Source organism: Harmonia axyridis, chromosome 4, assembly GCF_914767665.1.
Source record: "Harmonia axyridis chromosome 4, icHarAxyr1.1, whole genome shotgun sequence".
In the NCBI taxonomy this organism is placed as follows: Eukaryota; Metazoa; Arthropoda; class Insecta; order Coleoptera; family Coccinellidae; genus Harmonia; species Harmonia axyridis.
Genome location: NC_059504.1, coordinates 7,659,807 through 7,731,895, shown reverse-complemented (window position 1 = coordinate 7,731,895; position 72,089 = coordinate 7,659,807). Strand labels below are relative to the sequence as shown.

The window sequence follows — 72,089 nt, the reverse complement described above, 5'->3', positions numbered from 1 at the left end:
AATTTCAATGAAAATGCAATGAATCAGAGAAAATAATGTATAATACTCGTACAGAAGGCTCATTCTACCACTCGTTCATTCCAAAACTCGCCACTTCGTGGCTCGTTTTTGAATTTTGAACTCGTGGAAGAATATCAATGCCTTCTGCACTTGTATTATAAATAACTATTCTACGTCCGTTCTAAGAAGCCTTCAAATATCATCTGCTGACTTACCCACTCATGTGGCACAAAAGATATTTGCACCAGACAGTGGCCTATCAGCAGTCCTTTTATTTCCCGAAGCTCAGCTTGTGCCAGCTTCAAGAGCTTTCTGGTATAGGTCGGTGAAAGCACATAAAATATCTTTGCCTGAGCAGGACTAGGAGCGTTCTACAAGAGGATTATGGATCGCTTCAAAGAAGTTTAAGCTAACTCTGGCAACATGAGGTCGGGCATTATCTTGCTAAAATATTGGATTCTCGCGCCGGTTGAGGTGAGGGAGAACATATGACTCCACTATTTCTTGAAGTTAACGCAGCGCTGTCATGTTACCTCGAATAAAAACTAAAGGTGACCTACTTGCATCTGCAATAGCACCCCATGCAATAACGCCTACTCTCTGGTGTACATAAAGCCCAACATCAAACTGAGGTTCACGTCTTTCTCCCCGACGTCGTCTAACCCTTCTTAGGCCATCGTGTGCACCCAAGGTGAACCGAGATTCATCAGAAAAGATGACTTGATGCCATTCCACATTCCAATTTAGACGATCTCTGCTTCACTCTAATCGTTGCTGTCGATGCTCAACCATCAGAGGTAACACAAGATGGGGTCGATAATGCTGCAGTCCAAAATTCCTTATCCGTTGGCAAACCGTTCGCCGGACAGTTACAGGATGACCTTGTTCTCCCAACCACTAATCAGTCAAAGATCGAGTTGTCGCAAATCGGTCTCAAATGGCCATAAGTCTTAAGCGTCGATCTTGAACTTCATTTGTGCCCCTTCGATTTCCAGTGCCTACTCTTCATCGATTTTGGGCATTATCAAACCATGCTTGACAACATCTCATAACTGTAGTTGAATTTCTGTTCGTACGCTTAGCGATTTATCGAAATGACAACCACGCCTCCCGTAAACCAATAATTCGGCCACTTTCAAATTCACTTAGCTGGCGATAAATTCCGCGTACACGTGCTCTAGGCATTTCAACAACAACTAAACATCGACTTTGGATCTCCTCGAACAGCTGGTTTGTTGTAAAATTTAAAGAACTTGTAAAAAACGACTACAATATTTAAGCAACAAAAATAGTTTACATGAAAGAACCTTCACGATTTTTTTTCCAAATTCAATCATTTACTCCATGCTATACTATCTATGTTTTACCAAAATAAATTTTAAATTTAAACAGCTCTTTGTGAGTATTGCAGTTTCTTTGTCAGTGTAGTTATACTAGACATTCAGACGAAATGATAGAGCGATTGGTTCAGGCAACAAGCGCTCAAAAATTAAATTAAAAATTATGCCTTTTGAATTTTGGCAAAGGGGTAGTAAATTTTTTTTAATGAGTTCCTCAAAACTATTATTTAATCCCAATATAATGATTTCACCAAAAGCACATATTCGTTAACGATAAAATCCTTATATTTCCACTAACCCCTTAAATTCACAGAGTCAAAAAACATAAAACCCTCATCCTACAACTGTAATCTTTCTGCACGACCACACCTAAAACATTTTTCACATGAATATTCGCAGGGAATTTTCCCGGTTTTTCATCTCGTGTCAACCGGGACTTTATTGTTTTACAACCCTTTTAATAATCGAAGAACATCCCCATCTGCATTCCCACATCGATACCTACCCCCACGTCACAGGAGGAACCAACCTTTATGGCACCTCTGTCGATAGAGTGTTATAATTCAAAATTTCGAATTAGGCAAGCAAACCTTCGATACACTCTGTGGCACGGTGTTGGTAAACAACCCCTCAGAGAGTTGGGTTGAGATTGTTGCGGGTTTTGCGATCTGCAGGTTACGTCAACTTCTCCGTAGTCCATAAAAGGGCTAAAAGGATATAATCCCTTTTATGACGGATTTTGATGCGGTGGAAATCGCATACGGAAATAAAATCGATATTCTCGTTTTTCAAGCTTCGAGTTTCTAACGCTTGTAGGAGTGATGTAGACTCTAGGCTTCTTTCGTTAGTAGAAATGCGAAGATAAGCATAAATAATATGGTATCACGTAGATTCATGCCAGTAATGTAATGATTACTGGTTGTTACTGCTGGACAAGGTGTTTTGTGAATGTGAACCCGAAAATTTAGGATGAGAAGTGTAGTTTGTTATATCCTGAAATCCACCTCTTGAGAACTGTAATAAGAAGAAGGGTGCAGATATATACTACTCTGTATTCAAACTAAACTTATCATTCTAACATTCTTCCATAGTTAGGTTATCTAGATGATATTTGGTGCTGTTACAAAAGCCATTAATTTATCAATAGAAAAATTCAAAGTAATCAGAGCAGTGGAATTAATATGAACTAGCATTCCTATTGAATTCCATACAGCGACATTTGAAAATATTCTAAGAGAAATTAACAACAAATGCATAGTGAAATTGGAATATCCCCAAGTGTTCTTCTATGTGAATTGAAAAAAATTTCAAAAGTCATACTCAATTCCCCATTATCTTCGTACCAAACCTTCTCTGAGGTAGGTTCATTGAAAAAGTCTAAACCAACAGGCATAATCTTCCAGGGTTAGGTTAGGTAAGGTCCAAAGAGTTTCTTCAAAACTTTGATAATGCAAGATCTAAGAAGTTTCTGGATCTTAGCAAGAATATGCTACACCTCCTCTCTCGATTCTTTTAGGTCATTGATACCTGAGGAAACACCTCATGAGAATAAGTCTGGCAGAAAACGATGAGTGCAGATTCTGAGGGGATGATGAAAAAAATCTGGATTACCTGGTGACGGAATCCCTGACGATCACAACCCAACGCAAAAAATTCTCTGGACTAGAGACTTGAAGAAGTGAAGAAATAACTTCATTGAAGCTATGGCGAATCCAGATCTGATGGGGAGCCCAATATAGACCATTAGCTCTCGGTGCAATGAAATCCTTGCAAGTCTAAAATACAATTCTAAGGTTTTTTCAATTGAAGCATTAGTCCAACGACACAAGTGAATACCTGTAACAAATAATACGTACTTAAGAATTTGGATTATTAATTCGAATTTTTCTCTTTATTTCAATGATTCATAAAAAATGCTTGAATTTACCAATTTGAGTCAAATATGTGCCAATCTTTTCGAAAACTTGTATCCAACAAGAATCCAACTTCATAAGGCCTTTTTTGTCCTGGCGCTGTCCTAAGGAAATACGATTCCTCTCATATTCACCAATACTAGCCGCTTCTGTACAATCTTCAGCTTCAAACAGTTGAGTTGTTCACAGAATTGATCAATTCACTATAGGGGAGCAGCTTATAGTAAAGTATTCCCTGCGAATCTCTCCCAAACAAAGAGCAACACCTTCCTGGCCTTCTGCAAGTGGTTCAAAACGGTTTTGAGAATGATCATTAGCTCCTAGGTGATGATACGACTGCTAACATGATGGTCTCGATATTCACCACGGTTTTGTTGACAACAAGCCAGCCAGAACATGATGCATCATTTACATCTACTACACCAGAACGAAATCGCTTGAACCACTCTTGTGCCACACGAACTGTAAAAGTACTATTTTTTCAGGCAGTAAAAATGTAAAATATGGCCAATAATATATGGAGAATTAAACAGAAACTGAAGCAGCTTCTTATTTTCGGTATAATGGTAGATAAAAACACCAAGATATTGTCTGTACAAGCTGCACTAAGCAAGCATCGACACATTCATTCTTGGTGAGGAACAAATACACGACAAGCTAAGAAATCTGTATACTTTCAATACATTTAATGAAAAATATTGATTTGTTACTCTGAAATTAATGAAGTTATCAGAGGGAAATATAACTACTATCATTTGTACAACAAAGCATCAACCCTTGTAAACAACTTGTTCACAATGTGAAACGAGGCAATTTCTGTAAATAAAACAAAGCAGGAAGTAAACAAGTGGAACAAAAGAGTTGCAAACTCAATAACTAAACCAAAAAAGTAACAATGACTATAAATGAAAGTAATATGTTTTGTTTCGAACCACAGATCTCGATTTAAAAATGTATCTGGGGATGTTATCATGACCGGGATCAATAGCAAGATTGACGTCTTTAAGGAAAGTGATCCTTTAGCGATTTATCCTAACATCAGGACGAAACGCTAAGTCACGTGGACGTGACCAAATCAGAGTAAAAGCCGGCGGAATGAATTTTCCTCCCCTATTTGGTAGTAAATCATACCCTACGCTGTCGTGTATGGCCTAGTGCTCCTGACTGCACTGGCCACCTCGGTCAAATAAATATGGGAGGATTGATAAATTGAATCAGAAGGGCATAACCAACTTTCGGGAAAGTGAGAGTGTCTTTTTCTGATTCAGAAAATTGGGGTGCTAGATGTGGTTTGATTTTCAGGGACTTCGACGTCGAAGACTCATACTACGTCAGAGTATATCACAATGTCTCAAAATTTTTTCGTTTTCGAATGTTTTTTTTTATAATCATCAAATATTTTTGAATTACATAGACAACTTTGCTTGCGTCGTTTTTTTCAGAAATTCGAGGTTTCAATGTAGAAAACTGGTTTTATAATAATGATTCAAAGTATTGTCCATCGCTGGCCACTACTTTCTCCTATTTTTCTGGTGATATGAATCCCGCGTTGAAAAAACTGGTCATATTTTGAAGCGATCCACGAATCGATCACATTTTTACTTCTTTATAAGACCGGAAATGCTGGTCAGCCAAGCCGTTTGCCATTGATCGAAACAAATGATAGTCCGAAGGAGCAACGTCTGAAGAATACGGCGGGTGGAGTAGGACTTCCAATTTCAACGTTTCCAAGTATGTCTTGACCTCTTTCACAACGACATTGTCATTCTGTAAAATCACTAGCATTGTCATCTCTTTCGTTGTATTGCGGCCGTTTCTCTTTCATACTCGGCTGAAACGAATTATTTGCGTTTGATAACGATCGCCTGTGATTGTTTTACAACTCATAATAAACTACTCCATACTTGTCCCACCAAATACTGAGAATGACCTTCGAACTGTGAGTATTCGGTTTGGTCGTCGACCTGGAAGCATGGCCGGGATATCCCCATGATTTTCTGCCCTTGGGATTATCGTAATGAACCCATTATTCGTCTCCACTCACAATTTGGTTCAAAAATCCCTTCCTTCTTTGCCCTGCAAGCAGCTGTTCACAAGGAAACAAACGCCGTTCAACATCTTTCGGTTTCAACTCGTACGGCAACCATCAATTCACTTATTTCTTAATCATTCCCATTACATTCAGGCGTTTTGAAATAGCTGGTTGAGTCACTCCCAATGATCCTGCCAATTCTTGTTGCGTTTGACACGAGCCTTGATCAAGCAATGCCTCCAATTATGCATCTTCCAAAACCTCTTTTCCACCGCCATGCCATGGTGGTCTTCAACGTCAAAATCACCGTTCTTGAAGCGTTGAAACAAACCACTCTCGGCATGTTCTTTCACTGAAAACGGCCTCACCATAGGTATTTGAGAGCATTCAGTGAGCCTCTGCTGCAGATTTCTTCATATTAAAGCAGAAAATTAAAACCTCCCGCAAATGACGAGAATTGGGCTCGTAAGCTGACATGTCGAGAATTACTTTATGATGCAGACACAAATCGACTTACATTTCGACAGCGTTATGTTTACAAATACCTTTGCTTATAGTATGACATCTACGATCTATTTATTTCGACCATCACTTACTGCTACAGCCATAACATGTACACCATACATCCAGATGAATTTGTTTTCATCAAAATTTCGAAAAAAACAAAATGTACAAATGTATACGAAAACTGAATGGAATAATAATCCTTCAATTCTTATACGTCAGCTCTGAATATACCCTTCAAGCGCACGACTTCTGAAAAAATATATGCTTTCTAATTTCCACTGGTTCATAATGCGGAACTTCGCTGTAGATGTGGTCCAGATGAAAGAGAGGAGGAAGCGATCGTACAACAAAACAAAACACTTTGAACTGCTGGCATTCCAATCACGTAGGATGCGAGAAAAATTGCGACTCTCCACCTTCTTACCCCTGGGCTAAGGGCTTCACGCACAAACATTACAGCCAACAGCAAGAAGAAATCTTCGAGGAAGACTATGTTTGAAATCTTTAGAGTTTTATGCTTGTTATCAAAATTAGGATTGAATATTTTGGAACTCGAATTTGGTGCATAAACTTAGTAGAATCATTTTCTAGAATTATTAGGTACATTATAAATAGTGACTTCATTGTTTCACGAAATATTATGAAAAATGTATCTTAAACTGAAAGAGGAAATATTCACTCTTAAATACATTTATTTTACTAAGGTCCTATTCCTATGTAAGGTTGAGGTCAGAAGTTCATTGTTCCTTTATTCTCGATAAACTTCTAGTTGCAGTATCTGTAAATCTCGAACTCGATCCCTAAAGGGATGAAAGGGCAAGTTCAATGCAGAGGAGCAGGCTATCGAAGATCTATCTGAGGGTGAAAAGTTATAGGGGTTCACAAATATTTTAGTTTTGAAACTTAGAATTTTTGGAATTCATTGGGAAATTAAGGCAAATAGGATTGATTCTAGAATCTAGATATTCTACATTTATTGGTTCTGAATTTCTTTGTTATCAAGGTAAAACATTTTTGGGTTCGTGACAAAACTGAATTTTTTTCAAATTTGGTAGATAAGTTTCCAATTCAATACTCGACTTATTGCGAATGTTGCGAAAATGGTCAAGATAAACTTGGAAACGTTGAAATGTGAAGGCTATCCCACCCGCCGTATTCTCCAGACGTTGCACTTGTTTCGATCAATGGCACACGGCCTGGCTGATCAGCACTTCCGTTCTTATGAAAAAGTAAGAAATTGGATCTATTCGTGGATTACTTTAAAAGATGACCAGTTTTTTCAACGCGACACCAAAAAATTTCAGCGAAATATTCGCTCTAAATAATGGTAATAGATGAAGTTAGCAGAGACACTCTGTGCATTAAGTTCACTCCACATTGTAAGGTGAACCCCTCAAATCCGCAAAATCAAAAGTTTCCAAATGTTACAAAATGTCAAGAATTATTGGATAACGTGGTAACACTTTCGACAGGAAAATAATTTTGAAGAAGAATTCACAAAGCAGAGCACCACCAAAAATTTTGTACCGAAATACACACTCCAAATAATTGTGAAAGGCCATGGTAAAAGGAAAACCCTTCATATCAAGTTCATTTTAGAAGTGGGGCGAAGCCGCCGCATTGCCAGATTAAACCCAAAAATCCGAAAAATCGGGAGTTTTTAAATGGTACAAAATGAAAAGAATAACTGCATATCGTGGCAACAGTTTTTTTTCGAGGTACATAACTTTAAGATGGCATTACTGTTCAAGATGGCGACCGATTTAACAGCTGTTGAGTGATTTATTCTCAGTTTGGTTTAGCAATTCATCATGAATAGACTCACGCCTGAACAACGCTTGCAAATAGTGCAATTTCATTCCGAAAATAATGGTTCTGTGCGAAATACGTATCGCGCACTACGTCCATTATATTTTGTTTAACGATGAAGCGCACTTCTGGTTGAATGGCTACGTCAACAAACAAAACTGCCGCATTTGGAGTGAAGCTAATCCTTAAGTGTATGTCGAAACACCGTTACATCCAGAAAAACTGACTGTTTGGTGCGCTTTATGGGAGTCATTGGTCCGTACTTCTTCAAAAACGATGATGGCCAGAACGTTACAGTCAATGGTGATAGGTATAGAGCCATGATTACTAACTTTTTCATTCCAGGAGCTGTGGTTTCAACAAGACGGTGCAACATGTCACACAGCTCGTGCCACAATCGATTTATTGAAAGACATCTTTGGTGACCGCCTAATTTCACGTTTTGGACCTTTGAATTGGCCTCCAAGATCTTGTGATTCAACACCGCTAGACTACTTTCTGTGGGGTTATGTAAAGTCATTGGTCTATGCGGATAAGCCACAAACCCTTGACCATTTGGAAGACAACATTCGCCGTGTTATTGCCGATATACGGCCACAAATGTTGGAAAAAGTCATCGAAAATCGGACGTCCAGATTGGACTACATCCGAGCCATCCGTGGCGGTCATATGCCAAAAATCATATTCAAAATGTAATGCCACAAGATTATCTTGCAGATAAATAAAATTCATGTCAATCGAATAATCCATCGTTGTTTTATTGCAATTTAAAGTTCTATAGCTCTAAAAAAAACACCCTTTAGTTGTGACACGACTGTCGATAGGAAAATACTTCAAAAGAAGAGTATTTCAGAACAAAATACCCACTGAAAATAATGATAACAGAAGGTAAAAGTTAGTTGAAAGGAAAACCCTTTATATAAAGTTCAATTTCAGAGTTGGGCGAAGCTCCCGCGTTGCCAGGTGTACCCCACAAATCCGCAAAATCGGGCAGTTTCCGATTGCAGCGCAATGCATGAACCCGACCTAACCCAACGTAAATTATGACCACGTGGAACAATTGTCCGGCACGAACGTTTTATTAACCATAGAACAGTCGGAGTCATAAATTCAAAAACCGATGAAAATTTATTGTTCATTTGTTATTTTCGTATTACACCCAGTGTTTGGTACTCCTCAAAGACATAATCGACATGCGAAATTTATTGCTGGACATGTAACATCCTAATGGTAATGGGATTAACTGAACCTTTGACCCAATGGTCGCACTAAAACTTAACAATACCATGATTATTACTTTTTTATTGGCGGTCGAACTGTAAACGGAGAATTGGTGGTTGTATTTTTGCAGGGGTTTCCGCTCTTTACCACCTCGGGACGCTAACTGGATGATATATGAATTTTTAATGAAGTCGGTCAATCCATAAATTATTGTGAGTGCAGGGACGTCAATAGCTGGCCATACCAACACATAAACCTATAGTTACGAGGCATATCTCGAGTGGTCGTTATTTACTAAAGCCAAAACCATCATTTTGGCCAACATTTGTTTCTATATTTCATACAATGGACTAGTTTTCATTTTTTTGTTGAGGATTAATTCGAAAAATTTAAGTAAAATGAAACAATAATGTGGAAGAATCATTGAAATATCTCCAGAAATGAAAAAGTTATGGAACTTTGAAGTTGCGCTTGGAAGAATAATTTCATAGTACGTGTAAGTGGCGTGACGTCACACACTAGACAACTGGTATTCGCAGAGTGCTTACGAATTTATTGGTGTACAATCACTTGTGCCGTTTGTGTCGTGTTTTGTTCGTTACACGATGGCTGAAATAACTTACTATATACATACATATAAATTACTTTTTTCTCTCTTTACTTTTTACTCCTCAGATAAATATGTTTTGCCATTGATAGACTTCAACAACCAGTACTCAACTACAAACTGTTTATGAAACGTTTTTTAAATAAATCATCGTTATAAGTTGAACCATGATGAAGCGAACTCAAAAGTAGATACTTACTTGAAAAGTTTAACTCCTTTTATGTTTGCACTGACATAAGATGGATTTGAAGAAAAAAACTCCATCACTGCGAATATATCTATTTTAGGCAAATTGTCACTTTGTCCTTTCACGAAGCCTTCTTTCATTATGGTGACATAAAAACAAAACTCGAGTTAAAACTACACTGTACAACTACAAACGGCGCGAGAGCCTTGGCGCGGCTAAGTATTTAAACGTAATTTATGGTGTAGCGATCACAGGCAAGAGCCGTGACGTCACAGACCAAAGACGTTCCGCGCTAAAATACGTAAATTTAAATGATCTATTTCTCAGTCATTTATTGATGGATTTTCAAAATTTTTTTCACTGATTTATCAGTTTTGCTCTATATTTTAATTCTATCGTGTCAAATATAGTATTATCAACATCACTAAACTAGTCCATTGAATGAAGATTTTGATGTTTCATTACCACGAACGCCGCTGGATCTGAAGTATGATTTCGTAGAGCTAGTTGTCTGAAGCACTTACCTTGACTCTTGGTGGTACTTTTCGCTCGGTTGTTGTAGAATCACTGCCTGAAATTATATGCACTCCTGATAGAGTTATAATTGATGCACGTCTCTTTCCGAAACTTCTTTTTAACGCAAACGTCATAGAATGTCGAACATTAGTTCTTCAACTCCTTATTACCTACCCCATGCTTCATTTCTATAGGAAGGTTGGTCCCTTCAGCTTCAGCATTCTTCTGAGACCTGCTAGAAGTCAAAGAGCCAGATCTGATGAATGAGCTGAGTGATCAAGCAATTGGAAGTGCTTTTCGTTAGATTTGACCAAGGTTTTCATCCATTTTTGACGAGGAGCATTGTCTTGTCGAAAGAGAATTTTTCTTTTGCCTTGGGGGCGTTTTTACTTGATTTCTGCACTCAATAGATTCTATAACATAATGTATAATATTCACTGGTTGATGATTTTACCTTTGTCGAGATATTCAAAGAACAATAACTAGGTATGCATGTCCAAAAATACAGAAGCCATAACCTTGTCAGCTGATGTTCAAGATTTTGGTAGTCTTTCACCGACTACCTTTGATCAGCACTCAATTCGAGTAATGCATTCTCATAATATATAGAAAATTCACTCTCAAAATCATTTCCTGGACTTTTTTCTATGTTGTCTGGGACAACTGCCGAAATCAGGCTACCAGCGATTCCAGAATCATCGATGGTTCTGTGCATTCTACCTTTTAACCATTGTGGTCGATGGAGCAGAGTCTGAAAAACGCTTATCAAGCCATTGATTGGCTGGTAAATTATTTTTTTCTCCTCAAATAAAAGTGTTAGGTATATCAATACACGAAACTCGTTTCTATTCATTTTCATTCAAGAACAAATGTAGCGTTACTTAACCTTCAATAACTCGATCCAGACTCATCTGTAGGTTCCGTAATTTCAACACGTGTTTAAAGCTTGGTACTAACAAAAAAGAATGGTATGGCACTGGTGGTGCCATCTATATGCCAGGTTAGGGACTTATTTATTGACGTTGTATTGAAAAAATATTATGAATATTACGAAATTATGGACAGTATTAATTAATTCCCTTCTCAGAACATAGATTTGAAACTTGCTATTGTCCTTACGTTTAGAGTGATAAATATAGATAGAGGGAGCATATGTCATTTCAAGTAAACAAATTTTGTCCCCAACATGAACTATCAAATTTGACATGAAGCGCGCGGAAATGAAAACATATAAGTAATACCATATTTCACTCAATTCGCGAGTTTCTCCACAGAGAACACACTCTCTATGTCCTATAGTGAATAAACATATCATATCAATTCAAAATATAGTGAAATGAATACCTAAATATATAAGAAATTCAGAAAACAAACTTCAAGCGCTCCAAACGACGTGAAACAATTGATGACACTAGGAGAGCAAAAGTTGCCAAACCTTGCATTTCAGCAGGTGGATACAGAAAATAATAAATATTCCGCTCATTATAAATTCGACAATTAGGAAGAATATCGGATTCCAAATCTTCAAATTCGCATATTCAATCGGGAATCAATCAAATAAATATATTTCATTCAATATAATATACATTCATAGGTATATAGTAAAAATGTGGATTAGAAAATATACAGAGAGGGCCATTGAAAACGAAACAGCGGCTCTGTAAGTCGGCAGAACCGAGTTATACAAAAACGCTCGGACACGTCAACAACATTTTCGAGGGGGACATCGTTCGCGATGAAATTCACCCGAAATACATTCCATCCCTCGGAGCTGTGACCGCCACCCCTAAATTTTTAAATGGCACCATATGGCAAGTGATACCTCATTTGAAAGGTAGTTTCCTTCTCAATATCAAACAACAAAAATAAATTAATTCTATCGATTCGTTTTCGAGATATAGGAACTTGAAGTTGGGAAATAACTTTTTATTCACTCAATCAATAAAAATAAGATCTAACATTGCAACTGTTTAAAGATAATTATCATTGTCAAGGAATTGAATGATCTAACTGTTTACCACCCATTTCCATACAATAGTACAAGTTCTGTTCAAAATGAGACCTCACATTTCGTAGCATTTCCGGCGTTATTCGACGGCATTCTTCAATAATTCTACGTCGTAAATCTTCCAGAGATTCTGGTTCGGTTGCATAGATTTTGTTTTTCAAGTGACCCGACAGGAAAAAGTCGAGTGGGGATAAATCTGGAGATCTGGCTGGCCACCCTATAGCGCCTCTTCTTCCAATCCAACTTCCAGGAAATTCTATCTAAAAACTTGAAAAGTTGAAATTTCAAGTGCTCTTCATGGTAACGATTGAGTGAATAAAAAGTTATTTCCCAACTTCAAGTTCCTATATCTCGAAAACGAATCGATAGAATTGATTTATTTTTGTTGTTTGATATTAAGAAGGAAACTACCTTTCAAATGAGGCATCACTTGCCATATGGTGCCATTTAAAAATTTAAGGGTGGCGGTCACAGCTCCGAGGGATGAAATGTATTTCGTGTGAATTTCATCGCGAACGATGTCCCCCTCGAAAATGTTGTTGACGTGTCCGAGCGTTTTTATATAACTCGGTTCTGCCGACTTACAGAGCCGCTGTTTCGTTTTCAATGGCCCTCTCTGTATAACAATCCAACAACGTAATCTAACCATGTTGGGGACATGAAAAAATTGCCTATACTTCTATCTATATTTATTACTCTGTCCTTATGTAAGTGTCAACAGAAATCCCACTATACCCAATCCTCTCAGTGGGCTGGAAGTGTGCAAAATTTCACGGTCTCTCGAAATTATAATGGCAATCATAAAACCTGTTCGATTTTCGAGTTCCTCTCGACACGACGATTATTGATCCACTAATTAAATAAATAAATATGTGCAATTTGGTTACGCTATAAAAAGCAATATTTATTGTCGTAATTACAAAACGCTGGACGTTCCACCACTAAATAGGGACAAGATGCGGCAATTTAAAAAATCCACGGAATTTATATTATTGAAGACGTTGGTCATACGTTTTATATTGCAGATAAATGACGGAGTATTTCTTTGAAAATGTTGTAATTAGAATGAATACGAAGAGTCGTTTTGAGGCGGCAGGTGCTGAGAGCGGTTTGAAATTGCAGTTGTTGATGAAATTTTACACCTCGTTCGCAAATTGTCCGACATAACTCTGTTATTCTGGAAAACCTTATTTGGTATTCGAGAGCTTCTTCAACACATTCCGGATGACTGAGGGAGTGGACAATATAATGAGGAATACCGTGTACACCTTACTTAACCATTTACGTCGAGCAAATGCTCAATGAAAATCCAGTTGTAAAGTGCTGAGTTTATTGTCATCTTGGAATTATTTTTTCGATGCATATCTTACTGATAACTGTTGAAAGGTTACCTTTAATCGCGTCCTTAAAGTCTATTGTCCCTCCATCACTGCTCCCTCTACATCTTGCCTTCCAGTTCAAAGAGTTTTAATGAATTTCAGTATCTGGCATTTCAGTTTCTGACGATGCTCTTCTCATTAGAAGCCTCTTGTGACCACTGTGCTCTAAGAGAAAATTAGTGATTAACTGAGTCTTAAACCTACTGAGATTCCAATAGTTACTAAGATCTTACAGTATTAAATTTGAGAAGCGAATTATCAAGCTGATCCATTCCTGGAACGTTTCACTTCTTCAAAAACCTCTTTTTCTCGAACCACTTTTTTATCTATATTTTACAGTCACAGTTCGCAAAAATTCTCAAAACTGAAGCTATGTTAGAAAATATGTGAACCATAAAAGGTTTCTTCATGGTGATAAACCGAAAAAAATATGAAATCATAGACGAAAAAATGTTTAACGTAATCGACCTTGTAGGTATACCATCCCAGAACATCAATGTTACGGTTGACATCTGTGCGATCTTAAGGTGTTGACGAAATAGGTGATAAAGTGACCAGAAAAGTGTTTGTCGTCTAGGATGATGTAAGAAATTAAATGTTCGAAGGGGATTGGTGCGGGGGGCAATCAGGAAGGAGTGCCTGACTTGCTTCGGAGTTTTCGCTGGCGGAGGTCAACTGGATTCAGGCCAGCCAATATAAGAACTAACTCGTTTTCCTCGATCAGTTTCACCTCTTCTTGTCGTTGGAAAGAGAGTGCCAATTGAATTTCACGAAAATTTCTGTTTTGGCTTATTATTTTGGATCTGATGACCCGGTGAACTTGCCACCCAAAATTAATATACAGGGTGTTTCCTAAACATGCGGCAAAAATTCAGGGGGTTGTTCCTTGGACTATTTTAAGCATGTTTTGTCCTTGGATGATTTTTGAAAAACCTCTTTGTTTCGAAGATACAGGGCGAACAACATTTTTCATATTTTTAAAATTAATAATAGTTTAAATAAAAATGCGTACCGCACTGTGTTTACTAAGTAGGTACAATTTATTTTTAAATTTGTTTAACAACATTCCAATTACTAAAAACGGCCAGTTTTTTGACTAAAAATTGATAAGTGCAGATGAGAGTAGAAAATGTGGAAGACTTGCGAAATCGGATCATCGCTGGGTGTAACTTAATAAGAAATGATCCTGGTGTTTTTGAAAGGGTTCGGCAGTCAATGAGGAGAAGATTGGATGCTTGTATGCTGGCTAGAGGTGGTCATTTTCAACAGTTTTTGTAGGTTGAGTTGAATTTTCATGTAATTTTTCATAATAAAATGTTATTATCTGAAATTTTGTTTCCCCTATATCTTCGAAACAAATAGGTTTTTCAAAAATCATCAAGGGACAAAATATTCTTAGAATAGTCCAAGGAACAACCCCCTGAATTTTTGCCGCATGTTTAGGAAACACCCTGTATAGAATACTTTTTGCGTATATTCACCATTATAACACAGTGCTATCCTAGGACCTAGGGTTCATTCTTTCGACCAAATGTCTGCAATATTCGAATTTCGAGCTGATAATAAACCAAACAGAGTTTGTTTTATTGTTATCAGAAATAATTACATAGGCCTACAACTTTTCTTAAGCCGTTTTTATCCAAAATTCAAAGCTCCATTGTAAAAAACTGGTTATAAATTTGTGATTCAAAGTATTGTTCATCGCTGGCTATTTCTTTCTTCCATCTTTCGGGCAGCGTACGAATCTCGCGTTGAAAAAACTGGTCATCTTTTGAAGCGATCCACGAATCGATCCAATTTTTTACTTCTTCATAAGACCGGAAGTGCTGGTCAACTAGGCCGTGTGCCTTTGTTCGAAACCAGAGATAGTTCGAGGGAGCAACGTCTGAAGAAAACGGTGGGTGGGGTAGGACTTCCCATTCCAACGTTTCCAAGTTTGTCTTGACCACCTTCGCAACATGGGGTTGAGCAATGTCATGCTGTAAAATCACTTTATAATGTCTCTCGTTGTATTGAGACCATTTGTCTTTCAATTCTCGGCTCAAACGCATTCATTCAGTTTGATAACGATCGCCTGTGATTGCTTCAGTCGGTTTCAATAACTCATAATACACTAAGCCGAACTGATCCCACCAAACACTGAACATGACCTTAGAACCGTGAATATTAGGATTGATCGTCGACGTGGAAGCATGGCCGGCACATCCCCATGTTTTTCTGTGCTTGGGATTATCGCAATGAACCCATTTGTCGTTTCCAGTCATAATGCGATGAAGAATCATTTTCGCCTTTGCCTTGCAAGCAGCTGTTCACAAACAAACAAACGCCGTTCATCATCTTTCGGCTTCATCTCGTACGGTACCCAATTTCCTTTTTTCTGAATCATTCCCATAACTTTCAGGCGTTTTGAAATGGCTTGTTGCATGCCATGCTGGTGTTCGATGTCAAAATCACCGTTCTTAATGCGTTGAAACTAATTATGGCACGTTCTTTCACTAATAATGGCCTCACCATAGCTATTTCTTCATTATTGACCTAGAAATAATTCTGTCACAAACTCAACTCTCTAAGGTCACCTTATAAGACTGTTTCGGAAGTTAAAACCATTTGAAATAATAAGTTTTTGAAACACCCTGTAGTTCAATTCGAATAATACTTCCCAAATCACACAGATATTCTCTTCCATCACCTGAATGTTGTCCTACTGGTCATCAGACACCCTGTATTGCAACAAATCTCCTTCTGCGAACTTGACCCAATATCCTGGCATATCATTCCAGCAACTAGGCAGTTACCGTTTTACATGCCAGACAACAAATGCTATTAGCATAAATCAACAAGGCATAAATTAATAAATTAAAGTCTCAGTTCCGTACAATTTAATTGTCATCGACTGATGACATCGAAATTCAGAGCGAGATAACTCTCTGCAGTATTTTCAATTGTTTATAAAGGGTGTATTTTTAAGAGCTTTAGAACTTTAAATTGCAATAAAACAACGATGGATTATTCGATTGACATGAATTTTATTTATCCGCAAGACAATCTTATGGCATTACATTTTAAAAATGGTCAAGGGTTTGTGGCTTATCCGCATAGACCAATGACTTTACATAGCCCCACAGGAAGTAGTCTAGCGGTGTTAAATCACAAGATCTTGGAGACCAATTCACAGGTCCAAAACGTGAAATTAGGCGGTCACCAAACGTGTCTTTCAATGAATCGATTGTGGCACGAGCTGTGTGACATGTTGCGCCGTCTTGTTGGAACCACAGCTCCTGGACATCATGGTTGTTCAATTCAGGAATGAAAAAGTTAGTAATCATGGTTCTATACCGATCACCATTGACTGTAACGTTCTGGCCATCATCGTTTTTGAAGAAGTACGGACCAATGATTCCACCAGCCCATAAAGCGCACCATACAGTCAGTTTTTCTGGATGTAACGGTGTTTTGACATACACTTGAGAATTAGCTTCACTCCAAATGCGGCAGTTTTGTTTGTTGACGTAGCCATTCAACCAGAAATGCGCTTCATCGCTAAACAAACTAAAATGGACGTAGTGCGCGATACATATTTCGCACAGAACCATTATTTTCGAAATGAAATTGCACTATTTGCAAGCGTTGTTCAGGCGTGAGTATATTCATGATGAATTGGCAAACCAAACTGAGAATAAATCACTTGACAACTGTCAAATCGGTCGCCATCTCGAACAGTAATGCCAACTTAAACTTATATACCTCGAAAAAAAACACCCATTACTACTCAAACGATTCAATAGTTGGAAATTAAAGTAGGAAAAAGTGCAATGTCAAGGGGACTGGATTTTCTTTCAAGGAATGAAACTGCTCAATTTGAAAAAAAAATTTTTTTGAGCTGTGTTTAAAAAAAATCTCTTATTTTATTATGTAAATTAATTTCGAATCCACAAAATCATTTTATGGATTTCATCTAGTAAATCACCTTGACTTTCGCATTTGTATTTGAAATATATCCTCCAAATTCCAAGTATGTACCCAGATCTGAACTTTGTCTATAAAAAATCAAAAAACTGATATAATATACACCTTCAAACTGGAGAAATATCTGTTTTGACCAAAAGAAACGATATTGAATGTTGCTTTCTCAATAAGGAGACTGGTGTCCTTCGCCAATCCATTTGAGCATATAAATCAAACTTCCATTTATGTTCTTGTAAAATTCTATTATGCAAGTCTCGTTTGATCTAGATAGCTGTGTATGAAAATCCTATTATTGGAACAAAACTTGGCATATGAAGGTATTTGAAAGATAGAAACCGAGACACGTATCGTATGAGCCCATAAAGAGAATGAAGAAGCCGATTTAGCCATTTTCAGACATTCCTTGTTGTTGTTGATGAGATTACCGTTAACGCGTGAAAATTGTTTGACGTCCTGTGGAAATTCCTGATAGATTTGTGCTTTCTATTTCTCGCTGAAAAAAAATTCAGTGATGACAAAAGAAGATATGAAATGAGTCACAAGACGAATTTTTTTCTGTAATCGGCAAAAAAAGTTTAAATTAAATTTTAACTTCATTGACCAAATTAATGATCTTAAATTGAACAATATTTTCTGTACAGTTGAAATACTTTACGAAAAGAATTTTTATTGGTTTCTTACTTCCATTTTTCTGTTTCATCATTAGAATTTGGATTTAGGTTCAGTGATGCAAAAATTGGCGTCAATTTTATTTTTGCAGTCTCTCTTGTTTCTTTCTTGATAATTTTCATTCTGAATAGTGATGCTTCATCCAACTTCTTGAAATGAAATCGTAGCTCCACATATCTGCGAATATTAGGCATTCATCAAGTCAAGTAGCTTGACATTTTAACCAACTACTTGACTTGAAAATCAAGCTCGTGAAAAATTACATACTTAAGCTTGACTTGACTTGATTTTAGATATTTGCTTGACTTGATATCAAGTGACTTGATATGCACGCATCGCACGGCATATATTTCTGCAATCTCGTGCGCTCTTAGATTATATAAGGGGATTCCTCGAGCCTCCAAAAGACTGAAGCATTCGCCAGAGTGACTTTATTAGTAGTTTCCTCACATTTCTATGAAATCTATTGGTAGATTCTGGTAGTTTCAGAAATATCTTTCCAAACTTTGCCAAAATGGCCAAGGATTTTTCATCAACGCCAGCATCTTCAGGTCCTGTTGAAAGACAATTTTCCAGAGCTGCTTATGCAGTTACAAAAACCTGCAATAGGTTAGGCGATGAATCTATACGATGCCTCATGTGTCTTAGGTTCTGGATGGAAAATTATGTAATCAAACAAAGCCTAGAGGTTTCTCAATATTGAAAAACTTAATTTTTTATTATTTTTTATTTTGTTAGGATTTATAGTTTCTATTTCTAAAAAGTTGATATTTTCGGTTCTTTTATACTCTAAGTTTGATAAATGAAGGTGTTTTTCACTAGGTTCCTTCTCATTTCATTTTTTTATTTATGTGACACTACACAATAAAACTGATGCTAAAAATCAAATAGCTTGATATGATTCAAGCACTTGATGAATAAATACTTGACTCGAGATTGAAAAACTACTCCTTGACTTGAAAACAAGTCAAGCTCATGCCAAGTAGCTTGAAAATCATGCCAAGCCGTGAATCCCTGGCTAATATCTAAACTATGTTTGATATTCAGTAACTAATAACTTTTTCTGCAAATTTTAATCGACAATATTCCCCCAATTCTACTGTTTGAATCTTTTTTATGCAAAAGGGATAGCATGTTTCATTGAAATAAAAGCAATCTTTCATTCAGTTCTCATAAAGACAGAACAAAAAGTACCTATTAGGGTCCCTTGATAGTAAAATATTAAGGGATATAATGAATGGGTAACCTCGAACGAATTCAGTATTTGTCAAGAAACAAGTGAGTACAAAGTGGAAAAAGATATATCAGTATGTCTCTTTTGTCAGATATTGAGCTATGGTATTTACTCCCAAATAAATATCATATTACTAATCAAATACTTATCTACTACCGTTCCTGAGAATTTATTGAGAGCATGGAAAATATTTGATGAAGAGAGAATGCGACTTGTAAGGACATAGACATTAGGTACTCTGACAAAGGCCAAATATATTGTTTACAATAGTCATCAAACTAGAAATGAAAATATGATGCGTTGAAAAATTGTTCATATGCTATCAGATACAATACAAGAATTGTGAAATGATTTACTAATTTTATGGAAGAATATTTTTGTTCACCACATCATTGTGATTTTCATTTGAAAAATTCATTTCATGAACAAATTTAAATTAAATTCTGATTTGTATTTCAGAAACTCAGGACGTACCTAATTCCATAGGATTTTTTTTCAAACAACGAATTACCTTCTGGAGTTTCGTACCGCAGTTAGGAAAAACCCTGTATATGTAGTGCTCTTTTCAAAAAAACTGGCACTCAAAATACAAAGGTTCAATTGAAAGATTTATAGCAACCGTCAACCGAATAAAATACTAGGAACATACAGAAATAAAACAAATTATTTTATTGAAATATGATGACATTTTCTCCGAATGTCAGTAATATGGCTACTTGTTTTCGATTCGTTTTTCAGCAAAGATTTTTTCACTGTCGAATTCAACTTTCGAATGCTTGATCGACGTATAAATAAATCCACACGTTCGAGATCATTAGACAGTCAAAATGAGGAAATTCTTGGATTTAATTACCCTATACAGACTGATTAATTTGCCATTGATTGTGGGACCAAATCAACGTGGACTATTTTCCCTATAATAATAATTATCGACTCGATTTAATTGTCTAATCAAGTCCAACATTTTTTGATAGGTTTCGTAATCGATTGAAAGAGAAAGCTCCCATATTCAGCTCTGTAAAGGTAATCTACACCTAGGCAAGGTATCCATTTACATGTATTTGCTTTTAACATTTCGTGCAACAAAACAAATATAGAATTTGTTGGGATCACCGACATAAAAACTCCATTTTATCTCTGTTAGTTAGACATCAGACTGACAATGTGGGGAAATTGAATGGGATGATGTGTACAGCGTTGCCACATTGTGGAGATGATAGCGATACTCAAAATTGGGAACTCGGTTCTCGAAAATAAATGCACCAAAATGCTCATTTAGTTGAGGCTCAGGACTACTACCAATTGGCTACTTTTTGTACGAAATACTCTAAAATAAATGAACATAAAATATAAACCTTCAAATCTTGTCGAAGACCATGCTCTGATGAAAGTAACATTAGGTTTAATTCTGTAACCTTCCAATTCCATTATAAGACGAATTATTGTAGAATATGTTTTGACTTCTTGGGCCAATTCCATTTTTTCTCAACTTGTAATGTTTATTATCTCTCCTCGATACCTGATGTCTCTTCTTCTTCTTTCCACTGGGATCAACTCGCAGCTTCATTAATCCATCATTTGACTTTCTAACGTGACCATACCAAATCAATCTATTTTCTTTCTGTGTTGTAGAGCGTTTTTGTCAACTTTCATCCTCCTTCTTATCTCCATGTTTGTCACTCCATCTCTCCTGGTCAAAAGCACAGCATCTCCTCCAGTATTCTATCTCGGTAGCCAAATTTGCCCTGATTCCTTTAATGATATTACACAGATCTCTCCGGCATATGCCATTATACTCTGGACAATAGTTTGGTAGCGCTGTCATGTTACCTCGAATAAAGACTAAGGATGACCTACTTGCATGTGCAAAAAGCACCCATACCATAACGCCTACTGTCCGGTCTACATGACGCTCAACATCAAACTGAGGTTCACGTCTTTCTCCCCGACGTCGTCTAATCCTTCTTCGGCCATCATGTACACTCAAGGAGAATCGAGATTCATCAGAAAAGACGACCTGATGCCATTCCACATTCCAATGTTGACGTTCTCTGCACCACTGTAATCGTTGCCGACGATGCTCAACCGTCAGAGGTAAATCAAGATGGGGTCGATAATGCTGCAGTCCAAAAGACCTTATCCGGCGGTGAACCGTTCGGACACTTACAGGATGGCCTTGTTCTCCTAACCACTCATCAGCCAAAGATCGAGTTGTCGCAAATCTGTCTTTAATGGCCATAAGTCTTAAACGTCGATCTTGAACTTCATTTGTGCCTCTTCGTCGTCCGGTGCCTACTCTTCTTTGATTTTGGGCATTATCAAACCACACTTGACACCATCTCATAACAGTAGTTGGATTTCTGTTCATACGGTTAGAGATTTTTCGCAATGACAACCCCGCCTCTCGTGGACCAATAATTCGACCTCTTTCAAATTCAATTAGCTGGCGATAAATTCCGCGCACACGTACTCTAGGCATTTTAACAACTAAACATCGACTTTGGATCTCCTCGAATAGCTGGTTTGTTGAAAAATATGAAAAACTTACAAAAAACGACTACAATTTTCAAGTAACAAAAATTGATTACATGAAAAAAACCTTGACGATTTTTTTCTTCAAATTCTATCATTTGATCTTTGCTTATAATATCTGTATCACCAAAAAACAATTTTAATTCAAACAGCTCCTTATGGGTGTTGTAGTCTCTTTGTCAGTTAGTATATCTTCAAATTTTTATTGCTTTCTGCTTATGCTGTGCGTCACTGTCTCTTAAACAGCTACGAGTCGCCACTGTGCTGCTTAGTTGAAGAACCAGATCCGATCGAAGTTTCGCCAGTATTTTGAGTCCGTACTGGCAACAATGCCTGACAATTCTCGTGAGAAAACAATTATCGTAAAATCTGCATTTTAAACTGACACCCTTCATTCCGTATCTTACTATGTCCATTGAAATAATTCGTTCATTCTGGTTCAGTATCTGTTCTTGGACGTTAACTGCGTGAGGCTGCCGATAAAATTGTCAAGTCATTATATTATTTGCAGGAAATCAAGGAGTATAATACTTACCCACTATCTTCGTGATTTTTCATCCATTTAAATTACACAACACACCTTGGTACTTTGGTCCACCAATCCCACAAACAATATATTTTCTGTTTTCTTTCAATAAAAGTGTTTACTGAAATGTGTCGGCACTTCGACAATGAGAGGCCGTTCCCCGAACAGATCGCTCGATCATTTTCGAATTTTGAGCAGGAAATGAAAATTTCAACTCATTGATGACGACTTTGTCATCGTCGTCAAATTCAGGTATGTCGGTATTTTCGAGAAAAAAATTGATGATATTCCCGAGGCTGCAACTTTTCCTGGACGTGAGGTACGCCCTTGAAACCTCAGTATGATTCAGATCGTAACTTGATATTAAAAAACGTTTTCATTTGAGGAGTCTGTGACGAATATTTCAGAAGATATAATGATTTTTTGAGGAAAATTCAATTTTTTCCCAAATATCGAGTTCAAATTTCCTCAAATCCGGGAGTTCTACGGAAAATCGATGAGTGATGTTGAAATTGACGATCCCTGATTAGCCGAATTTCGATCTCACCTGAAAAGTTTTTTGTTCAAAAATTTTCGTACAATTTTCCATACCTATAGCCCTTAGAAAATTGAAAAAAATGAAAGTTCCTTTATGGGACTATTGTATCATTTTATCGATTGATTCGACTACGTAGATCTCGAAAATTCTTGTAGTTTGGCGATCAGTACATTATTTCAGAAATTATAGGTAAAAATCAGAAATTCTCAAACACGATAATTCTCCAAATAACTATTATATGAATTTCAAATTTTCAGGGTAGGTTTGTATACTGCGATCTCAGAGAAATAAACATAGATAGAGGAAGCATATGTCCTTTTCTGTAAGCAAATTTGTCCAAAACATGAACTATCAAATTTGTCATAGAGCGCGCACAAATGAAAACATATCAGTGATACGATATTTCACTCAATTCGCGAGTTTCTCCACATAGAACACACTTCTTATGTGCCAAAGCTAATCAACGTTTCATATTAACCCAAAATATATTGAAATAAATACCTAAATATATTAGAAATTCAGAAAACCAATTTCAAGCGCACAAAACGACGTGAAAAAACCGATGACATTAGGAGAGCAAAAGTTGCCAAACCTTGGATTTCAGCAGGTTGATACCGAAAATGAGAAATACTGTGCGATTATAAATTCGACAAATAGGAAAAATATCAGATTCCGAATATTCAAATTGGGATATTCAATCGGGAATCACTCAAATGAATATATTTCATTCAATATAATATACATTTATGACGATATAGTGAAATTGTGGATTTGAAAATATATCACAATGCGACAACGTAATCTAACCATGTTGTGGACATATAAAAGTTGTGTATACTCCCTCGATCTATGTTTATTATATTATGACTGTGATTGAGTTCATTAATGAGCAAAGTCCGACTAAGGGTTCCATAAATGTGTAATCAGGAACTACAGATCTTTCAAAACATTCTATTCCTTAAGACAAAGGCGAACCTAACTTTTATTCTTCACAAAAAAAAATCATAAAATAACATTCGATATGGCAAATGCCAGAGAAGCATCTTGGAGACCTTGACTTCATAAAATTCATTCAATCAAGATATCTGCTGAATTGATACTCTGAGTGGGCGATGTTGCGAATCCTGTTGAAAATTTCATCTGTTATGCGGAAGTAATAAAATTTAATTTTACTGGATAATAAAATCGAAAACCAAATTGGGTGTTGCGATACGATATTTCTCTGAAGCTTCGTGAGAACCTTCCTTTCAATATTACTTTTTTTTCGATATGACATAATATGTTGGTAAAGCAAGGATAAAAGCAGAAGAATCAGGGAAAGCACTGACTTAGTGTTAGCACTTTTTGGGGCACTTATTCATTTCAATTCCCTTCGTGCCCTTGGAGACAGTAGGTGTATATAGGATCTGATTTGTTGAGATGTCAAGTTATGTTATTTAGATGAAGGGGTTCTGAAAATAAGAAAAATATTGATTTAATGTATTAATATTAGGTGAACAACTTTGCTTCCGTCGTTTTGCAATAGATGACTGTAGCGGTAAGTGGTAGTCGAAATAAATAGATCGTAGATGTCATACCATAAGCTTAGGTATTTGTAAACGTAATGTCATCAAAATATTAGTCGATTTGTGTCTGTATTATAAAGTTATAATCAATTGAACATGTCAGCTTATGAGCCCAATTCTCGTAATTTGCGGGAGATTTTGATATTCTGCTTCAATATGAAGAAATCTGCGGCTGAGAATCATCGAATGCTCTCAAATACCTATGGTGAGGCCGCTATCATTGCAAGAAAGTGCCGAGAGTGGATTCAACGCTTCAAGAACGGTGATTTTGACGTCGAAGACCAGTATGGCGGTAGAAACATGCAATACTTCTATGTCGACGACGAAAAATGGTTTCATTACGATAATCCCAAGCGCAGAAAATCATAGGGATATCCCGGCCATGCTTTCACGTCGACAGTCAAACCGAATATTCACGGTTCCAAGGTCATGCTCTGAATTTGGTGGGACTTGCTCGGCGTAGTGTATTATAAGTTGTTAAAACCGACTGAAACAATCACAGTCGATCGTTATCGAACGCAATTAATGCGTTTGAGCCTCGAGTTTCGAAAACAAACTGCGGAAGCGAAGTTATCCGCCTATGTATGTTCAAAACTACTCTATTATCAGAAACTCAGAAAATTCAAAAAGTAGATATCCTGGAAAACAAAATCTAAATACATTCCAAATATTTCCGTGATTATTCATTTCGTGAAGAAGATCGAAACAAAAAGGAAATATTGGCGTGAGTAGAAAACCCCACAGAATTGAGGCTTTGAATGAATTATAAAATTCCAGGCTTCGTGAAAAATTTTAAAGTGATAACATCAACGGAACTTTAGGAAATTCAAAAAGAATTTTTTAGTAAAAATAATAAATATTGAACAATTCCGTTATTGAATCCAATTGGGTTTAGATTTGGTGTTTCTATATGTTAATTATACTCGTAATTGTATAGCTTTAACAACATTTCGTTTTGATAGCATCAACAGATACTCAAACAGAATATCTATAAAATCAAAAAATGACGAAAGCACTAATATGTCATAGTTCATTCACTGCCAACTGCGCTCCTGACTTCACGTCAGTGCTTTTTTTTTATTACATCGATTCATTTCCTAGAAAATTGATCATAATCAATCGGCCTGAAATAGGTTGTATAAATTCTGATTTACAGCTTCCAACAACTTTCATCTAAAATCTACTACTATCGATCAGCTATAAATATATCATGTTACAATCAGTACTCTCACCTTGGCGTTGAAGGATTCTGTAATATATTCATCTTCCACTTGCCATCTCCATCGACTCATTATATAACTATTCGAAACACAATCGGGATTTATGCTGAGATAAATCAACATTAACTACCACTATTTGAATTATTAATTGGCTGCCTGTTTTGTAATTAGACTCAGATATTGAAGATAAATCATCCGTAGAAAAATCACTCTTGGTAGATTGTCTCGTTGCTGGTTTATTATTTTTGCTATATCTCACCTGAACACCACATTATTGAATTTGAATTATGGATTGTAGTTAGTTATCGATACTCAAGGACGAGTATCCTTCAGTTAATTCATCATGTGAGTAGTTTATCGAGAGCTGAGGAGTGGTAGAACACCTAACTATAAGAATGTTTATCTTTTATCTCTCTTTCACCGCCATGCTGGTCTTCGACGTCAAAATCACCGTTCTTGAAGCGTTGAAACTACTCTCGGCACGTTCATTCACTAATAACGGTCTCACCATACCTATTTGAGAGCATTCGATGAGCCACAGTCGCAGAACCTGAATGACGAGAATTTGGCTGGTAAGCTGACATTTTTAATCGAGAATAAATTAATGATGCAGACACAAATCGACTAATATTTCGAAGGCGTTACGTTAACAAATACCTCAGCTTATTTTACGACATCTACGATCTATTTACTTCGACTGCCACTTACTGCTACAGTCATCTATTGCGAAACGTCGGAAGCAAAGTTGTACACCTAAAAAATATAACATAATGAACAATTACAAAATATAGATAATATCACTAAACTTGTTCATCATTTCACAATCAATCGAATTTTTAATAAAAAAAATCTTGTATGGAATACAATGCTTCTTTCAAAAGTATATTCATCAATTTTTTTTTGAATTCTTTAATTTTCTTTATTTTCAAATGGTTTTTGGTAAATGGTAATAAATTTAATCATATTTGTTTCAAGACCCTCGTAAACCATAGTTTTTGTGGTTTGCGGAGGATTCAACAGTTTTCTCGAATAACAGTGTTTTATCAATATCCAAAAATGGTTTTTAATTATTTTTTGACAAGCATCTTTTGAACTAACGTGAAAAAATTGTCAAACCTATGTGCGCCAGGCTCTGAACTCATTGATTAACGTTAAAGGATCTCCAATCTCCTGTAGCGATTCAATTTTTTCCAAAGTGTCATAATATTGACACTCTTGTAATCATCTAAACCACGCTTGTTAATAGAATTGTCTTCTTCATTAATCCAACCCAATAACAGACCTCAATTCGAGAAAATCATTCTCCAGCATCAAATTAATATAATTAAGCCCCCTTCCCACTCTACCGGGATAAAGAAGGAAGGAATCCGCTTTGTCATCCGTAAAGGGTAGATATAACAATAAAACTTGAAGCTAGAGTCAACCCGAGGAGAACCGTTGCCTATTGACTTCGGAAATAAAGAGAGAATAAAGGCTTCAAAAGCTGTTTAATTATGTCCTTGCAATGAGGGGGAGAAAGAAAAGAGAACCCATATTCGATTTGAATTCGCGTCAAAATGATGCTGTGTTAATTATAAGGAAAAAATCTTGAGTTTGTGTTGTGCGCTATGTAATTTCGTCTTGAAGGGTAGTTTGCATGGGATTTTTCTGGATAATGCTTTGGAATGGTGTGAAAATTTGAATATGTTATCGGTAGGGTGAGATCAGCGGGGTGTCTTCGATTCTAGGAGGTTTTGATAGTTGAAATGAAAGAGAATAGGTTGGGAATTATTGTGTCAAGATTGAAATTATATAGTGTGCTTCTTTAGTACTTTCTATGAGTTCAGGAGACGATTCGACGTTGAGAAATAAGAATTGAGGTTCATTCGTGGTGAGGTATGAATTCAACCGTTTATTATAAAGAGTTTTTCAATAAGAGTTTTAATTATGATACCTATTATATCAACTCTTTTGAAATAGAAACATAAATTAAATAACTATAAATTATAACAAAATGAAAAATAATAAAAAAATAAAGTTTCTCAATAGTGATAAGCCTTGGAGGCTTCTCACTTTTATTTATCAAACTTATTGTATAGAAGAACCGGAAATAACAACTTTTTTGAAATAGCAACATAAATTAAATCACTATTAATCATAACAAAATTAAAAAAGATAGAAAAATAAAGTTTCCAAATATTGAGAAACCTCTAGGCTTTGTTTGATTTCATAATTTTCCATCCAGGATCTAAGACACATGAGGCATCTAATAGATTTGTCGCTGGAACTATTGCAGGTTTTTGTTACTGTAGGTTATAATAGCTCTGGAAAATTGTCTTTCAACAGCTGGCGTTGATAAAAAACTCTTGGCTATTTTGGTCATGTTTGGTGAAGATATTTCTGAAACTACCAAAATCTACCAATAGATTTCATAGAAATGTGAAAAAACTTCTAATAAAGTCACACTGGCGACTGCTTCAGTCTCTCCTTATTTATTTAGTCTAAGCGCGCACGAGATTGCAGAAATATATGCCGTGCGACGCGTGCATATCAAGCACAAGTAATATCAAGTAGCTTGATATCAAGTTAAGCAATGAATATCTTCAAGTCAAGCTAATGTATGTAATTATTTATGAGCTTGATTATCAAGTCAAGTAGTTAGTTAAAATGTCAAACTACTTGATTTGATGAATCCCTAATTGCAGCTACTTTTTTCCCTTGTGTGGTGGTGCACCAACTGCTGCTGATACCGTATATTGCCTACAATGTTGGGCTCTAAATCATTCAATTCAAAAAGATTGTGCTTCAAAAATTGTTCATAGAAATCTGCATTTAAACGATCATTTATAACACCTACTGGCATCAAATCGTTTACAGTCCTAAACGGTGACGTTGCTGAAATAGTTTTGGTCTAATGGCTTGTGTATTTTGCAGTGGTCTCACATGTTCATTATAATTGTTTTTAATAGTGTCTTTAGTGAAACAAACCTCGTCAGATCACATCAAATGCGAAATAAATCTATTATTTTGTGGATGTTGTTGAAATTACCATCAACAAAAATCTGTAACTTATAAACGAAAACGAGTTGGTCCTAAAAGAGTTTAGAATAAGCACAACTATCATTCGTTAAAATCTGTCATATCATATAGATTTTTATACACCTATATATGAACACACTGTATAGTGACAATACAATAATTATAAGTGAAATGCTAATTATGTATACACGTTTTCCAAGATAACAAAGTTCATGAACAAATAAGTAAAAATATAATTGAAGAAAAAATGAATAAAATAAAATAAAGAGCAAATAAATTGAAAATGTATAATATTAAGGTGAATTAAGATTGTACAATGATAAGTAAATAAATCAAAATTCAATAACGATTACTCTTTCAGACATTTCAGCTCCCACAAGCACCAAAAACATCTTCAATCTCCTCTCCGTTCCAACATCATAAATAGATGTGTCTGCGAGAATAATATCATATTGGGAAAGTCATCAGCAGGAATTGCGCTGGCACTTTCAGTCTTAAGCTCGGCATCAGGCGGAGGTATTTTTTATTTAGAAGGGGCAAGAGCGCTGGGAGAGTCGCGAAGGGAAGAAAAAATAGCAGGCAATTGGTATGCAGGACACAACAAGCCGAAGGGAGGGTGCATCAGCGACAGAAAAGGAGATCAATACTAGCCGGCAGAGTCAAGATGCCGATACGGTTTGTGGCAACATGCAATGTTATGTAACTGCCTTTTAGCAGTTGCTAAATCTCGTTGGTGAAGTTTAGATTGAATATGCGATCTTTTGTTTTTTGTCAATTGGGTCCACTGTAATTGGTTTCTAATTAAATTATATTTGGAAGCTCAAGATTTTTTTCTTTCACATGTAGTTATTGATAATTCATGGTGGATTGAAGTTGCCAAATTCTGTTGAACTTGAGAGAAAAAAAGAATAAGTCATCCCAAAATCAATTGTATTGTTTAACAAATACTTTCTGGGCAATTGTGTTATACCGCAGAAGGAGAGAAATTCCATACATAAACGTGAAACTTTGCTTCCGCCGTTTTTTTCGAAATTCGAGGCTTTATTGTGAAAAACTGTTTGTACGTTTATGATTCAAACTATTGTCCATTGCTGCCCACTTCTTTCTACCATCTTTCGGGCAGTGTACGAATCCCTCGTTAAAACACTGGTCATCTTTTGATGCGATCCACGAATCGATTCAATTTTTCACTTCTTCATATTTGCCAGGCCGTGTGTCATTGATCCAAACAAGAGATAGTTCAAGGGCCAACGACTGGAGACAACGGAGGGTTGGCTAGGACTTCCGATTTCAACGTTTCCAAATATGTCTTGACCAGTTTCGCAACATGCATTCGAGCATTGTCATGCTGTTAAATCACTTTATCATGTCTCTCATTGTATTACGGCCGTTTGTCTTTCAATGCTCGGCTCAAATGCGTTAATTGCGTCCGATAATGATTGCCTGTGATTGTTTTAGTCGGTTTAACAACTCATAATACATTACACCGAGGTGGTCTCACCAGATACTGAGCATGACCTTGGAATCGTGAATATTCGGTTTGACCGTCGAACTTGAAGCATGTTCGGGATATCCCCATGATTTTCCGCATTTAGTAATATCGTAATGAACCAATTTTTCGTCTGCAGTCACAATGCGATACAGTAATCCCTTCCGCCTTTGCCATACAAGCAGCTGTTCACAAGCAAACAAACGCCGTTCAACATCTGTCGGCTTCAACTCATACGGCACCCAATTTCCTTGTTTCTGAATCATTTCCATGACTTTCAGGTATTTTGAAATGACTCTTTGGTCATAACCATTGATCCTGCCAATTCTTGTTGGGTTTGATACGAGTCTTGATCAAGTTATGCCTCCAATTCAGCATCTTCGAAAACCTTCTCTCTTCCACCGCCATGCTGGTCTTCGACGTCAAAATAACCGTTCTTGAAACGTTGAAACCACTCTCGGTACGTTTTTCCACAAATAGCGGCCTCACAATAGGTATTTGAGAGCATTCGATGAGCTTCAGCTGCAGATTTCTTCATATTGAAGCAGAAAATTAAAACCTCTCGCAAATGACGAGAATTTTGCTCATAAGCAGAGATGTTTAATCGAGAATATTTCAATGATGCAGACACAAATCAAGTAAAATTTCCTACCTACGGAAAAAACAATTGAAATTCTTCGAAATGTCCATTCGTATATCATTAGTGAGATATTGCCAGAAATGTGCCGGTGATTCATCGAAAATTACATCGCAAGGATGGAGTCCTGTAAGAAATCACATGGAGGAAATTCAGATGATATTAGATTTCATACATCATGGCAAGGTCCAAGCAATATATATCGAAATAAAAATTTTGAAAATATTCGAAGTGATAGTGTGTTTTATTAACTCTACTCAGATAGAAAAACGTTCCAGTTACTACATAATAAAGAGTGTTTTTTTCAGAGATATAGAACTTGAAATTGCAATAAAACAACGATAGATTATTCGATTGACATGAATTTCATTTATCCGCAAGATAATCTTATGGCATTACATTTCGAATATGATTTCTGGCATATGACCGCCACGGCTGGCTCGGATGTAGTCCAATCTGGACGTACAATTTTCGATGACTTTTTCCAACATTTGTGGCCGTATATCGGCAATAACACGGCGAATGTTGTCTTCCAAATGGTCAAAGGTTTGTGGCTTAGACCAATGACTTAACATAGCTCCACAGAAAGTAGTCTAGCGTTGTTAAATCACAAGATCTTGGAGGCCAATTCATAGGTCCAAAACGTGAAATTAGGTGGTCACCAAACGTGTCTTTCAATAAATCGGTTGTGGCATGAGCTGTGTGACATGTTGCGCCGTCTTGTTGGAACCAAAGCTCCTGGACATCATGATGGTTCAATTCAGGAATGAAAAAGTTAGTAATCACGGCTCTATACCAATCACCATCGACTGTAACGTTCTGGCTATCATCGTTTTTGAAGAAGTACGGACCAATGATTCCACCAGCCCATAAAGCGCACCAAACAGTAAGTTTTTCTGGATGTAACGATGTTTCGACATACACTTGAGGATTAGCTTCACTCCAAATGCGGTAGTTTTGTTTGTTGACGTAGCCATTCAACCAGAAGTGCGCTCTATCGCAAATGGACGTAGTGCGCGATACGTATTCCGCACAGAACCATTATGTTCGAAATAAAATTGCACTATTTACGAGCGTAGTTCAGGCGTGAGTCTATTCATGATGAATTGCCAAACCAAACTGAGAATAAATCTCTTGACAGCTTTCAAATCAGTTGCCATCTGAACAGTAATGCCGACTTAAAGTTATATACCTCGAAAAAAACACCCGTTACATAATATTATACTTGAATAAAAGCTACGCCTTCAAAGCATCTGAAAAATTCTACGAACCCATTCACATTAAATGATGACAAAAGCAATTCTTTACAACAACATCCACGAATGTTAACGAACTTTCCCCAATGATCCCCAGCATCCTCCAGCCCAAATTCACCAAGACCATCCATCAAAAGAAGCAGGAGGATTGACAGACAGCACGAAGTAATAAACTGGCATATCTGTGACGGAATGAGACTCCCCCCCATCTCCATACATTGATTTATCCCCTTTTCGGTGAAATATGTGAGCGGGATCGCGTCACGTCCTTGCGTCCCTCCTCCGGCCCTTAATCAAGATATATCCACCGGAGTCCCGGATCCAACGTCGGTGAGATATTGCCACCCGGAAAAATCGCTTTTATAACCGCTATTCAGTATTTATATACACACATAGAGTAGAGCACTGAAGGCGGTTTACGTTATTGCCATACCTTCCCTACCACGGATAATACTGGAATTGTTACCCGGAGTAATTTATACTATCCAAAGATACGGTAAAGGAATACTCGCTGCTGGATCCATCAGGAGTTTTATCGTCTAGATCTGGAGGGGTTGCAGGTTGTGGAAAAACTCGTCTGAGTTGGCAGGATTGTGTAGCACATGTGGCAATGCCTCGGTGTGTTCGGTGGTTCATAGAGATCTGAGGTTTGCTGAATATTAAAAGTTTGAAATTAACTACCTGAGAAAAGAATCAAGATAAAAAATGTACAACAATTGTTGTAGAGAATGCTATATTAGAAAAACTCATTTGTTCAGTCCAATGATGATATGGAAAGATGTAAGGGTATTGCTGCTAGATAAGGCAAAAAAGACAGTAGATATATTGTTACTTTAATTGAATCAGACATAAAATTGCATCTTTCTGTTATAATGCATAGCAAAATGGTGGAGGAGTTGAGTTACTAGACAGAACTGTTGTTCCTCTATTGCGCCTTTTTTTCCTTATTGGGGCATTATAATGAAATGAATGAGAACCTTCCAGCTGCGAAAAATGTGGCAAACCCTTCAATCTGCATTAATGAAAAATATACAAAACCTTTCACTCAAATGTAAAAGGTGATTCGTAGAAATTAGAAAGTTTGCTCATAGTTGAAGTCATGAAACTCCTGGTTAATCAGCAATTGGGGAAATGAATAAGCCAAAACACTTTCCAGAACAGGAGCACAAACATCTTTCATCGGCCCGGAACCTTTCTGTGGTATAGGCAAATGTACATACAAAAAAGAGTTCCAGGAAAAAGAAAAATTCGAAAGAGAAACAGTTTGGCGGAATCTTCCTAGTTTGAGTCACCGCGGGATCCAGAATTATCTAGATCTCAGCAAGAATATTCTACATCTTCTCACTGGGTCCCTCACAAGGCATTGACACCTTAGGAAACACCTCATAAGATGGATATAGCTGAAAATGATGAATACAGATTCTGTGGGGAGGAAGAAGAAACTCAAAATCACCTGGTGGTGAAATGCCTGACCATCACTAGCCAATGCAAAATCTGCTTTGGACCAGAAACTTAAAGAAGTGAGGAATTAGCATCCTTAAAGCCCTCCCAGATATTGGAGTGCATTAGAACTCTGGAACTGGAAGGCGAGCTGTAGATCACGTTATGGAAAGAATGGCTCTGATGGGGCACAATAGACTATTGGTCGCAGTGAAATGAAACCTCCTTAATTAAATCTTAATAACAAAAATCCATGGGGATAAATGATGAACCGGAAAAACAAACCTACCCCTAATGTTCAAGCCACATGTGACATTAAAGAAATATTCACAAGCATTGATTCCTATTGTCCTGGATGCATATTCAGATGTAACGATTGAATTTATTTATATATCCAGTCGACTTATGCCAAATATGGATTCATGTGTGACGTGCACGATAGCACTCAATCCGATATCTAGACTGTTACATATCAAGCATTTTTGCTGCAACATCGTAACCTCTATATGGTATATATGTTTCGTTTATGCTAAAATTAATGTAAGTGAATTGATGGAAAGTGTAAGGTTAGGTTTGGTTGAGTTGGGTTAGGTTAGTTCTAATACCAAAATTGATTTTTTATAATCTAATTGAATTTAACTGATACTTAAATCATTTGTTGATTATATGTAACAGTAAGGACTAAATGCAATCGTGCACGTCACATATGAAGAATAGTCAAATGGTGATCTTGCCTGTTACCTCTGAATATGCGGTCTATGCATGAGGCACGATTTGAAAAACTTTTCAAGTTATAAAAGTTATGCTTTCAAATCCAAAGCAGTTCTAATAAGGGATGATGGATATGGATTGAAGTCATAGTTGATGACTTCCCTATCAGATCTAGGTAATGAAACAAAAAGGAGATTCAATAAACAACTCAGACAGAAATGGGTAAATATTGCATTGAACTGAAAAATGTACAGGGAAAGATTGTAATTGTTCTTAAACTGAAAAAACAAAGATAACATTGAAAGACAAAAACAGAAGTTGAAATTTCCGATGAGGGGGAAACATTTGAAAAAAATAAAAATAAACAATAAATTCCTGAAAAATCAGAGGTGTTGTACCGAGAACACCTAAAAACAAACAATATTGTTCCAATCACAAAAAATTAAAAATCTAACATATGATAGTGTCAAATACAGTTTCTTCCCGTATCGTAATCCCATAGACCAATTCCAATTTCAGAAATTCGCAATCGTCCCACCAATTAGAATGGCAATCTCGTAGCTACCATCCCTCGCGAAAGGGGTGAGGATGGCCCAGCATCCCAGCCGAGAAGTCGATGATAATTTAGTTATTTATGTGGTAGTTCATTTCGTTCGTAATTAAGCGATGTAGGATGGAATTCAGCAGGGTCTAACCCTTTGAATACCCCAATGAATGACTGCCGCAGGCCTAAGGCATTTTGCAACTGCACAACCCCTTGCCTGGACACTTCTTTATCTGCTCGTTTCGGCTGTCAGTGAAGCAATAAATCGTTTCCGCTGATGAGGGAACTGTGAAAAGGAAGCTTTTCGAGTGAAATTTAATGTTATTCAACATGATTTCGCATCTGCGAGTAGCTGTAGTTTCATGTCAATAACTTGATTTGATATTGTAGAGGATGTCCCAAATTCGATGCTCACTGAAGGCATCTCAGGAACTATAAGACTCTGAAATAATTTTTTAAGGACATCCTATCTCTTTTCTCCAAATAATGAGATATTAGAAATAACACCATAAATATCTAGATTCGTTCTCAAGTTATAGGCCTTTCCTGAAAATTACTCCTTCAAATATGTCTGTATATCTTGGTTTCCGTTCGAGACATTCGAAAAATTCTTTAAAGTTTTTTTCGGTAATTTTTATGATGAATGATACTAACAACAGCTCATAGAAATTTTAACCGTTTTAAGGATATATCGGAGAGTTGATATTAGGGATTCACGGCTTGGCTTGATTTTCAAGCTACTTGGCTTGAGCTTGACTTGATATCAAGTCAAGCTAAGGTGAAGTAGATGTTTTTCAATCTCAAGTCAAGTCAAGTATTTATTTATCAAGTACTTGAATCATATTAAGCTGCTTGATTTTTTGCAGTTTTATTTTGTAGTGTCACACCAATAAAAAACAAATAATAAAATGAAAAGGAACCTTGCAAAAACCACTTTTATTTATTAAGCTTACTATAAATTATATGATAACACAATGAGAAATAATGAAAAATAAAGTTTCTTGATATTGAGAAACCTCTAGGCTTTTTTTGAGTCAATAATTTTTCATCCACGATCTAAGACATATGAGGCATCTTATAGATTTGTCACCTAACCTATTGCGGGTTTTTGTAACTGTAAAATCAGCTCTAAAAGATTGTCTTTCAACAGGAGCTAAAGATGCTGGCCTTGATAAAAAACCTTGGCCATTTTGGCCAAGTTTAGAAAGATATTTCAGAAACTACCAAAATCTACCAATAGATTTCATAGAAATCTGAGAAAACTACTAATAGTCACACTGGCGAAAGCTTCAGTCTCTCGGCGTTCGTTTCTGCTAGCAAAATGTGTTTCAGACCATTCTGAACCAATTCAGTTTTGCGTCTGACTGTCTGTCTGTGTGCCCTCAAACCCTTTTAACAGCCTTCTACAATTCTTATCCGATTTTGATGGAATTTGATGTGGGTATCCTAATTGAGCAGTATTTGATTCCATATGAATTTCAACTCCTCTTGGATTGATTTTTAAGCTACTTGACTTGATTTCAAGTCAAGCTCAAGTCAAGTAGTAGTTTTTCAATCTCAAATCAAGTCAAGTATTTATTTATCAACTACTTGAATTCTATCAAGCTACTTGATTTTTAGCAGTTTTATTGTGTAGTGTCACATCAATGAAAAAATGATGAAATGAGAATTAACCTTGCAAAAAACACTCTTATTCATTAAGCATATACTATGAAATTCCGAAACTATGAACTTTTTTGAAATAGAAACATCAAAACAGTAAATCACTGTAAATAATAACAAAATAAAAATAATAAAAACACATCAGGCATCTTACAGATTTGTCGCCTAACCTATTGTAGGTTTTTTTAACTGTAAGAGAAGCTCTGGAAAATTGTCTTCCAACAGGAGCTGAAGATGCTGGCTTGATAAAAATGGCCAAGTTTAGAAATATATTTCTGAAACTACCAAAACCTACCAATAGAATTCATAGAAATGTGAGAAAATTACTAATAAAGGCACACTGACAAATGCTTCAGTCTCTCGGCGTTCGAGGAATCCCCTTACTCAGTCCAAGCGCGCATGAGATTGCAGCAATATATGCCGTGCGACCTGTGCATATAGTAATATCAAGTAGCTTGATATCAAGTCGAGCAATAAATATCTAAAATCAAGTCAAGTTATGCTCAAGTATGTAATTTTTCACGAGCTTGATTTTCCAGTCAAGTAGTTGGTTGAAATGTCAAGCTACTCATCTTGATGAATCCCTAGTTGATATCTCAGTATTATTCTGGATTTCTAGTTATCATATAATATATCCTTGAATTATTCGAGATCTCCCTATTTTCAAACCAACCCGAATATTCAGCTTTCATCAACCCTCTTGCTACCAAACTGCTAAATGAATGACTGCCACAACACAAGTCATAAAGGTTTGCAAATACAACCCTTCAGCTTCCGTTACTTCTTCATCAAAACGTTCCACTTGTCAATGCTGTGATAAATCATTTCTCTTAATGACAGATTAATGTAGAGGGACTGGTTGAATTTCTTCGACTAGATATGAGGCGTTACTTCCGATTTAGGGGTGAATATCAGTATCCTCGATCTAGGAGAAGTTTCACTGAGCAGATGAAGATATCCAGATGATTTGTGGATGGATATGACTCACGTATGTTTCATTAAAAATAAATCTTCAGACCATATTAAAAATAAATTTAAATCGATATATTCCCGAATTACATCCGAATGAATGCGAAAAAAATTTTAGCTTTTGCATTTTTTCTAATGTTATTTTATGTTTCGTTACGAATTTTGGTGACAAACCTCAGATTCGGATTCAGGACCGCAAAAAACATAAATCCGAAAAAAATCAAAACTACCCCAAAACTTTTCCGCGAGGGGACCTTGTGAACACAAATAGGCTGGATTACAAAGGGTTTTCCTCATCGACAAAATTTTTATTTATGGTTTGTGTATTTGTTTAATGACTAAGCTGACATATTCATATTGAAGGGCTTCCTCTTCATCCAAACATAATCTTCTCCAACCTTTCTCTTCACCAACGGTTGACGACTTTATAATTAAATCTGAGAACAAAAAAGAAAAAAACCAGAAAGGAGTAATAAATGTTAGTTTCCATTATATAGATTCGAATTCAGAGACTCATTCTAAAAAAAAGAATTTTTAACTGAATGGATAGCTTGAAAACCACCACGAAATTTTTAAATTGGACAAGTATTCACCAAGTGGTCAATGGTTTTTTTTCGACACCACACACACAGAGTACGCTATCAATAGAATGCCATTCGAAGAGCATACTATTTCAATGACCATGACCATTCCTAAGTCGATTTGAAATGCACCAAATGAACCAAGGGAGATTGTAACCTAGAACTTTCTCAGAAGGATCAAAGATTAAATTTTTGTTGAAAATATTAAAAGAACTCCATTCCGATCGCCAAATTTCCTTTTCACTCTCATTAGATTGAAAGAAACTATTAATCTATAAAGGTTTGCGTGACTTCAATCTGGCAGTTCTGAAGGGTGTTTTTTTAGAGCTATAGAACTTTAAATTACAATAAAACAACGATGGATTATTCGATTGACATGAATTTTATTTATCTGCAAGATAATCTTGTGGCATTACATTTTAAATATGATTTCTGGCATATGACCGCCACGGCTGGCTCGGATGTAGTCCAATCTGGACGTCCAATTTTCGATGACTTTTTCCAACATTTGTGGCCGTATATCGGCAATAATACGACGAATGTTGTCTTCCAAATGGTCGAGGGTTTATGGCTCATCCGCATAGACCAATTACTTCACATAGCCCCACAGAAATTAGTCTAGCGGTGTTAAATCACAAGATCTTGGAGGCCAATTCACAGGTCCAGAATGTGAAATTAGGCGGTCACCAAACGTGTCTTTCAATAAATCGATTGTGGCACGAGCTGTGTGACATGTTGCGCCGTCTTGTTGGAACCACAGCTCCTGGACATCATGATGGTTGTTCAATTCAGGAATGAAAAAGTTAGTAATCATGGCTCTATACCAATCAGCATTGACTGTAACGTTCTGGCCATCATCGTTCTTGAAGAAGTACGGACCAATGATTCCACCAGCACCGAACAGTCGGTTTTTCTGGATGTTACGGTGTTTCGACATACACTTGAGGATTAGCTTCACTCCAGATGAGGCAGTTTTGTTTGTTGACGTAGCCATTCAACCAGAAGTGCGCTTCATCGCTAAACAAAATAAAATGGACGTAGTGCGCGATACGTATTCCGCACAGAACCATTATTTTCGAAATGAAATTGCACTATTTGCAAGCGTTGTTCAGGCGTGAGTCTATTCATGAGGAATTGCCAAACCAACCTGAGAATAAATCATTTGACAACTGTTAAATCGGTCGCCATCTTGAACAGTAATGCCAACTTAATGTTATATACCTCGAAAAAAAACACCCGTTAGTATCTGGGAGGTGAGATACAATTGGAAATAAGTTCGGGTAGAAATGAAATTTGTCCCAAGATCTCTTGACTAAGGCGGAGTATATGTGAAAGCAAGATGCTCCCCTCCAAATGAAACTCATACTTATGAAAAAACGCGACAAAAAAGATTTCTGTGGTCCCCCTATATTCAATAATCGTGATAAGGAGGGAAACAATAAACCATTGAGTGAAATATGCATCGCCTTTTTTTGACGTGACTGAAGACCTTCTGCAAACAATAATATCCACTTTCAACGTCATCGATCACCGCAAACATGCCTCAAAATAATTACAAAACGTTTTGTCAGAGAGCACATCGAACACAATGGAATGAGCAAAATGCCATAATGGAAAATCACCCAGCACCAAGACACCAAGCCTTTCATACGGGATGACTTATCATTTCGCCTACCATTGCTCGATGGCATCCTACCAGTTGGGCACGTGTAAAGCGTGGGCCAGAATTGTAATCAATCAGAAGACGCCTCTGTGCTATTGTGTTCCCTCACCATTTATTAACATATCATTGGTTTCGATACTATTTTCATTCACTGAAAACTGTCGATTCATTGAGAACCGGATAGTTTGGATGTTGTTAACCAGAAAACATCTTAACTATCATCCTTATGTCCGATACTGAAACGCTGTAATTTGTCTTAAGAAAAGTTGGTTATTTATTCCTAGTCTACCAAGAATCGAGTAAACTTGGGCTTCAATAAATTTTTGAAGACGAAGTTGGAATTTTCACCTGCATTTGAACCACTTTACTTTTATGTCTGTCGGTCTATTTGTCTGCGAAATATCAATAACCCCAACTTCTTCAATTCTTATTCTATTTTGATGAAATTCAATTCGAATATCACATTTAGGTCGTAGATAATTTGTACAGTAAGATGTACAGTTTTCATTGTGCATGCGCCAATGTGAGATTCTCGGGATCCTAATTAGGGATTCATCAAGACAAGTAGATTGACATTTTTAACCAACTCGTGAAAAATTACATACTTCAGCTTGACTGGACTTGATTTTAAATATTTATTGCTTGACTTAATATCTAGCTACTTGATATTACTTGAGCTTGATATAAGCGCGTCGCATGGCATATATTTCTGCAATCTCGTGAGCGCTTAGACTAAATAAGGGGATTCCTCGAGCGCCGAGAGACTGAAGTATTCGCCAGTGTGACTTTATTAGTAGTTTTCTCACATTTCTATGAAATCTTTTGGCAGATTTTTGTAGTTCCAGAAATATCTTTTTGAATTTGGCCAAAATGGCCAAGAACTTTTTATAAACGCAAGCATCTTCAGCTACTGTTGAAAGACAATTTTCAAGAGCTTCTCTTACAGTTACAAAAATCCGCAATGCGAGTAGGTTATGCGACAAATCTATAAGATGCATCAGGTGTCTTAGATCCTGGATGGAAAATTATTAAATCAAATAAACTTAGTTTCTTATTATTTTTCATTTAGTTATGATTTATAGTGATTCAATTTAATTATTTCAAAAAAGTTTATATATTTCCGGTTCTTTCATACAATATGTTTAATGAATAAAATTTGTTGTTTGCAAAGTTCCTTCTCATTTCATCAATTTTTAATGATATGACACTACACAATAGAACTGCTAAAAATCAAGTAGCTTGATATGATTCAAGTACTTGATAAATAAATACTTGACTTGACTTGAGATTAAAAGACTTTACTTGAGTTGAGCTTGACTTGAATTAAGTCAAGCTCAAGCCAAGTAGCTTGAGAATCAAGCCGAGCCGTGAATCCCTAATCCTAATACAGTGTGATTAATTAACTCACCGTAAAACTTTTCCTTATGAAAGACCATTTTAAGATAATTTTAACAAAAAAAATCATTATGGAAACTTAAGTCTGATTTCAAGTAGGTATCCAAGGAAATATATGGCTTCAGAAAGTTCAGTCATCTTTTTTGATATGAATCATTAATAACAAAAATTATGCATAGAAACAAGCGTAAATAAATTTAGATTCATCAGTTCGAGTTGATACAAAACACATCGAATATATATGTTGATAACACAAAGTGCTATAAGAAGAATTGCAATGGAGATTGAATGAGATAGTGGAAGGTCTTTTTCAAAATGTGTGCTCCCATCAATTCCAGAGACTCATCTGAAGTAATAACAATTGATGGATAAGTATCAACAATTTCAGGCTTATCTGAATTTATAACGATTGATGGATAAGTATGAACAATTTTAGATTTTTCGTACTTAATCCATGGATTTCATCAATAAGATATTCGAACAACAACGCTTCCAAATAAATTCTAAAAGAAATTTGATCTGATAGTTTCACTTTTGTGCTTAGTATTTCAATGATTACAAGTAAGGTCATCTTATATTATTATAATGTAAATTCATTATTTAAATGAATAGCTGAATTGCATTCGATCAACAGAAATTATAACGATTGATGACCCCGAAACAAATTGTGATAATTTCATTATAGTGACGATTATAATAAACAAATCTTTTCGAAATAGAATAATATTAGGCAAATACAAATTATTTCGAAAGTGCATTTTGCATATTAAAACTTTAGCTATTTTGACCCAACTCAACTCTATACTCACGAGGAGTTTGGGTGATTGGTCATTTCAATTTTTATGTCATATTAAGGAATTATTGTTTTTCATGAAGATTAAATTTTCTGTATCAAAATACTCAACATTGATGGTAAAAAAAGATTCATAAGAAGTAAAATTCACAGTACAAATAACATCAATAACCCTCTTCGTTATAGTTGATTGCCCCTAGGATAATACCAATAAGCGACCATTGAATTTGAAAATATAAGGACTAATATAAAATATGTACTGAATGATTTAGTAACAAGAAACATATAGAAATAAAGAAAGAATAAACATCCAAAATAATGTTTAATGTTTCAATATTTTTCCTCCCATCGGTCAGGCCTAATTTTTGGAATGCTTCAACTTATGCTTTTGATATTCCAATGTACCTACTCAATAACAAATTTCTTGATGGTAATTTCAACTTTGTTCGAAAACATATTTTATTATATTTCAGAGAAAACAGATTAGCATATATACATTCCTCATTAACAGGAAATTCGCATATTCCAAACCTTAGTGCATAGAATCGACTAAATACTATAATACGCCTCAAAAGTTTCTTCTTGTATTCTGCAATAATACAATGAATCTATATGTTTTTGCATTTTCATTTCAAATATGCTAATTTAAAAGATAAATACGTTGTCATCGATAGTGTTTTATCAAGAAACATAAGACTATCACGTGGATATTGATAACATGGTTCCGATTCCTAGAAGATTCAAGCATATTTTGGCTTTAGGTTAGAAGGTTACATTCATTGAAGAGATCTGAAGAAAACAGAAGTGAGATTTAAAAAACAATTAGTAATTCACGATTTGTTCAAAAAATGGCTAGTGCGTTGAGTCATTTGGAAAATGCTGTGTTTCAGTTCAAATTTGTTGTGAATTTCCTTAGATTATATTCTGATGTGCTCAAGTGTCCAAAAAAGAAAGCTGTGAGTGTGATGGACGTCGGATGTGGTAGCGGAAGAACTCTGTTGGAACATCTACTTCCGGCATTACCAACAGATTTTCAAGAGTTAATAGGAGTGGATAAATATGATGCAATGATCGAATATTGTGGAAAACTTGAGGTTGATCCAAGAGTTTCTTTTCGTCAATTGGATATTCAAACACAGGAACTTCCGAAAGAATTCGAAAATAGATTTGATCTCATCACCTCTTTTTTCTGTTTTCATTACGTAACAGATTTTAGGTAAGTTTTTAGAGCTTTATGATGATATATAAGCAGATCTTTGACAGAATAAACAACAGATCATTGTTTTCTATCGGCAGATAATACCTACCGTTCTTAATACCTAATATTATACTGAATATTATCAATTACACCCCTTGATGATTTTATTATTTTGAATATTATGGCTTGAAAGATGAAAAAGTTGTTAGGACATTGAACTTGCACTATATTTTGAAAGGATAAGTGAATATTTCGGTTCGATAATAATCTAATGATGAGTGAGGCTCACGGTCAAGGGAAAGTTATTATTATAACATTATCAGTATATTGCAATTAAAACGGAACTATACTTACTTTGAAATGCACTTCGATGCGCATTTCAAGAGATATTTCAAGCTGAAAATCATTCTTGAATTCCTTGTTCAATTTGTGACGAAGAATTTCTCATGACTTTTTTCGAAAAATCACCGTTTTCATGCAAAAAATTGAACATCTCAACTTATATTATCAATATCTTCAATTAATTATTTGTTAGATCTGGTGATTTTTTCAATTTGAATCAGTCAAATAAATAGAAATTCAAGAATGATTATCAGTTTTATAGTGGAGTACAATTTTCTTCTAGAAAATTGAGATCAATTAATAAATAATCAATATTCAAAAAAACTTTCCACACCCCGTTTCTCGTATTAAAAATTATCTGTGAAGTTTGTCACACTTTTTCAGTATCACCCTATATTTTTTACTTTTCTTTCAATTATATTTAGGCAACATCTTGCGTGGCTCAGAGTAGAGAATATCTTTCGGCTTCACAAGTCGATAAAGGTACAGAGAATGTTTAGTCATTTTTTCTTCCATTTCTCCCTATTTAAGGAAAAAGTTGATTTTTTGGCGAGATCTTCATGAATTACTTTTATGCATGGACAGAGGCTGTTGCCTAGATTCGGTTCAGCCATATTTCAGCGCTTGAGGTGCAGTGGCAGTTCATAATATTCATTTGTTTTAATGTAAGGTGTTCTCTGTTGAATCATTGGGAAAGGAAAGGAACTTATGATTTGTTTGGGATGAGTCCACTCATATTATCATTGTTGCTTCATGGTTATTGTTTCGTGTTTCTGATCTTTGATTTTATAATTTGAATACAAAATTCTATCATTTCAGCCAAGCACTGAGAAACATGCACAAAATGCTAAAACCAGGAGGGGAGTTGTTGTTCATTCAACCAACCAACTCAAATCCACTTTATTTGTGTTATAGAGAACTTAGTAAAATAGATAAGTGGAGATCATTGTTCAAAGAATTTGACAAATATACGCTTCGTTTTCGTGGAAAGAATCGAGATGCTGAATTGAAGGAATACTTTAAACGGAATGGCTTCACATTAGACAGTTATTTATTTTTGACCGATTTTATGGAAATTGAGGCGAAGCACTTCATTAGTGAGTATTGATTTCTTTTTATAATGTGTGTTTTATTTTGTTGAGCAGGGTTACTGTTCATAGATAAACTGTCGTTACAAAGAGTTGAACAGTCTGGGAACACGACCTACCCCTCAAAACCTAACCTAATGTTTTGAGGTATATTCCCTATCGTTGACCTCTGGGTCTTTCTGGTTAGGTTGTCATCCCTTTCACATATCCAATGGGTTTGTAAAGGGTGTTTTTTTTAGAGCTATAGAACTTTAAATTGCAATAAAACAACGATGGATTATTCGATTGACATGAATTTTATATATCCACAAGATAATCTTGTGGCATTACATTTTACATAATGATTTCTGGCATATGACCGCCACGGCTGGTTCGGATGTAGTCCAATCTGGACGTCCAGTTTTCGATGACTTTTTCCAACATTTGTGGCCGTATATCGGCAATAACACGGCGAATGTTGTCTTCCAAATGGTCAAGAGTTTGTGGCTTATCCGCATAGACCAATGACTTTACATAGCCCCACAGAAAGTAGTTTAGCGGTGTTAAATCACAAGATCTTGGAGGCCAATTCACAGGTCCAAAACGTGAAATTAGGCGGTCACCAAACGTGTCTTTCAATAAATCGATTGCGGCACGAGCTGTGTGACATATTGCGCCGTCTTGTTGGAACCACAGCTCCTGGACATCATGGTTGTTCAATTGAGGAATCAAAAAGTTAGTAATCATCGCTCTATACCGATCACCATTGACTGTAACGTTCTGGCCATCATCGTTTTTGAAGAAGTACGGACCAATGATTCCAGCAGCCCATAAAGCGCACCAAACAGTCAGTTTTTCTGGATGTAACGGTGTTTCGACATACATTTGAGGATAAGCTTCACTCTAAATGCGACAGTTTTGTTTGTTGATGTAGCCATTTAACCAGAAGTGTGCTTCATCGCTAAACAAAATAAAATGGACGTAGTGCGCGATACGTATTCCGCACAGAACCATTATTTTCGAAATGAAATTGCACTATTTGCAAGCGTTGTTCAGGCGTGAATCTATTTATGATGAATTGCCAAACCAAACTGAGAATAAATCACTTGACAGCTGTTAAATCGGTCGCCATCTTGAACAGTAATGCCAACTTAAAGTTATATACCTCGAAAAAAACACCCGTTAGTTAACTATCCTTTTTAGCTTTTCATTTGGATGTTGACTTGATTTTTTAAGAATATTCTCGGATTTTCCGTATAGGAAATCTGTCACAGTTTCCCAGTTTCTGTGTTGGTTAGTGTATATTTTGAATATTAATGGGTAAAGTTCTTGTTAGCTTCTCTCAAATTTTGCATCAAATCGTTATCAACCTTTATTTGAATGGAGTTTCAAGCAGATATTGTTATAATTATTATCTCTCATTTTTCCAGATACATTCAAAGCCCTGGATGGCTTCAGGGATGACATACCTGTGGACGAGCAAGATGAATATCTCAAGGCTTTTCACGAATGCTTCAGTATTATAGAAGATGTCGATTTCGTCAATGAAGAAAGTTTAGAGAGGAAAACTAAATTCTCAATTGAATTTCTGTCCGTTCATGCACGGAAAGACGAAGAAACAGAATTGGAACCCATAAACTCGATCTATAATAATGAAAGCTCCAGAGCGTTATGTGCAATATTATAAAAGTACCTACACATGGATTTATTACATTTACTATACCTATATCTATATAATTTTTTCATTAATTCAATAGCGCTATCAGACCTTAGAAGCTTTGTTTTTAGGCAAAGGAGTATTTGTACATAAACTTAAATATTTTACATATAAATTATTTTAATTTAATTTCAGATAATTATTTATGGAGACGTTGTCACATTTTTAAATTATTCTTTGATAAGATTAAATGAAGTACTGAAAATATAGAACTGAAATTCACGTTTCTACATTCATTCGAAAATATATCCGAACAAATTTCCATTTGACAGAAGGATAACAGACATGAAAATGAAATTGTAACACTACCCAATCGGGCTTTAAAAGTCTAACACTCTGAAAGAAAGCCTCTTAGTTTAAAAAACGATCTGTACTACTTTTTCTCCTTGATATAAATATTAGGTTGAAATTCACAAATTAAATTAAAGAAGTTGTTAAAAAACAAAGTTTCAATATTTTGGGAGCTGATTATAGAGTTTAAAATAAGTGAAAAAATCGTACGAAAAAGAGAAAAAAAGCTTTCCTTTTGCCTCCGACCGAGCGAACAATCATAGAGTATAATTTGACACTTCGAAGGATGTATTTTGGGTTGCCAGAAAGAAAGTAGATGGTTGGATTGTAACGAAAATGATTCTTTCTTATTTTATTATCGGTGTTATTTTATTTGATGATATATTTTTTCCATTTTTTTTTCAATTAGGTACCATTAATCGCTCATATCTCCAAATCGGCTCATTTGCTAAACCTTTTACTTTTAGAGGTCAAGAATTATCTCCCAAAATATCGGAACGCTACATCATAAAAGATAATAAAGCGAAAGGCTCCAATGCATAGAGTGTTTACTGAACATGATAAGGAAAACATGTTTAGAAATAATTGATAATTTCTCCACTTGCTGTCAGATTTAGTGGGGTATCAGTGAAGATAAGTGCAATCCATATGTTCGCCCTGAATCTCTGAATTTTGGATATGTTCATTAACTTGTCAATTATTAAATAATCCATTCTAAAAAATGGCAAACGCTTTGAAATATTACAAAAATGCAGTGTACCATCTTGACACTGTGGGAAGAATTTATACCAAATATATGAAGTCCACGAATTTGCCAAATATCCCGTTGAGTGTACTAGATATTGGTACAGGTAGTGGGCGCATATTCTCAGAAGTAATGGTTCCAATGTTACCGAAAAATGTTAAGGAAATTGTTGGCAGTGACATGGATGAGGAAATGATGGAATTTTGTCGCTCGATGAACAAAGATTCGAAAATAACATTCGAAAAATTGAACATTGAAAAAGACGAAGTACCGAAACACTTGGAGAATAGATTCCACCTACTTACTTCATCATATTGTTTCACGTATGTGAGGAATTTGAGGTGAGCATTGATAACCGATAAAAATTTGAACTCCTCATGAATTTGAACTCCTCATGAATTTCACAGTTCAAAACAACCAAAATCCTATCAGATCGTTTTGCGTTACATTCTAACCCATTCGGATGTTTATAAGATTTCAATTTCTAAAAGTGGGAAAAGTTTTAATTTGAAATACTCTCCTTATTTCTCTATAAGCTCAATTGTTAATTCAAATTTTATTAAGTCCTGGGTCTCATAAGTACAAACACATTCTTTCCCAAAATTTGAACATAGCCATGTGGCTATTGTTCTGCTTGCATAGCATTTTTTCTATAGAAAAATTGTTTATCAGTACACGATACTCGATTTATCCATTTTTCAAACAACAAAAAACACTTAACCTTCAATATTTCGATCCAGGCTCAGAAATTTTGACACGTTTATATTGAAGCTTGGTACTTGATACTAAGAGAAAAAAAGTTGTATGACATGTGTCATTTCTGTGGGACTTGTTAGGTGATAAGTACACTGCTAATTCACTGATTTCATCTTATTCAGTTTGTTCTATAATTTATTCTATAATTTTCCTGAGAAACATATCATACAGTAAAACTCTCGAAAAATCCCATAATTTTACTTAAAAAAACAAATAATTACACTCTCAAGAAATCCATCTCTTGATAATAATTTTCAGACAAGCCTTCTCCAATTCAAGTAAATTACTCAAACCAAATGGAGAACTCATAAACCTATTTCAATTTAAAACCAATGCTTTATACTCAACGTATAAGGAGATGAGTAAGATGAAGAAATGGAAAGCCTACACATCCGAATTTGCTGATTACACAACACATTTTTCTGGTCCAAATCCCGAAATAGAACTCAAAAAAATACTCAAAGATAGTGGCTTGGCTCTTTTAGATTACGAGTTTGATTACGATCATGCTTTTGAAATGAGTAAGAGGGAAGTTCTTGGTAAGTGATTTTTGAGAACTAGGATCTAAGTTAGGTCTGAGATATTTAATATTTATTTATATGAACTGAAAAAAAAATACAAGAATAGAGAAATAACAAATGAATAGTGCTGATGAAGTGCTAGTAGACACTTCTCTCAAATTTTGTCAATTTTGATATCATTTTGAAGCTGCTGAAGTTTTTGAATCTAAACAGATATTTATAGATGAAGAAGTTTATCAATATGAGAATAATAATATTGAGAGTTTTTCAATAAGAATGATAATAATTTGAATGGTCATAATGTCAACTCTGTGTATGATTTGTCGACATTTCTTTTCATTTATGTTCAGTAGATCATGACATTAAATCATGGTTATAAAGACTCTTCGATGAGCAATGGCTTGGAGGAAACAATTCAACAATTGCTAAACGTTGTTCAATCGTTTAACTTCATCAAAAAACAAAAATAAAAGAATAATTTACGTTATAATCATTTCAGATATGTATATCATTTCAGTTTATAAGTGTTATGTTCTTTTGCAGAAGTCTACCAATCCTTGGACCATAAACTTGTATCACTTCAAGGGAATCAGCAAAAAGAGTTTCTTGAGGATTTCCTCTCAATTTTCTGTGAACTAACAGAAATCGATTTTCGAGATGAGAAAACGCTCGATGATGTGATACATTTCACATTTCCTACAGTATCAATGCATGCAAGAAAAGAAAAATAAATAATATCTCATAAGTAGATCTTTGAACTGCATTTCGAATCGAGGTCATAATGATACAAGTGATATTCATCTACATCACGTGATCAAGATCATTCATTGTATAACGATCAAAAGATAATTCTATAAGCAATGCAACTAATCGAAATAAAATGACAGTTATTCTATTTACACACCTTTATTTCATGAAAAGCAATTGTTTCGCTACACAGTAACTTCTTCAGATTTTGTATTTTGAAAAAGTGAAATTTTTAAAATGAAAATATCACCAAAAATTTAAGTTAATATGGAGTTAGGCAGATATCATCATCAAAGGATTCTGGGAATTGCAACAATCAATGGATACAGAAGAATATTTAAAAACGGCTAGTAGTTAGATTCAATTCTGCGTTCAAATTTTCAATTTTACTATATCTATTCATTTCTAATTCTTCTTTTTATTTAAGTATATAGAATTTGAAAATTGTGGTTGAACATATGTTTTACTTCTAATAAGTAATTGAGATATGTAGAATTAGTAGAATTGCAGAAGTATTCAAAGATTCAATGATTTAAATTTGAGAAGATCTTTTTTTTGTCCAATACAATGTGATTCACCGCAATGGCCTTTAAGAAGTTTATGAAAAACTAATCATAATTTTTCCTGAAAATGAGCAAGTTGAGGTTTGAGACAGTTATCTTTCTCCCTAAAATATTCTCAGATCTGTACAACTTCCAGTTATACCGGAAACAGACTACTACTTCCTCATTTCAAATGACACACCCAGTATATTATTGCATCATAAGATAGCTTTTTGATGGAAATTCAGCAATATGCTATACCTTGGGTATAACTCAACTTTATTTCAAATATTATCAAATAATGTTACAGGAATTTTTTATTCGACAGTAAAATATCCTCAAATTTACGTAATCAGATTTCGTATCCAACGTTTCGTACTCTCTAGACCACCCTCATTCTCATTTTTTTCGATACAGACCTGCATATGTTATGACACTTTTCAAAATGACTTTTAACGCTAAATTCAACGATATATCATACAATGTCATTCAAACTTGATATTCAGGTGATTTTGACCCTTATCCAAATTTCTTTGGATCGGATCTATAGGGTGTTTCCTAAACATGCGGCAAAAATTCAGGGGGTTGTTCCTTGGACTATTTCTTCAAAACCATACCCCGAAAAAAAATATTGAGTACGCCACTGGATTCTACGCAGAATTCTGATTCAGACGTAGTTTTTACCTCAGCATTATTTCTAATAACTTCGGAGATAAAGAAGGGGTCCGAAAAGTATCAATTTCCAAAATCACCCTGTATCTTTTGAACGGAAACAGTTATGCACAATCTGATTAGACTAACTTGAGTTTCACGAAAAAGTAGGACAGGAACGTGAAAACTGCAAGGCTCTATCTTAAATAACAAGCGAGAAACCTGGCAGTCTCACCCAAAATGGGATGCACTGTACAACCTCCTAGCTTTTAATGAATTTCCATCAGCAAGTCCATAAATGAAATGCATGTCAGTCATCTCGGTGTTTGTATAGCGATTCATAATAGTCAAAGATAAAATATTAATTGCTAATACATCACAAAACGAATTCAAATGAAAACCGTGTTTAATCTGTATTCCTTTACCATCTGCACTTATCAATTTTTAGTCAAAAAACTGGCCGTTTTTAGTAATTGGAATGTTGTTAAACAAATTTTAAAATAAATTGTACCTACTTAGTAAACACAGTGCGGTACGCATTTTTATTTAAACTATTATTAATTTTAAAAATATGAAAAATGTTGTTCGCCCTGTATCTTCGAAACAAAGAGGTTTTTCAAAAATCATCCAAGGACAAAACATGCTTAAAATAGTCCAAGGAACAACCCCCTGAATTTTTGCCGCATGTTTAGGAAACACCCTGTATATTACTTTTAGGTACCTTTAGTTTAATTAACAACATGCAATACATTTCGATGAGAAAATCAACTTACTCATCTTGAACTAAATGGGACATATCAGAATCAAATCAAGAAACAAGTAATAATTATTTACATATTTCAATTGATAATAATTAAACGAATTATCATTTAATGAAAGAAAAATCGAATGATTATTCGAAAGTAAATGAAAATGAATGATGTAAGTGTTCGAAATGTCCACCATTTTGTAAAATGCACTTAACGGTTCTGGAACCCATACTTCTTATACATTTGCTTATTTCGTCTTCTTGAATACCTTCCAATACATTCTCGATCTTCTCGCGAGAAATCACTATTGTTGGATTTGTCATTTGTTCCGTTGAAACAAATTACAAAATCGAACTTTATTTTGATATCATTACGATATAAGTTTTGCAAGGCTTGGTATTCAAATTTAAAATCATTGTATTCGCGTCTCTTGACTATTTTATTAACAGCAGATTTGGATAATTTGCATTCACTACAGATCCGACCCAAAAAAAATTGGATAAGGGTCAAAATCACCTGAAAATCAACTTTGAATGACATTGTATGATATATCGTTGAATTCAGCATTAAAAGTTATTTCGAAAAGTGTCATAACATATGCAGGTCCCTATTGAAAAAAAATGAGGTTGAGGGTGGTCTAGAGTTGGATACGAAATCTGATTACGTCAAATTAAGAACAATTTACTGTCGAATAAAAAATTTCTGTAACATTATTTAATAATATTCGAAATAAAGTGGAAAAAAAAGAAAAATCAAAATGACAGAATTTACTTTTCTTTTGATATCTCAATAACCGGCCCTGATAATCTCGATTTGTTTGAACTGCTTGATAATGCTTCTATGCATGCAACTTTTTCTCCATTTGACTGACCTTCTAACTCTTATGGTTTAAAAGCTACCAATACAATCCCATTGAAAAAGTGGCCACCCTGTACACATTCTATGTATAAAATTAATTTGCGACAACTCTTAATCGAAAATTTAATCGACTAGTACGAAGAAGAGACAAGAAAAAAAATCAATAGAGCATTCCGCCCGTTCGAAAAATATGGTCGGAAACAAATTAGAAAGATTAATGAGGCGTGAGTCTCCTGTGGGATCCAGGGATACGCGGTAGAATCCGGGACTAGAGCGTCGAAACTGCGTCTCAGGAAGGCGACAGGCATCGACGCAGTGAAAGAAAGTCTGAAAGACTAATCAGAACAATCTTGTCTCCGGCTATTAACTTATATAGGGGTATCAATTCTGTCCCCGCTTACTGAGATCCCGCGGGAGCCGCACTTACTCCTCTCTCCTTCTTTCTTTAATTTGTTTTTCTGCCGAGTTAACCGATCTCCGCGTCTCGTAACAGTTTTATTTTACATACGGCGCTTTTTCCAATTAATAGGGTACTTTGAATGTAGGCAGCGTGGGCCTCTCTGGTTCAATTCGGCAGAGGCCTTCAGCTCTCGTTCGGAATCATAGAATCGATTATTCATTTTGAAGTGGCCATTACGCCTTCTCAAACTGGGAAGTTCATATTGTAGCGGAATGAGGTTATACAGTTTGATAGCAATTAGAAACTCTTGGACAGATTTGGGTGATGAATACGTGATTTTCTGTCTGATGCAAATTTTAGGCTGTGGTTTATTAATCTTCGAAGAAAAGGAATAGAAATAGTTGAAAAACCAATGCAAAAATAAGGAAAAAGAGCATTGCAATGCAAAAATAAGGAAAAAGAGCATTGCATCATATTAAACTTGAACCCAGGTTGTCAGCTCCGAAGGTTACAATTAGGGATTCACGATTTGGCTTGATATTCAAGCTACTTGGCTTGATATTCAAGCTTCTTGGCTTGATATTCAAACTACTCGGCTTGATATTCAAGTTACTTGGCTTGATTAAAAAGTGCATCAAGGCTAACTCCTGCTGGACCTGAGCCTTTCTGTGGGCTAAGAAAAGACCAATATAAGGCTGCGGTCCAGTAATGGGAGTTAAATAACAGGATAACCCACTGGACTTACACTCCTGGACTTACTCAGGCCAAGAAATTCGTGATGATTTCACCTACCTACACCAGAAAGCTCTTGAAGCTGTCACGAGCCGAGCTTCGGGTGATGGTGGGACTGCTGACGGGACACTGTCGGTACAAACATCATTTGTACCGTATGGGAAAGTCAGCAGAAAAGATTTGCAGGCTCTGTGGATCAGAAGCAGAAATAGCCGAACACATGGTATGCAAGGGTCCAGAGCTGGCTGGCCTAAGAACCATTCAAATGGGGAAGCCGGTCCTGGATACCCAAGAGGTAACGGCCAAGGCCCCTAAGGAGGTTATCAGATGTTGGGGACATCTAAAAATTGCATATACTCCTTCCATCTATGTTTATTACTGTTTCTACTGATTATTTTTAATTCGCTCGATGTTCTCCAGTAGTTATCCTGTACTTTTTCTGAGATTTCTACTGTTTTTGGACGTCCTTGATGTGGATAGTCTACATAACAAAAAAATTTAGTCTAGTAGCAACAGAAAACTTATTAAACAAACAACCCATATACTATTTTCTACGCAATGAAACCACGTTACAAAAAAGATAATGAAAGACAAGAAATTCACTACAATATGAAATACAAATTATTTTCCAGACGCACATATTGTCGTGCAAACCAAGATTCCACATCTTCTCTACTACTTTCTCCCCTTATTTCAGTCTAAGCAACTGCACTGCGTTTCTTCTGTGGATGACACGGAAAAAGTCGGGGGGTTTTAAATTGAAGCTGGGGTGACAAAGTGACCGGAAAATAGCATTTTAAATGAGCACGTTCGAATGTTCCATTAGTGACAGTCGGCGAGACTTATGTGACTCCTAAAACTCCCTATAAATGACTTTTCCTGATGGTGGTAAGGAAAGTAAGTTTAATGAGAAAATTCGACAATTGAATGTGGACAATTCGAATATCGTTCTGTTTTCATTTTATTACTAGTCCCGTAATGGATTCTCCAACAATTTGAGTGAAGCTATTTGAACTCATTATCATTCCTGCATAAAAATAATTGAAGCAACACCCAATCAGACTCACATTAAATACACACATGGCAAAAATCTAAGGATATTCTCTATATCTTCACTCTGATGTTAAAAATATAAGAATGGTTTATATGAGATATTAGTTTCTACATTTAGGTGTAACAATTGAAGTAATAAAAGTATCTTAGCTCTAAAATAACAAGTACCATAAAACTAAAAGAAGAGGTGCAGAGCCTTGAGATCAGGATACCTTCGTTGACATCATAAGATGGAGGAACAAACAATTGAGCACATCTAGCAAGCTCTAAATTGACAAAACGTTTGTTGGAGAATCATAGCAGATGCCATTGAGACAAGAGCCGTCATACCCAAACCAAAAGACAACAGAGATGAGAATACTGAGCTATACATTACAAAACCATAAGAGAAATTATAGAGATATGTGGGCTAGAACAAGTCAAAGACAATAGAGAGAGCAGTGCTACCACTGTAACTGGAAACTATTTGTACATGCTGCAATCTTACAGCATTTCCTGGCATTATCCAAACTCTTCCTGAATCTGAATTGGGTCCAAACCATTGCTCATCAGCAAATAAAACTCCAAAGCCTTCTAGACTACTGGTACACTTTCCATACAGTCCCATAGGTTAGCAATGGTTTTAATTAAGACACTCAAACCATGGGCAAGATATAATTGTCTCCTCAGCTCGTTCCACACCACAGTAATACTTCTTGTGAGTCAAATCTGTCTTGTGCTGCCGTTATGATAGACCAGGGTGATGCTCACACAACCCCACTTCTACTGGTTCCATTTATTTGACTGCTGACCACTCTGACAGTTATTAAGAGTTTCGGTTACATCCAAATATTTCATACCTGCTTGGTTCATGACTATACCTCTATTCATTTGAGCAGGCATTATTGTAAAAATGTGGAGATATACATTTAGGATATGAAAAATTATAATTGCAACTCTTCAAATGGGCTGACTAAGGGTACCATAGCATACAATATCTGATCAAATGAATAATATTCTTGTGTTTTTGCCTGGTGACAAATATACGAGCAAAGTTAAAAGTATAATGTATGTTGTACTTGTACACTCAAGGCCGGACAATGAAAATAATATTCAATGACATAGTCAATTTTATTGTTCGTCGAAAGAAACAGTTCAAATGTCGAAGTTTTTCAGCCCTATAAATTTTTTTTTTAAAGATTATAAAATATGCATATTTCAAATGATGATCCATAACTTTCTTTTCCTCATAATATATCTAATAAGATCAAAGATACTTAAAAGAAAATTATTCAGAAAATGTCTCCCCTCAATATTTAAGATACATGGTGAAACCCAAGGTTATGGTAGGTGAACAAGATCAATTTTCTATCAACTTCTAGCAGAGAATTTACGGGGTTTCAACTGGTAAAAGAACATATATCAGGCATTAAAGGAATTCGGAGGGTTGGGAATATATTTTAAATTCGGACCTCTCCCCCAACAATAGGACTATTAGACTAATAGAGCAAGTCGATGGACCGGGTCCAGTTTGGGTAAGGTTGTCCAGACTTAGGTGACAAATTGGGGTGAAAAATCGCCCTTAAGATGCTTCGATCAGTAAGCCGAATGCTTTATGGGGGAAACTTTTAAAATAGAAAGGATATAGAAGACTTACATTCAAGGTAGGTATTTTCATTACACAAGGGATATTCATCCTTTGGGATTTCGTCCCGAGTTTGAAATAAACCCAAAAAAACTATACAACTCAAAATATCCTGTGGGATAAAATTTGGGATGTTTGAAGGATTTCGACTTGACAAAATTATTTTGGCGTAATAGGCACTTGAATTAACAAGCATCATAGTGTTATTCTCGATTAAACATGTCAGCTTACGAGCTAAATTCTCGTCATTTGCGGGAGGTTTTAATTTTCTGCTTTAATATAAAGGAATCTGCTGCTGAGTTTCATCTAATGCTCTCAAATACCTATGGTGAGGCCGCTAGTAGTGAAAGAAAATGTCGTGGGTGGTTTATACGCTCCAAGAACGGTGATTTTGACGTCGAAGACCAGCAGGGCAGTGGAAGATGGAAGGTTTTCGAAGATGCAGAATTAGAGGTATTATTTGATCAAGATTCCTATCTAACGCAACAAGAATTGGCAGGATCTTCGGTAGGACGCAACAAGTTATTTCAAAACGCCTGAAAGTCTTGGGAATGATTGAGAAACAAGGAAATTGGGTGCCGTACGAATTGAAGCCGAGAGACGCTGAACGGCGTTTGATGAATCAGAGGGTTAGATTGAACAGTACGCTCAATGCAGTGTGCTGGATCTCGCCCTTTCAATTATTTCTATAGATGTAAGAGTTTTGTTATTATTTTTCATTCATTTAATTGAATAAAGACCTTTATTATTATTATTATTATTTTGTACAGCAGCTTGCAAGGTAAAGACGGAAAGGATTTCTGCATTGCATTATGACTGAAGACGAAAAATGGGTTCATTACTATAATCCCAAGTGCAGAAATCATGGGGATATCCCGGCTATGCTTCCACGTCGATGGCCTAACCGAATATTAACGGTTCCAAGGTGATGCTCAGTATTTTGTGAGACCAGCTGGGCATAGTGTATTATGAGTTGTTAATACCGACGGAAACAATCACAGGCGATCGTTATCGAATGGAATTTGTGCGTTTGAGCCGAACATCGAAAGACAAACGGCCGCAATACTAAGAAAGACATGATAAAGTGATTTTACAGCATGACAATGCTCGACTCCATCTTGCTAAAGTGGTCAAACATACTTGGAAACGTTGAAATGTGCGATAAAACAACGATGGATTATTCGATTGACATGAATTTTATTTATCCGCAAGATAATCTTGTGGCATTACATTTTAAATATGATTTCTGGCATATGACCGCCACGGCTGGCTCGGATGTAGTCCAATTTTCGATGACTTTCTCCAACAAGGGTTTGTGGCTTATCCGCATAGACCAATGACTTTACATAGCCCCGCAGAAAGTAGTCTAGCGGTGTTAAATCACAAGATCTTGGAGGCCAATTCACAGGTCCAAAACGTGAAATTAGGCGGTCACCAATCGTGTCTTTCAATAAATCGATTGTGGCACGAGCTGAGTGACATGTTGCGCCGTCTTGTTGGAACCACAGCTCCTGGACATCATGGTTGTTCAATTCAGGAATGAAAAAGTTAGTAATCATGGCTCTATACCGATCACCATCGACTGTAACGTTCTGGCCATCATCGTTTTTGAAGAAGTACGGACCAATGATTCCACCAGCCCATAAATCGCACCAAACAGTCAGTTTTTCTGGATGTAACGGGGTTTCGACATACACTTGAGGATTAGCTTCACTTCAAATGCGGCAGTTTTGTTTGTTGACGTAGCCATTCAACCAGAAGTGCGCTTCATCACTAAACAAAATAAAATGGACGTAGTGCGTGATACGTATTCCGCACAGAACCATTATTTTCGAAATGAAATTGCACTATTTGCAAGCGTTGTTCAAGCGTGAGTCTATTCATGATGAATTGCCAAACCAAACTGTGAATAAATCACTTGACATCTGTTAAATCGGTCGCCATCTTGAACATTAATGCCAACTTAAAGTTATATACCTCGAAAAAAAAACCGTTATTATCGCTCCAATTTCATACGCTGGCAGATACAGTCCATTTTTCTCTTGAATTTCACTGAGCTATCGGATGTAACAACCTACTAGTTCAAAGTTTCATTTTAGACTTTTTCAACTATACCAGAGGTCCACCAAAAAAAGTAAGTAGGTATAGAAATGAATCTTTTCAACCAAATTTCTAGCAAAATCCCACACACCGTTTGTGAACCAAGCAACAACGCAGGAATTCCTGGATTTAGTCCTGCGGTACACCCAGTGATGTTCATCAACCCCACTACGTCAACAATTATTCCACCTTCCTCTAAAATAATACATCAGAACCTGTTCCCTCAACCGCACACTGTTATAACAACATTTGTTGTTGACGGGTCTTGCCGCTACAACTCCACAATATGAGGGCGTCGGGACGCCGCCAATTCTTCGTCTCCACCTCCTTGTCCCCCCTCGCTTCGGGTATATCTACGTATGTTGAGGTTGGGTAACAGCTGGCTGAACACGGGCTCAGGGATGCCGATGCTGTGGAGAAGAGGAAGAATTGAAGAATTTAAGTGTATTGTGCTCCCTCGTGTATTTGTTGCGATGCATGTGGCGCCACTACGGAGGGATATTAAATTTTTATTGTAACATTTGCGGCTTATCGTTATTCGAAATTGACGGAGGAAGTTGGACTGTCACTTTGGTTTGATCGTCGGAAAATTAGCCCTTCTTTGACAGTATGTCAGACGGAATAAGTCAGCATAGTAACCAATTGAAACAAATTCTTCATAATTAGCTCAAGTACTATCAAGTAGTTTGATATCAAGTCAAGCAATAAATATCTAAAATCAAGTCAAGTCAATCTCAAGTATGTAATTTTTCACGAGCTTGATTTTCAATTCAAGTAGTTGGTTAAAATGTTGTTGTTTGTGAATTGATGATTTGCATATCCGCTTCACAAAAGAGTAAGATAGAAAATTGATGGCTCTACTTGTTGAAATATATTTCATGTTGAAATGTTTCATCTTGTACTTCAGAGGGACATTGAATGTAAGTTATTAGGTTTTTCAGCTCCTGATCTTTGTTGTTTTTTAATTTTGCATTTTAATCCCTTTACTCAAATTTCTCGAGTTTTGGAAACAGTCTTCATAGTAATCATGAAATGTTGAAGTAACCATGAAAACTTAAGATGGATTACATTATTATCACTAGATTATAGACCACTAGATAAATGGAGTTGAAACTAGTTGGTCTATATTCAAAAATTGGTATCACGAAGAAAAACTTGCCCAAGAAACCTGTGAAAAGTCACTCACTCTTTCAAATAATATTTGAAGAAACTACAACTCAAAAAACTCCAACAAAAACATTATCAGATGTAATCTTAAAATATTGTCCTTCCTTCCTGCCGTTTGCTAGGCTGTTCACAGCGCATCCAAACAAATTAGAACAAATCCCATCCCCGATCAAAACCACCCTCTGCGACCCCAACAAACGTCATGACGTAATCAGCCGATCAGATAGCCGCGCATTCGAATTCAAGGCACGTTCATATAATCTAAGTTTTGCATTATTTTATCTATGGGACACATTTTAACCCGTTCGACGTTCGCCGACGACACGATCACCAAAGTCCTCTCTGTTCTGAATCAACAGGGATGAGGTTTGGTTCATTTGGGAACAGATTTCTTGATGGGACATCAACCACTGGAAATTTGATGGATATTTATGATTTGGTTTGATATCTTTTTCACCTTTCTGGTTCAAATTTGGAAGTTTTCTGTCAGAAATTCAGTTTTTTTTCATTTATGTTATGACTTGATTCTCATTGTGAGTTTGTCTACACAACTGAGCAACAGATTTTTTTTCATTTCATCGTTTAGCATAGTTTTTCTAGAAGAAAACTGAGATTTCAACTTCGCTCCAACTTGAACCCGTTGCTTCAATTGAAAATCAATGGCTCAATAATGGTCAATTGCCATCGTTTTCCTCCATAACTGTAGCCAGAGTGGCTACATTTTTAATTTGTCTCTTTACCCGTAAATCCTATATTCATTATAATAAATATATGGAAAATTCTTCCCCGATTCCAGACAGAATGCATTACAAAAATTTCAAAATAGCACTAGAATACTCATAAGAATTACCCTGAATTACAACAATGCTCCACGGTAGAACTAACCGGAAACTTCCAGTAAAATTTTATAGAAAAAAATGTCAACTTCACATGGAAATTACTGTCAAAACTACGATAATATTCAAAAGAAAATGCAAGAAATTTCAGTTGAATACTAGGTAACTACAGGAAATTCCTGTTGAATCGAATGTCTGTATCCTGTGAATAGTCATGCATATTCCGGTTTTTGTCGAAGTATGGTTGCATAAACTAATCTGAAACTAGTTATTTCTGAAGGAATTAAACACTGAGGCAATTGTTCCGTTATTTCAGAAAATAGAGGTGAAAAACTGGGATTTTCGAGAAAAATATCGATAATATTCTCGAGGCTGTCACTTTTTCACTATGTAAGGAACGGGTCTGAAATCTCATTGTGTTGTAGATAAGAGCTCGATCTTCCAAAATTGTTTTTATTCGAGGGGTCTATGACAAATATTTTAGGAGATATAATAATCTTTGTATAGAAATTCAATTATTAGTGATTTTTTCGAAAATTTCGAGTTCGAATTTCCTCAAACTGTGATCTCTACGAAAAATCGGTGAGTGACCTGAGAATGAACGATCCCTAATTGACTCAATTTTGGATTCGCCTGTAAATTTTTCTATAGAAAAATTGTTGTAAATTTTCCATACCTTACCCTTGGAAAATTTTTGAAAAACTAAAAGTTCCTTCCTTGGAATTGAGTAACTTTTTATGTATTGATCAACGTAGATTTCGAAAATGCTTCAAAATGGGGCAATTGTTCAATTATTTCAGAAGTTATAGGTAAAAAAACTGGAATTTTCGAAAGAACAATTGATAATTTTCTCGAGGCTGCCACTTTTTCACTAAGTAAGGTACAGATGTGAAATTTCACTATGTTGTAGACTGAAGCTTGATATTCCAAAAACGTTTTTATTTGTTCACGTAAAATCAACAAATATTCTTGCTGTCGCTTTTAAAGGGGAATTTCCTGCAGAAATCACCAATTCCTGTTGTAAATCCTGGTAAATTTCTTTGAGTGTATTAATAGTACTAGTACTTGTGAAAATTAAACGATTGAGGCTCCACTTCGAAATCGATTTGAATTAAGCCGATGTTTAGTCTATATATTTAGACTTAATCAAGGCAAGTTCATTTAGTCGAATGAAGATGCTGAGTTTGAATACAGAGAAAAAAGGATGACATAAACTTTAAAAAGTCTATTATAAAATTGCAAGCACCATTAAAACAAACTGTTGAATGAGTATTTACTCATTCTACATATTTTCATAGATCTATACTCCATTGCATACCACAATTTCCTTATCGAATTCACCCCTACATATCTCACTAAAAAAACGAAGTATATTCAGAACAAGCAGCTTCACAGCCACCCATCAAAAACGCACTGGCAGCTTAGGTAACAAACAAATAAAGCCTTATAAAGATGAAACGAGGACGTGGCAGAATAATGGCATATCACTCCTCAGGGTGTTATTTTACACTAACCAAGTGTTCGCAGTGTCGACTCTGATCGGATCACTGCTATTTCGCATCCCCTATTCAAAATAGCGCACCCCTGTTTTCCTATCTGCATATGCACAGCCCTAATAAGCTCTTGAAATAAGAAAGTAATCCCACTTCGTATGGAGGTGGGTCAGTTGAAAGTGTTCTCAAATTGTTTGTGTTTGGTTTTGGAAAATGTATGAGGGAGGTATGGGAAAACTGCTGAAGGCGGATGATCCAATCTATTTAAGATTTTAGAAAATAATATCAATTCTCATTATTTCTTGAAAAACGCATCATTTTCAAGATATTTGAGGTTTAATTTTATTAAATCAGTAAAAATCTCGACAAATCACACCTTAATTATGGATCCACTCCTGAGCAAGGAAATTCAGCTAAGGCAATTGTTGGAGAAAACAATTACTGCACATTTTTTGTGTAGTATAATCAAATTCATATATAATATATTAGGTGATCCACTTTGCTTGCGCTGTTTTGCAATAAATGGCTGTAGCGATTAATGGCAATCGAAATAAGTAGATCGTAGATGTCATACAATGAGTTTAGGTATTTGAAAACATAACACTATCGAAATATTGGTCGATTTGTGTTTGCATCATTAAGTTATTCTCGATTAAACATGTTATCTTAGAAGCCAAATTCTCGTCATTTGCAGGAGTTTTTAATTTTCTGCTTCGATATGAACAAATCTGCATCTGAGGCTCATTGAATGCTCTCAAATACCTTTGGTTACGCCGCTATTAGTAAAAGAACGTGGCGAGAGTGGTTTAAACGCTTCAAGAACAGTGATTTTGACGTCGAAGACCAGCATGGCGGTGGAAGAGAGAAGATTTTCGAAGATGCAGAATTGGAGGCATTACTTGATCAAGACTCATGTCAAACGCAACAAAAATTGGCAGTATCATTGGGAGTGATGCAAGAAACCATTTCAAAACGCCTGAAAGTCACGGAAATGATTCAGAAACAAGGAAATTGGGTGCCGTATGAGTTGAAGCCGAGAGATGTTGAACGGCGTTTGTTTGCATGTGAACAGCTGCTTGCAAGGCAAAGACGAAAGAGATATCTGCATCGCGTTGTAACTGGAATCTCGAATAAAAAAATCGGAAGAAAAGTTTTACGCCTATGTACCCACTTTCTTAGGAGGGACAAACAAGATAAGAAAGAATAAGAAAGTTCATTGTCAAATTTGTTAACAATCTGATCGAATAGTGAATATAAATTCTTCTTGAATTTTTCCCAGTATTCGCAAATGAGCACTGATTTTCTATTTCTAAACATTGTTGAAGATTGTATATTTCTGTGATCAAATGACGTAACCTTACTGAACACAAATGACATAAGAAATGTCAAAAAATAATGCACAGAGTTACTATTTTTAATTATGTCATTCCTGATATATCATTCTTGTTAGAAAACCATATATCTGAACCAAATCCTGGAAGTTGAACATTCAAATTTATCCTATTGGGATGAAATCGTTCTTGTAGTAGTTGTGAATCACATATTGAAGCCACCCTTCTCTGGTTATGAACTCGATAATCTAAGGAAATTCCGTCCTTCTATCTATACTCAAATATATCTTGGCAATTCTTCGACCATTCTTGCAAATACATGAAAAAAATCAATCCAACCTCTGAAGAATAATTTGGGGTTTATAGGGTTATCAAATCAGAAAAACTTGATTATTCTTTCAGTATCCAAACTTTATAACGCTAAACAGAGAGATAAACATGCAGAATTGAGTTATCGATTTATTAATAAGCAAGTAAAACTACATACGACCTTCTTCAGCTTGAAATTCAACATTTGGGCAAAACACTGCCTGGAACCAAAATATAAAGAATATACCTCTATTCCAACTACAACATACGGGGTGGTCTCGAACATCGATCCACTTTCTAAATTGATACCTAGTCACTATTGAAAGCCAGAAAAGCCTGCACTGAAGGGATATTTACCCCGCAGGATCTCCTAAAGCCATAGAGGGCCAGACTTTCCTGTATCAACCCTTCTGTCAATTTCGAGGTTTTCCACCCACTGAATAGCCTAACGTAAAGGGAGGATTTTTCGTCCAAATACCATACGGCTCACCCTGTAATTATGGATACCGCGATGGGTAGAGGCAACAATATATCGATGCGTTTAGCCAGTTGTATGCCCTATCACAATACGCAATCAAGGGCGGTTGGGATTGCTTTTGAACCTGGTAATTTCGTTATGTTTTAATTTTGGATAGAGGAACTTTGCGGGGACTATTAAGGCTGTATTTACCCACAAAGGGGGTATGCCTTTTGTTCAAATGTGTTTTATTTGAGGAGAAGAATCTATGGCCAAATTCTATGTATAAGTTTAAGATTTACTTTGTGTATCTATATAAAATAATTTTTTTTATTAAGAAATCTTTGCATTCAAACCAAATTGTTTATTCAATTGGAAACTGAATGGAAAAAAATCATATGAGTATTTATGATATTGTCTTATCTCTAATACAGAATGTGATGTGATCATAGGCATCTCCTAAGCAATACGCGATATAATTATAATGGAGAATAATTCCGCCCGCGTAACATCGTGTGTAAAAAAATGATTAGTTGAAAATTTGCAGAGGCTGCCACTTCTCCTGGACGCAAGATATGGACTTAAAACCACCTAATGTTTTATATCAGAGCTCAATCTTTGAAAAACTTCGTTATTTGATAGCTCTGTGAAGAATATTTTAGGAGATATAATGATTTTTGTATAGAAATTTAATTATTCCTGATTTTTTCGAAAATTTCGAGTTCAAATTGAAGATTGGTGGCGACGTTAGAATCAACGATCTCTAATTGGCCGAATTTTGAACACGCCCGAAAATTTTTATACCGAAAAATTTTTGTCAAATTTTGAAAAAAACTGAAAGTTCCTTCATTGAAACTGAGTACCTCCTCATTGATTAATTTGCACACGTTAGTCACGAAAATGCTTGCACTTGGGCGATAAATCCATTATTCGAGAAAATATACGTGAAAAACTGAAATTTTCGAAAAAAATTGATAATTTTCTCGAGGCTGCCACTTTTCCTGGACGCAAGATATGGACTTGAAACCTGATAATGTTGTCGATCAGAACTTGATCTTTGAAAAAAAATTGGTGTTTGATGGGTCCGTGAAGAATGTTTTAGGAGATATAACGATTCTTGTATAGAAATTCCGTTTTTACTTATTTTTTCGAAAATTTCGAATTCCAAATTCCTCATACTGTGAGGTCAACGAATAATCGGTGAGCGAAGTTAAAATTAAAGATCTCTAATTGGTCGAATTTTGAACTCGCCTGAAAATTTCATATCGAACAATTTTTGTCAAATTTTCCATAGAATTTTTGGAAAAATTAAAAGTTGGAAACTGTTGGAACTGTGTACCTCTTTATTGATTGATTAGCACACGTAGGTTACGAAAATGCTTGCACTCGAGCGATTAATTTATTATTTCAGAAATTATAGGTTGAAAACTAAAATTTTCGAAAAAAAATTGATTATTTTCTCGAGGCTGCCACTTCTCCTGGACTCAAGATATAGACTTGAAACCCCAAAATGTTGTAGGTAAGAGCTCGGTCTTTGAAAAACGTTTTTGTTTGATGGGTCTATGACAAATATTTCAAGAGATATTATGATTAGAAATATTAGCTTAGAAATTTCACCTTAGAAATTCTGAAAAACACAAAATTTCCTTCATTGGAACTGTTAACCTCTTTATTGATTGATTCGCACACATATATCACGAAAATGCTTGCACGTGGGTGATTAGTTTCAGAAATTATAGGTTGAAAACTTAAATTTTCAAAAAAAAATTGATAATTTTCTCGAGGCTGCCTCTTCTCCTGGACACAAGATATAAACTTCAAACCCCATAATGTCATTGTACTTGAATTTAATCCTTAAAAAACTTTTTTATTTCATGGGTCTGTGACGATTATTTTAGGAGATATAACGATTTTTGTAGAGATTAAAATTATTACTGATTTTTTCAAAATTTCAAGTTGATATTCCACGATGGATCGGTGAATGATGCTAGTATTCACGATTACCAATCAACCGAATTTCGAACTTGCCTGAAAATTCTTATATCGAAAAGTTATGCTTGAATTTTCCATACCTTGACATTGAAAAAAAAATTCTCGACAAAAAATTGAAAGTTTCTACATGGGAATTGCATAGAAATCTATCGATCAAATTTTCTGAGAGATATATTGGATGAATTCCTTGCGAATAGCGTCATCAGAATCTAAAAAATCCAAGGAGAATATCGAAAAACAATAAGAACGTTCAATCGTTTGCGGGTTGAATCCTTGAAGACCACATATATACCTGTTTAGATTGCTCTGGTCTCCATGCTTGCAATCAGTACATAAAAGAACTAACACTCTAAGCTAATGAATTCGTCCCTTCCCACCATTTTCATATTACTATCGCCAGTTATTTCAAAAGTTCATCACACCAAACAGCCTGTACATCAACTCGATGCATAGACAATATAACGAGCGAACTCACCAAGCTTATATATGTACCCGTGACGCGTATCTCATTCATACTTTTGCATAGAAAGTAGTCATTTCGTATGGACGACGAGGAGGAAAACTCTGCCTCCGCCAACGCGTTAGACAAGGACGCCACCAACACGTTAACATGGAAACTCTGTCCCGTGCCGCCGTTGTGAGAGGAATTCAGGGATGCGGGGCAAAGGGAGCCATTGTAGTTACCATATATCCAGTGTTCTCAAGTCTGCCGTTCTGGAAAGTCGACATTTTCTGACAAAAACGGCGAAATCAGGTGGAAAATCAGCAGGAATATGGGGACAGCTCGAAGACGTTTTTTTCCGTACGCGCGTAACGTAAGATGTGTGGAGTGCGAAGTGTTGACTACGTCATTGATTACGTCATCTGGCAACACATTGGTGGATGGAGGTTTGGAGAAAGCACTGTCTGAATATCCTGGCAACAAATCTGTAAAGCAACCATGAGAAGTATGGGTAAACTTCGAGTTAACGTGCTTCAGAAGATTGTGTGGTGGGGGGACCACGTGATGGTAGGTAGCATGTATGTGTTCGAGCGTGTTGGTTGTAACGTGCATGGAAGAAGATTTATGATGGTGGCTTGTTCACTGTTGTCAAACTTCAAATTTGACGAGAACTAGTTTGTATTTATCCTCCCCATCATTCTTAGACCATTAAAAAATAAATATGGTTCGTCTATTTGAATTTTCCCAGGCAAGGGCCAGAATATCTAGATGTTTCTCTTCACCGAAAATGAATACCTTGCTTCTTATGTATATACAGGGTGGCCACTTTTTCAATGGGATTGTATTGGTAACTTTTAAACCATAAGAGTTAGAAGGTCGGTCAAATGGAGAAAAAGTTGCATGCATAGAAGCATTATCAAGCAGTTCAAACAAATCGAGATTATCAGGGCCGGTTATTGAGATATCATAAGAAAAGTAAATTCTGTCATTTTGATTTTTCTTTTTTTCCCACTTTATTTCAAATATCATGAAAAAATGTTACAGAAATTTTTTATTCGACAGTAAATTATCCTCAATTTGACGTAATCAGATTTCGTATCCAACGTTTTGTGCTCTCTGGGCCACCCTCAACCTAATTTTCTTCAATACGGACCTGTATATTTTATGACACTTTTCGAAATAACTTTTAACGCTGAATTCAACGATATACCATACAATGTCATTCAAAGTTGATTTTCAGGTGATTTTGACCCTTATCCAAATTTCTTTGGGTCGGATCTGTATAACATTTCGGTACCTTTAGTTTAATTAACAACAACCAATACATTTCGATGAGAAAATCAACTTACTCATCTTGAACTAAATGGAACATATCAGAATCAAATCAAGAAACAAGTAATAATTATTTACATATTTCAATTCATAATAATTAAACGAATTATCATTTAATGAAAGAAAAATCGAATGATTATTCGAAAGTAAATGAAAATGAATGAAGTGTTCGAAATGTCCACCATTTTGTAAAATGCAATTAACGGTTCTGGAACCCATACTTCTTATACATTTGCTTATTTCGTTTTCTTGAATACCTTCCAATACATTCTCAATCTTCTCGCGAGAAATCACTATTGTTGGATTTGTCATTTGTTCCAGAATCGAACTTTATTTTGATATCATTACGATATAAGTTTTGCAAGGCTCGGAATTCAAATTTGAAATCATTGTATTCGCGTCTCTTGACTATTTTATTAACAGCAGTTTTTGATAAATTGCATTCACTACAGATCCGACCCAAAGAAAATTGGATAAGGGTCAAAATCACCTGAAAATCAACTTTGAATGACATTGTATGATATATCGTTGAATTCAGCGTTAAAAGTTATTTCGAAAAGTGTCATGAAATATACAGGTCCGTATTGAAAAAAATGAGGTTGAAGGTGGCCCAGAGAGCACGAAACGTTGGATACGAAATCTGATTACGTCAAATTGAGAACGATTTATTGTCGAATGAAAAATTCCTGTAACATTTTTTGATAATATTTGAAATAAAGTGGGAAAAGAAGAAAAATCAAAATGACATAATTTACTTTTCTTATGATATCTCAATAACCGGCCCCGATAATCTCGATTTGTTTGAACTGCATGATAATGCTTCTATGCATGCAACTTTTTCTCCATTTGACCGACCTTCTAACTCTTATGGTTTAAAAGTTACCAATAAAATCCCATTGAAAAAGTGGCCACCCTGTATACATGTATAGATAAGTCTTGGACACTGTTGACATTACACCATCTTTCCATATTACAGAATATTCTTATATCTAGACCCTCAAACCTTATTTCCTCACATTATTTCAGGGAAATATTTCAATTTTAAAATTGTATAAGTGTCCACATTGTCCTAATGAAATGTGTAATTCAATAAGATACTTTACATATAACCTCTTTCGATATACAATTCCATTAAATTTTTTTGAACCTTATCTTTTGAGCGCTCGATCATTCATACGTCCATTGGAACTCTGGAGATCTCATAATTACATATAAGTATATACCTCCAAGGAAGCAAATGGCGCATGAATGACCGAGAATTCAAAATCTCCAGATTTCACGTTAGTGCTCGAATTTTTTTTCAAGATTGCGCTGGAATTTTCTATAGTTTTATAAGCTTATCACCACTAAATTTGGCACGTAGCTTGGAACTACTATTCTATCCTATTTACATGCAAAATTTCAACTCTGTGGGGTATGTTCTTATTGAAAATTAGGTTTTTGTTCTTCGATTTTCTTCTAGAATTTTCCATGATTCTGTTTACGCTAACCACACACAATGGGCAGTGATCACGAAAATATTGAGTTTGTCCTTTTCCTGAATAGCTATCGTTCTGATGGTTGAACTTATGCACAACTAATTCAATATGATCAACCAAATTATCTAGTCGGTTCTGTGGTCACTGAAATACCAGATAAATTTTTTCTTTATAGTTCAAATATTCTTTGAGTTTTTGGTTACGTGAACAACGTGAAATTTTGCTTTAAAACTTGTTATTCTAAATTCAAATGGAAATGTTCATATCGATCGTATTACTGCAGTTTTGGAACACAAAATTTACCATATTTACGGAACCCCTAGTCGAATTTTGCCTATTAACGAACTCAACCTCGTCATTCGAGATCTAAACCTACCCTAAGAATTTCAAGTTTTCAGGTCCGTAAAAATTACATTATTTTACTTTTAATCAATCGAATTTTGGTTTTTGAGATCTTTACCTTCACTGACTGGTGTATAAGTTTGCTCATTTCTTTATGTATTCTTTCTTTCTTCATGCTGTAGATGACAAGTGTTATTTGAATGCATTTCTGTATTCGGTTACTAGATTTCAAAATGTGAAATATGAAAAATGCAATCAAATCTTTCTCCAAAAGATTCCATTAGATTTTCTGATAGAAATAGTAAAACATAATCCTAAATGTTTTTATTTTTCCACATTTTAATGAAGGAGCAATTTTTGTACTTCCATGAGGATGACTCAAGATCTCCTCATCAATATCTTTTTATTCCCCGAATAAATCGATTCCCGCCGAAAAAAAATTTAACTTGATTACAAATTTTATCGCTAACGTGACAGCTGTCAGCCACAATGTAGTGGTTTGAAGTCAAAAATCCCCTAGCAATTTATAATTCCCCATTGTGAGGATGGGGAGGCTAAAGCCCCGAAGCGACGAGTGACACGTTTTCACCCTTCTCTATCCAGATGGGATGGGATTTGGGGTATGCTGGAGAGATAAGTACACTGATTGTTTAATTATTCGATTGATGATTTGAATTTCGCAGTCTTACTCTCCTATCTCGATCATCTCAATCTCGACGAGCACCCTCTAGATGTGAATTGTCGAACTGCTGATCTCCAGCCGGTAGAACAATTCTTCTTTTGCTTATTTTAACGCCTTCAACACAACATAATGCTTCAATAAATTCTGATTTTGACCTTTGATGCTTAGGTAGTTTTATGGTATAGACTTGCTGGCATAGGTCAATGACTTCAATTAACCTCAAACATATACCACCAAAAAAAGTATGTACAATCCCAAGGGAAAAATTTATGCTGAGAATATACCCTGAGATATACACACTCTGAACCCAATTGACTCCACTCTCGGCTCAAAATTAATAGTTCAGAGATGTTTGGCCAAAATGCTATCATGTTGTTTCATTGGAACAACTCTCACATGTCTCAATTACAATTTTGAGCTGTTATCCATCACCCAATAGTTTACAGAAATAGCCTGTAAATAGTATTTACATGGTTTTACCTTTGTGAGCGTTTTATATAGATTTTCATATCATTTGTATTTTGAGAGTTGTGTAAGTAAGAATTCACGATTTGATTTGATATTCAAGCTACTTGGTTTGAGCTTGACTTGAAATCAACTCAAGTTCATCAAGTCGAGCAGTAGTTTTCCAATGCCAAGTCAAGTATTTATTTATTAAGTACTTGAATTAACTTTTTGTCGAAGTGGACCAGGAGACAGGTCTTCAATACAATAATTATGCCCTATTTTAATTATTGTTCTGCACTGCTGATATAATGAACACAAGGAGATATAAGTAGACTTCAAGTTCAACAAAACAAATCAATGAGAATAATCCTAAGATGTAGTAAGCTCACACTTGTAGTAGTCATGCATAATGAATTGAACTGGTTACGTGTGGAAAACATATCAAGAAGGCCAATCTAACCCTAATTTACAAGATAGAGCATGATCTTGTACCACGATATATGAAAGATTTCTTAGAAAGAAGAGGAAATTTTTATGACTACAATATTAGGTCAGCAAAAAACTTCAATATCTGCACAGTGAGAACAACTTCTTTACAGAAGCCCTTGTTCTATGAGGGTGTTCGTTTGTATAATGGTCTCCCAGAGGAAATTAATTGTGTGCATCCTGAGGAAGATTGAATGACCACTTCAGAGAAATGTGAATGATTTTATTATTCTTGTGTTGATTTTCTATTTTTTGTACTAGCCAAGTCCGAAATAAATTTTATTATAATTATTATTATTATTATAACTACTACTTGAATTGAACTAGAGTTGATTTCAAGTCAAGTAGCTTGAAAATCAAGCCAAGCCTCGAATCCCTAACCTCAATGTTGTGCCCAATTCCAGAAACAATCCATTTCTCGTCGGAATGAAAATCTTGCTTCCAAAAGAAAATAATTCCGTTCTTCACCTCCCTTCCAACAATATCGGCAGTCGAACCTCCCGAGTCTGGACACTGGGGCTCTGGTGACCCCTCAGCGATTTCGTATTCAGGCGGCGTCCTCACCTCCGCAGTTATTGATTGCCGAAACACGTCTTGCGGCACTTCTAGTCGGCGTCGTAGTCAGCAGAACGAATGAAAAAAGGTCAAACCAGATTAGCCCGGAGAATATTCCTATACACCCGAGCTACACTCCTATTCAGTAAACCAGGAAATTTAATTTGCGCCCGAGAATCATATCTATCAAGAAACACATCCATATTGAATACGTGGTAAACGAGGAAGACGTGGATTGGGCTTTTCAATTAAGATCCTTCATAAAATTTAAGAAGAGAAAGTTTATAATACTATGAAAATAATGAAACGATTCTTCAAAGAGATCAGATTGAGTAGTAGTGAAAAATATAAGTACGTGACGTAGATCTTTTTAGCTGGCTACACTAAACCAAAAGTGTAGATAAATTTAATTAAAAAGTTCATTGTGTTCCTTTATGAAAAAGCAGTGGACCAAAGATTGACCCCTGTGGAATACCAGAGGATTTCATTTCAGGTAAAAAAAGGTACATACATACATAAAATCCAACAAAAATCATCAATTACAACGTATACAACAAAATATTCGAAGTACACTTTGATAATATAACTTTAACATACAATAGCAAAATGTTGAAAGACAAGAATTTTCACAAAATGCAAACATTGTTTCTTTCCAAATATTCATCTATAGATTAGTAAGCCTCCGACAACAAAAATTTTTTTTAGGGGTAAACGTCGTGG

At 35.7% G+C, this 72,089-nt stretch overlaps 1 protein-coding gene across 1 annotated transcript; it reads left to right on the top strand.

The window, feature by feature from the left end:
- The first annotated feature begins 42,660 nt into the window (after positions 1-42,660).
- LOC123677782 lies at positions 42,661-49,459 on the top strand. Its single transcript, XM_045614485.1, has 6 exons — positions 42,661-43,143; positions 44,287-44,564; positions 45,965-46,218; positions 47,264-47,628; positions 48,302-48,582; positions 49,108-49,459. Exons 1-6 carry the CDS (start codon positions 42,776-42,778, stop codon positions 49,293-49,295), a joined length of 1,734 nt encoding a protein of 577 aa, XP_045470441.1. The 5' UTR covers positions 42,661-42,775; the 3' UTR covers positions 49,296-49,459.
- Positions 49,460-72,089: the final 22,630 nt, after the last annotated feature.

Bases quoted from the DNA above. Each gene is read 5' to 3' on its own strand.
- LOC123677782 (XM_045614485.1), top strand. From the start codon at position 42,776: ATGGCTAGTGCGTTGAGTCATTTGGAAAATGCTGTGTTTCAGTTCAAA. The intron at 44,565-45,964 runs GTGAGTATTGAT...TCATTTTTCCAG, and splicing joins TGAGGCGAAGCACTTCATTA to ATACATTCAAAGCCCTGGAT. The intron at 47,629-48,301 runs GTGAGCATTGAT...AATAATTTTCAG, and splicing joins ACGTATGTGAGGAATTTGAG to ACAAGCCTTCTCCAATTCAA.